The 72,089-nt window shown below is 43.3% G+C and overlaps 3 protein-coding genes and 1 long non-coding RNA gene across 7 annotated transcripts in view; 3 read left to right on the top strand and 1 right to left on the bottom strand.

The window, feature by feature from the left end:
- angptl1b (angiopoietin-like 1b) overlaps window positions 1-4,644 on the top strand; it is a 6,791-nt gene extending 2,147 nt beyond the window's left edge. The window contains exons 2-5 of the mRNA XM_056743830.1: window positions 911-1,753; window positions 2,194-2,387; window positions 2,474-2,744; window positions 4,328-4,644. Coding sequence (XP_056599808.1) covers window positions 940-1,753; window positions 2,194-2,387; window positions 2,474-2,744; window positions 4,328-4,515 — 1,467 coding nt within the window. The 5' untranslated portion in view covers window positions 911-939 and the 3' untranslated portion in view covers window positions 4,516-4,644. The remainder of the gene's footprint in view (window positions 1-910; window positions 1,754-2,193; window positions 2,388-2,473; window positions 2,745-4,327) is intronic.
- A 26,074-nt stretch (window positions 4,645-30,718) lies between these two features.
- LOC130418365 (uncharacterized) lies at window positions 30,719-37,524 on the top strand. Of its 2 annotated transcripts, none has more exons than XR_008906319.1 (7): window positions 30,719-30,793; window positions 31,986-32,152; window positions 32,929-33,004; window positions 36,093-36,210; window positions 36,715-36,832; window positions 37,165-37,276; window positions 37,385-37,524. It is a non-coding gene; the product is annotated as an uncharacterized LOC130418365 (long non-coding RNA). The 2 variants fall into 2 exon arrangements; XR_008906318.1 differs by having other exon boundaries at window positions 32,929-33,350.
- cldn1 (claudin 1) lies at window positions 36,366-39,038 on the bottom strand. Its single transcript, XM_056744469.1, has 4 exons — window positions 38,477-39,038; window positions 37,611-37,775; window positions 37,325-37,409; window positions 36,366-36,883 (listed from the first exon to the last, which is right to left on the bottom strand). The coding sequence occupies exons 1-4, from the start codon at window positions 38,697-38,699 to the stop codon at window positions 36,727-36,729; spliced, it is 630 nt and encodes a 209-aa protein (XP_056600447.1). The 5' UTR covers window positions 38,700-39,038; the 3' UTR covers window positions 36,366-36,726.
- Window positions 39,039-41,622: 2,584 nt separating this feature from the next.
- si:ch73-140j24.4 (uncharacterized) lies at window positions 41,623-66,295 on the top strand. Of its 3 annotated transcripts, none has more exons than XM_056743569.1 (9): window positions 41,623-41,837; window positions 42,128-42,185; window positions 55,352-55,513; window positions 56,662-56,847; window positions 58,117-58,317; window positions 58,390-58,476; window positions 60,892-60,994; window positions 61,073-61,117; window positions 63,848-66,295. In XM_056743569.1, the coding sequence occupies exons 1-9, from the start codon at window positions 41,776-41,778 to the stop codon at window positions 66,013-66,015; spliced, it is 3,072 nt and encodes a 1,023-aa protein (XP_056599547.1). In that variant the 5' UTR covers window positions 41,623-41,775; the 3' UTR covers window positions 66,016-66,295. The 3 variants fall into 3 exon arrangements, with proteins under 3 accessions (XP_056599547.1, XP_056599548.1, XP_056599549.1); XM_056743571.1 differs by lacking the exon at window positions 41,623-41,837 and adding an exon at window positions 41,910-41,986; XM_056743570.1 differs by lacking the exon at window positions 58,390-58,476.
- The last annotated feature ends 5,794 nt before the right edge of the window (window positions 66,296-72,089 follow it).

Raw genomic sequence — 72,089 nt, 5'->3', positions numbered from 1 at the left:
ACCACCACCACACACCAAAATACAGCTGGATTAGGACAGGACAGGACAGGACAGGACAGGACAGGACAGGACAGGACAGGACAGGACAGGACAGGACAGGACAGGACAGGACAGGACAGGACAGGACAGGACAGGACAGGACAGGAAATACTAGTAAGCGTAACGGAACTGGGTCAACCAGAGTTGACAATCGCTCAATGGGAGTGAGGAGTGATGGGGATTTAAATAGGGACAAAATTATCAAACACCAGGTGAAAACACTTGTGGAAAATGAATGCTAATGAGTGGCAGCTGAGTGGACACAAACACGCAGACTGTGAGCACGTGGGGTTGTAACAACCAATCCCTAATGCTCAAACACTAATACACTAACACAAAAACATAGACAAGTGCTCGCTTCAGATCCCCACAGAATCTACTGTTTCTTGCAAAAGAATATTCTAAAAGAATGTTTACTTATTTATTTAATCTTCCAAGCTTTGCATTTTATCAGTGATACTGCAGTTTGAGGAACACATTGGAGTCTGTGAATAATATCTTACTAATGTTTTTCATCTGTACAGCAACAAAACAAAACATGTCCTCTCACACATTTTACACATTTGACCCTGGACAACAAAACCAGTCTTAAACCTCTAGATTTTTAAATAATCTGAAAGCTGAATAAATAAGATGTCTATTGATGTATGAGTTGTTAGAATAGGACAATATGTGGCTGAGATACAACAGTTTAAAACTTCGGAATCTGAGAGTGCAAAAAAATCTAAATATTGAGAAAATGGCCTTTGAAGAAGTTAATCAGGGACACTGTGGCAGGCCATCCACTCACAAAAATATATAATCCCCCAGCAAAAATGTACAGAAACATGTGCGCGAAACTTAACACAATTATTTTGCCTCTTTGTTTCAGGGTAGAGGGGTCAGAATTTCTCACCTGTGATGATGATGAGAAGAGCCACTATGAGTCCTCGGACCTGGATCTTTTGTGCACTTGTCTGTGTCCTCACATGTGACCGAAGCACAAATGCGTACAGAGAGACCCGAAGACGGAGGGTTTCAGAGGACGACTGGGAAGCGGCACCTAAAAAATGCTCGTACACTTTCTTGGTCCCAGAGCAGAAGATAACAGGACCCATCTGTGCCAGCCAGGGACCCTCTCTCCCAGACAAAGAGCGTGTTACGCAGATGGACATCACTGACGTCCGGGAGCTCCTGACCAGACAGAGGGGTGAAATAGACACGCTCCGGTTAGTTGTGGACGTGGACGGAAACATGGTCAATGAAATGAAACTTCTGCACAAAGAGTCACGCAACATGAACTCCCGTGTTACCCAACTGTACATGCAGTTATTGCATGAAATCATTCGCAAGCGTGATAATTCATTAGAGATTGCGATCCTGGAGGGCCGAATCCTCAACGCCACGGCCGAATCTTTGCGACTTTCTGCCCACTACAGACAGTTGGAAGCACGCTTCTCTGCGCTGGCTGCTTTGGTCAATAACCAGTCAGTGCTGATCGGTGCTTTGGAGGAGAGATGCATGCAGGTTTATGGAAATCACAGACGAGAGCCACTGCCTCCACCTCTTGTACAGGTAGTCCCGGAGAATATCCCCGTCTATGTGCCCCGTTTTTCCAATGAGATTCAGAGGGCTCACAGTTGGGCCTTGCCAGGAGACAGAAGTTCCATGACAGCACCTACAGAAAGCACCCTTGAGCCACAGCTTCCGTCACAGGGCAACTTCACCTTGGAGGGTAACAATCTGCTGACTGAGCCCGCCCACCTGGCTGCCTGTCAGGCACAACGCATGCCACCTTGCTTATACCTTTCAATTACACAAATGTAAAAAACTAGTTTAGCTTTATATTGCACAACAGTCTGCTTCAGATATTCTGCTAATAAGAAGTTACTTTGCAACTACATGTGAAACTCTAGACTTTTAGGTTAGAGGAGTAGAGGCCTTGTCAGGCACAAGAATACTTCAAAACATAACCATCTGTGAGAAGATGATTAAAAAAACAGGGGTCCAAGCAAATTTCAAACTAACCACTGGGGACAATCTGGTCATGGTCATATTTGGCTTTAGTAATGGGAAAATGTAGTAGAATGTCTAAAGTGAATCGTCAAAATAAGGTTCTAGCCTTCTGTTTCTTCACTTGATGCACCTGTCATTTGTCTGTGCCTCTTTTCTGAGGTCCCTTTCGGGACTGTTTGCAGGCGATGCTGGCAGGACATGCCACGAGTGGCATATATCTTCTGAAGCCTGATGGAAGTGAGACGCCCGTACAGGCCTGGTGTGAGCATGATGTGGACAGAGGAGGCTGGACTGTAATCCAGAGGAGGAAAGATGGATCGGTCAATTTCTTCAGAAACTGGGATAGCTATAAGGTAGCCATGCTTGAAGCGTTGATTTTGGTCAATCAATCTGTGAAGGGTTTCATACGTACCCTATCTCTGCTGTTTTCCACTTCCAGAAGGGCTTTGGTAATGTGGAAGGTGAACACTGGCTGGGTCTGGAAAGCATTTACAACCTGGGCAGACAGGAAGACTACAAGTTACTGCTGGAACTGGAGGACTGGATGAATAAGAAGGTTTACGCGGCATATAGCAGCTTTCACCTGGAGCCAGAGAGCCAATCCTACCGCCTGCGTTTGGGTACCTACCAGGGCAATGCTGGAGACTCCTTAGCCAGTCACAACGGCAAACAGTTCACCACGCTGGACCACGACAGAGACGCTTTTTCAGGTGTCCAATCATACCATTTTGGGTTAGTTTATAGTGGGCACCGAACAACGTTAGGGTCTGGGTTTTTGTGAGGGGTAATGTCAGACCTAAATAAGTGGATAAAAATCCTCCCAGAACACCCTAACCCAGTGGTTCCCAAACCGGAGGTCATTACAAGATGGCGTGACAAGGCTTAAGTATTGTCAGTTGTTATTCCCAACATTATACATTCAACTGCCAGCTGACAATATCACTGTTTATTGACATAAGTCGGAACGGTAACTTATGCTCTAAAGTGACCAGTTCCTTATTTAGGATTTTCAGTAAGATGTCACAATGTTTCAAATAAAGCCCTGACAGTTATTATTATAACTATTATAACCATGGACGTGATGTCTGAGGCTGAGACTAGTATAAACATAACACTGGCCTCAGTTTCAGCTCTTCAGTTCAACACAGAAATCGATCAGAAGCCTTTTTCTAAACGTTTAGTTGGCCTGCTAGTGTGTAAAAGTTTGCATTAGTACACGTCAATCCTTGTTAGAGGATTCTTTTCCTACTATGGCGGTGCCCTGTGTTTCTCCTACTATAGTGAGGGATGAAACACAGAGCGGTTGTGCGTTTCAAAATAACAATAGTGTAAGTTCTGCCCTAGTTCAGACCTAAGTCGGATAGTAAAACAAGCAGATGGACCAAAATACAGTTGTGAGCAGGACTTTAAAGGAAATAGAAGTGTTTTCAGACAGGAGAACACACACGCGCAATATCAGTGATTTATACAGAACAGTTTCACAGCAGATGTTAAAGTCATGGATGGAATCGGTGACTGTGATGAAAGTGTAGGTCAGTGAAATGTTCATCATGGTAACAAAACACTACCTCAGCAGCGGCCCTTCGTCTTGTCTAAAGCAAGCAGATCAACAAGGCCTCGCTCCCTATTTTGCGTGTTACCTGGGGCGGAGGTTATTCAAATTCCTGGAGATTATTATTTATGGATTACGGGAACACGAGAGCTGTAGTCGTTTCAGTCGTTTGCTCTAGTCCTTAAAATGTGATTTCTATCAATGAGAATATCTCCATTTGATCATTGTAACTTTGTAGACTTTTATTTATACCCAGACAGCAATATTATACACTAGGTTTCAAAAAACGGAATTACAAAATAGGAGGCCCTTCAAGAACTTTGCTTGAAAAACCTAAGCACTTCCTCTGCATGTGCAAATGAAATCCTATTATATTGAGATCAGACCAATAGAATTCAATAAATAATCTGAGTTTGCAGGTGAATGACTTCTCATAAGGGTGTCTTTAAGGGGGTGTATGTAGGTGGCGGGGCTCGAAAACTGATGTCTCTACAGATGGGGGCTCAGCAGACAAAGTCTGGGAAACACTGCCTTATCATAACATCCACAAAGTAATGTACACTCAGGGAACAGTAGTGCAAAGCAGCAGGCGAAGCACCCTGATGCCCATCAAATTTTATTTTGTCCTGCAGTATCACCAGCTGCGCTACGCCAACATAAGCGAGGCCCGATTGAGAATCCTACTGATGTCCACATGAACTTTCAGGGCCAGAGCTTGATGTATGTTATTGTCTCTTTCAGGTAACTGCGCTCATTTCCACAAGGGTGGCTGGTGGTACAACGCCTGCGGTCAAAGCAATCTGAATGGCGTGTGGTACTCCGGGGGAGTTTATCGCAGCAAGTTTCAGGATGGCATATTTTGGGCCGATTACGGGGGTGGTTTTTACTCAATGAAGTCTGTGCGTATGATGATCAGGCCAATTGACTGAAGAAAAGCATCAAGAGACTCGCTGATCTGATAAAGATCACCATACAGCCATAATACGTCTGTTTAGGTCTGCGGAGGGTGGGGTAAGATGAGCCATTGTTTACATACAGTATGTGGTCATCAAGATGAAAGAAAATGATGCATGAGCGCAATGAAATTATTTAATCTAATTTCAGGATGTTTCCTATCTATCTAAATTATGGGAACAAATCTGTGACATATGGTTTAAAAAATATGGCTTCTTTTAAAAAAGTGCTCCTGTGGCTCAGTTTGCCCCATGATAGGGGTAAGTGGGTCCGCATCAGGGGGTAAATTGAACCATATGGAGATATACTGAGCATAAATAAAGACTGTGTTTTTATAGATTTACCTTCTAAAAAAGTCTTTCAATCATTATTTTCCCCCACAACTTCTAATAGTTATTTTTAAGCTAACTTAAACAAAAAAATAACCAATTAACTTTACATTTCAATATCTTTAATTTGTAATATCTTTCGATTTGCATTTCTGAAATAACTTGAAAGTTTCAAACAAACAAGGTTGTAACATTCCAAAAACAGACTAAACAGAGAGATATGAATTTCTGCTCTCATTATGTCTGTTTTTGTAGATTCTTGGCATTATACTTTGCTTCTTGATGCCATACATGTCAGGCCATTAGTGACGTAAGGTTCAATGAAATTATACAGGTTTGAAAATTTGACACTGGCTCAATTTAACCCACAGCAGGTGGCTCACTTTGCCCCTTAGCTGCCCCTTTGGGAAAAAAACTAGCTAGTTTACACATTCAGGCTACTATTTAGCCAATTTATAAGCATTGTTTTATATGACGGTAAATCACCAACATGCATCATAAATGTTTTTACTTTCACTTTGACAAGCCAAACACAGTTTTTAAAGTCAATTTATGCCATCCATTTCTCCTGCCATGTGCTTCACATTTTCTCATTGTGGCAGAAATAACAGGTGATTTCACAATGAGCGGTCAAACAGCAACAAAGGTGTTCTGTCGCTGAGATACAGTGGTTGGATCAACCCACTTGCTCATCTTACCCCACTCTCTACTATATGAAGAAACATATCTGTGATGCCTGGAGGAAAGGTCTTGTATATATGCCACTGGGCAAATAAAGCGCCTTAAAGGCACAGCCACATGATCAAATGTTCATTTTGGTTTAGGTAAAAAAAGTATATTTGTAGTCTACAACTAGACCTAACAGCTAAGCATAGGCGACAACCAATGAACCATACATGCTTCTCACAAATATAAATCAATATTTATTTCAAAGTGATTCAATTATAAAATATTTTCTATAGTTGTTCAAATGCTAATGAGTTAGCATCTGTTGCTGTTAGCACTGTGCCATAGTCTTTATTTTTCTTTAACACTGCAATCCAGGAAAATTTCAAGTCTCAATAAAAACCTGATTTTTCCAGTCTAAAGTTGGGATGAGAGTTTGTTTTGGTGGTTTTGCTGCTATGAGGAACAGTATTAGAGAACAACAGAGCCACTGAGAGTCACAGGGACAGACAATGAGAAACATATTGCTGAAATCCAGACGGATGGTTAGAGAAACCACTGGACTGGAAACAGGCCAGATGTCTGTGGGTTTTCTTCACTCTTCTCCATCAGTGTGGCTGACTTCAGGCAAGTATTTAAAAGTTCATTGTTGTATGTCACCTCGAATAAATATAAAACTGAGTCAATATGTGAGCCTGGACAACAAAACCAGTTTTATGGGTCATTTTTTCGAAATTGAGATTTTTACATAATCTGAAAGTTGAATAAATACGATTTCTATTAATGTATGAGTTGTTAGAATATGACAATAATATCTGGTTGAGATACAACAGTTTAATACTCTGGAATCTGAGTGTGCAAAAAAATCTAAATATTGAGAAAATTGCCTTTGAATTTGTTAATCAGGGACACTGTGGCAGGCCATCCATCTACAAAAATAAAGTTTTGATATATTTAAAGTAGGAAATTTAGAAAGTTTCTTCATGGAAAATGATCTTTACTTAATGTCCTAATGATTTTGGGCATAAAAGAAAAATCTATAATTTTGACCAATAGAATTTATTTTGTATTTTACTAAAAATGTTCCAGTGCTACTTCAGACTGTTTTGTGATCCAGTATCACATATGACAAATGTTTTGATTCATTGAGTGTAAGGAACATTTATAATAATACACTCATAACATTACAGGATTAATACTGATAAGAGCATATCGACGATCATATTACATTACAAATGATCCTGCAAGGCCGCAACTAACTGGGACATTTTTGATGTGGGGTTTGAGAATGTGGAAGAACATAAACACTGAGTGACATCACAGTGTTTAAAGTGACAGTTCACCCAAAAATAAGAATTCTGTCTCATTGACTCTCTTTTTTGTCATTTCAAACCTAGATGACTTTCTTTCTTCAGCAGAAAACAAAAGAAGATATTTGGAAGAATGTTGTTAACTGGACCCCATTCTCTTGTATTTGTTTTGTGCTCATACAATAGGACCCAATAGAAAGTGGTCCAGTTCAATTACCAGCATTCTTCAAAATATATTTTCTGTGTTCTGCGGAAGAAAGTCATTAAGGTTTAAAATGACAAGACAGTGAGTAAATGATGACAGAATTCTTGATTTTGGGTGAACTAGACAATATCTGATCAAACAAAGCATGTTACTCCAACATTAACATCAAGAATCAAAATAGACAGGAAACGATTAACTCACAAGTTTACAACAGCGTGTATAGTACAAAAAAAGCTTGTTCACAGTGAGCCAGTCTTATGGATTTATAGTTTGTTCTTGGTCGGAAACAGCATTTGACGATGATGAATGTGAGTAAAGGAAAACACTGCCTGTAGCAGACAGAACATTTCAAGGTTTCAACGGTGCTGACTGTGCGAAAGTTACCGGCATGAATTTAGCGTGTGTTGACAGTGTGTAAGGGATATATCCTGTAGCTCAGTGGTTAGAGCATGGCGTTAGTTGTCCCAAGATCATGGGTCTGATCCCAGGGATTGCACATAGTAACAAATGTAAATTACAATGCAATGCTAGTGGCTTTGGATTAATTTGGCACTTTGTTCTTCATGTGATAGGAGTCACTGTTAAATGAACTGTTGCCTTTGTATCTACATTTGATTCAAAGCCCTGATTCTTCAGACAGTCAAGACAAGTTTATTTTAATGGCTGCACAGTTTGCATTCAATTAAAGAAGCTGTACAGAACAAAATAACAACATTACAAGCATAAAGTCATATGAAATAGAGAAAAGGAAAGAAATGTAATGAAATACATACACATCGTGTTCAATGTCACAGAATAGGAATGACACTTCAACAGTTTTTGCAGCATTATGAAAAACTTCAACAATTACAGAAAAGACACAAAATTGACATGTGCAAAAAACACATTTGATCTTGTGTGAAATGAGAGTTTTTGAAACATTTTGGTGTGAATCCCATGTAAAACCCAAAGGAGAGATGTTAAAACCCACGGGATGACATGTGCAACATGTTCTAAAAGGAATTTGTGACATGGTGAGGCACAAGTGAAAAGAGGAGGTTTAATCTTTGTGAAGGGCAAGCAATTAATGGTATGAGAGATCCTTCAACACCCAGACAGTGAGCCTGAACCACTCAAACAATACACCCAGACCATCCCTCGCAGCACCTGTACCTGCCTGGTATAATAAATTGCTATTGTTGATATTATCTGAATTCTTCAAAGTCTGTTATTACCAGTAGATTGAAAGGAGCCTGTTCTGTTACCGCAAAATCGATGTGTCAGGATAGGATGGACTAGTTTATACTAGACTTTAAATTATAGATGGCGCATTACTAAAGCTCACATGTTACAGATTTCAACCTATCACCTGGTTTAGCAAGTTGCTTGATCGTGACTAAAGTAACTATAGTTCCCTTTCTGTCGGTCTCTCGACGTTGTGTCGAGAACGACAGATGGGGTTCGCCCTAGAGAACCAATCAACTCTGACTACTATAGAAAAGGCCAATGAAATTTGGCGAATGAAATTTGCATGCCGGGCTCCGCCCCCGGATGTCCGGTATAAAAGGAAGCCGGCGTGCAGCATTCATTTAACTTTTGTTCTTCAGAGCCTTCGCTCATGACTACGAACAGAACGAATTCTATGAATTCTTCTTCTTCTACATTGCCGGATCTACGACGTGTAGCAGCGGATCGTCCCTACCTGCAGCGACCTTCCCCTGGGCGTCTCGGCAGTTCCGAGGTGTGTGAGATTTTATCTAAAAGTCCTTTTCAGGACTGACTGAGCATTCTCCAGCGCGGCTGTTCTCAGCAGGGAATGGACACGATCGCTGCATTAGGTGTGTGGGCGTCCAGCACACTGAAGCAGCGTTCGTTGACACATCTGCCCGCACTGCGGGCAGATTGTCATTCAGAAATTGCGGTCACGGGTGGCTGTCTTCCTACGGGAACCAGCCACCATTTCGTCTGCTACCCGGGCTGTGACATCTGTGGCTACGGCCCCGATGACCACCCACGTTAGCAGCGTTGGTGATATGGGGAACTCTGCGAACGTAAACCCGCCAGCTAAGTGCTCACGGGCCGATCGCACCCCGATTCGCTTTTCTGAACGTTCCCCAACCGGCGGTGGCATACCGTCGGATTCTCACACACACACATCGGGAACGGTGTGTGAGTAGATGAGATGTCGCTCGCAGCATCGGAGGGAGACTGACATCCGACTCTGAAAAATCCGAGCTCCACCCCCAGCGGTCGAGTTAGGAGGAAGCAGAAATGATGTCATTCATGCTAACCCGGGTTCCGGAGGTGCATGAGGAGCTGTGTAAAACTTGGAGCGCTCCACTCACGGACCGCTCCAGTGAAAACCAGCTCCACCTCCCTTACTTCCCTCGATGGTGGGGCAGCCAAGGCTGCCTCCTCTCTTCGCCAAGGCGTTGAGAGAGCCCCACGAGGGTAAGGCCGACCTGGGTATAATGCAGGATTTCCGTGCCGCCGCTGACAGCGCTCTACGGGCGACTAAGGCGGCTGCACGGGCCCTGGTCGGACGATGTCCACGGTAGTGGTCCAGGAGAGACACCCCCGGCTATACCTTGTGCAGAAGAGTGACACCAAGGAAGTCTGCTTTCTTGATTCCATCATCTCGCAGGGTGGGTTGTTGGTAAACATCGGCGAGGACTGCGCTCAGCAGTTTTCGACGGTGAAGCAGAGAGTGGCTATTAACCACATTTTTCAAAAGGCCTCCGAGATCCTGCGTGACGTCTGCTTCCCTGCAACCCAGGACCCCTTCGACATCGATTCCGGTTCCTGTGCCCCCACAGGCGGCACCCCGGAAGCAGATGTCGAGGGGGAAACCTCCACCCCGTCAGCAAACTTCTCACGAGAAGGGACACTGACGGGAAGACTCCTAGGAGAACTACATCGGGCCCAAACCTTCACAGCCACGGTTCTGATCGGTCGGTACGGGACGATTCCTGCCTCGTCACCAAAGCCGGACCCTTTTCAGGGCCTGGCGCCCACTTACTCACAGAGTTTTTCCGTTCTCCCCGGGTGTACTTGCAGCCGATCGCACACTCCACTGGAGTCTGCTCGGCGAACCGACCTCACACCCTGGCGAGGTGTGAGGTCGTATACATACGACAGCCGTCACCACTCTCAACCGACAGTGTGTGCCGTTGTCCCGCCAGGCAGGTAAAAAGGCGGAGCCATCCTTCCCTCCGGGGACCCCCCGTGACAGATGGTTAGCTCCGCCAGCCGACAAACCACCCCCGTGGGAATGATGAAGCAGACCGTCCCCTTGGACACCCTGTCACAGTCCCTGGGAGCTCGAGAGCTGCCCACACTGTCTCGCTGACCAATGCGGGCGGTCCGTCTTGGTTACTCGATCCAGTTCGCCAGAGACTCTCCCAAGTTTCAAGGCATCATCTCTCCCTCTGTCTGAGGCAGGGACGCCTCAGTACTTTGGGAAGAGGTCACCACCCTTCTGGCGAAACAGGCATTGAGTTCGTCCCTAAAACCAAGATGTTCAGTGGGTCACGACCCGCACTTCATCATTCCCAAGAAAGACGGCGGGTTGCGCCCCACCGGTCTGCGTACCCTGAACAAGCACCTTCACAAGCTGCCACTCAGAGGTTCACGCAGAGGCGCATCCTCACATCTATCAGGTGTCAGGATTGGTTCGTGGCAATCGACCTGAAGGACGCTTACTCTAATGTCTCGATCCTCTCGACACCGCCCCGTTCCACGGTTCGCGTTCGAGGGGCGGGCATATCAGGACAGAGTCCTCCCTTTCGGTCTGTTCCTGCGGGTAATAAACTATCTCGACGACTGGCTTATCTTGGCACATTCGCGAGATCTGTTGTGTACACAGAGGGTGCTCCGGCATCTAGATCGAATGGGATTTCAGGTCAACCGAGAAAAGAGCAAACTCTCCCCAGTGCAGAGCATCCTCTTTCTCGGTATGGAACCAAACTCTGTCACCATGACGGCGCAGCTGTCCGCAGCATGTGCCTAGTCAGTGTTGGAACTGGAGGCTCCTGGGACACATGGCATCCTCTGCAGGGGTAATACCCCTCGGGTTAATGCACATGAGACCGCTTCAACACTGGATACAGAGTCGAGTTCCGAGGACAGCGTGGCTCACCGACAGCAGGCGCATGGTGATGACACCCTGCTGTCGACGCACCCTAACCCCTGATCTTCCATGACCTTCCTCCGGGCGGGGGTTCCCCTCGGGCAGGTTAAGAGGCACGTCGTGGTGACAACGGACGCCTTGCTGCAGGGGTGGGGTGCAGTGTGCAACGGGCACGCAGAAGAGGGGCGCTGGACGGGCCCCCGTCTGCGCTGGATTGCCTAGAGTTGTGGGCTGTGCTGCTTGCGCTGAGAAGGCTCCGGCCTCTAGTGCAGAGCCAGCACGTGTTGGTCCTCCGGGACAGCACGACAGCCGTGGTGTACATCGCCAGGGTGGCGTACGCTCACGGCAGCAAACACAACTTGCCCGACGCCTCCTCCTGTGGAGTTAGCAGGTGATCCGCTCCCTGCGGGCCACACACATCCCAGGCAAACTGAACCAGACAGCCGACGCGCTCTCTCGTCAGTATACGCCTTGCGGAGAGTGGCGACTCCACCCCCGGTCCAGCCCATTTGGGTGCTGTTCGGACAGGCACAGATAGATCTCTGCCTCCCGCGACACCACCCATTGTCTGCTTTGGTACTCCCTGGCCGAGGTCCCCCTCGACACGGATGCCCTGGCGCACAGCTGACCACGGGACGGGCGGAAGCACACCTTCCCCCCCCCAGGAGCCTCCTTGCACAGACACTGTGCAAGGTCAGGGAAGAGGAGCACCAAGTGTTATTGGTTACACCGCACTGGTTTAACCACACTTGGCTTCAGAGTTGAAGCTCTGGACAGCAATTCCCCCTGAACCATTCCCCTGACAGAGGACCTGCTCTCTCAGGGGAAGGACACGTTCTGGCATCCCAGATCAGGCCTCTGGAACACCCAGGTCTGGTCTCTAGACGGGACGAGAAGATCCTGAGATGGCTACTCCCCCTATACGGCTGAGACCATCACCCAGGCTAGGGCCCCATCTACTAGGCGGTTAGCCCCTCGGAGGTTCCGATCTTCCTAACCTGAGTAAGACGGCCCTCCTGTAGGCGATCGCTTCCGTCAAGAGGGTAGGGGACCTCCAAGCATTCTCTGTGTCCCCGGATTGCCTTAAATTCGGCCCTGGCTAACTCTCACGTTATCTTGAGACCCAGGCCCGGATGCGTGCCCAAAGTTCCCACTTTTCCCTTCAGGGACTAAGTGGTGAACTTGCAGGCGCTCCCCATCGGGGAGGAAGACCCAACCCCATCCGTGTTGTGTCCTGGACCGCACGCAGAGCTATAGCTCTGACCAGCTCCTTGTTTGTGTTGGAGGACAGCAGAAGGGGAAGGCTGTCTCCAAGCAGAGGCTGGCGCACTGGGTCGTGGATGCCGTTACGACGACATTCCGATCTCAGAATCTCCCATGCCCTTTGGCTCGAGGGCTCACTCCACACAGAGTTTAGCCCCCTCCTAGGCACTGGCAGAAGCGCCTCTCTAGCAGACATCTGTAGAGCTGCGGGTTGGGCTACGCCCAAACACCTTCGCAAGGGTTAACAACCTTCGCGTAAACCTGGTGTCAGCCCACGTCCTGCGTGGCGACATGTAGGACTGGCATCCGGGGGGGCGTATGCCTGCGAAAGCACCTTCCCACCCTCCAGGAGGTTGGGTCAGTGTGCTATCTACCCTTTTCTTCTTACCCAAACACATGGCTAAGAAAATTGCCTCCTCACCAACCTTCCTTCTTACCCAGACACTGGTTAAGAACAGGCACTCCATCCATCACTAAGCAAGCACCCCCTGGGGGTTGGCTGGGCAGAGCAGCCTTCCTCCTTAGGCCGGGATACCTTTTGACCTATCACAGATAGTTCTAACCGGACCTGTGCTATCGGACGCAGTAACACCCCCACCGTGGGCTGTTCCGTCTGTTATACCCTCATACTATGGTTCCCACACCTGGTAACCCATGAGCTTCCCCAGGTGGACCTCCACCTCGCGGCTACTATCCAGTCCGCACGTTCCATGCGTTCTCCTCCTAGGACGAGACCATATCATATCTCCACCATATTCCTCCCCACGGGTAGGAGGTGGCCTCTGCAGCGCTTCTCTGATTAAGAGTTGCGCTTTCCCGGTGTAAACCAAGTCGGACGGCCTCTCGCCTGTAGAGAGCTAAGGCCCCGTCTGTGATAGGTTACCGGTCAGGGCTGTACCCATCTTTCTCCAGAAAGCTCTGGAACCCCCCGACCATCACACTGGAAGGTTACAAGTTTCACGAAAGCTTCGAGCTGACACGCCCAGGCTTGTTACCGTCGCTTCGTTGAGATTGTGACGCGATACAGTGTTTGTGGCGTTTTCCATAGATAACCCAATCTGTCGTTCTCGACACAACGTCGAGAGACCGACAGAAAGGGAACGTCTTGGTTACATATGTAACCTCAGTTCCCTGATGGAGGGAAACGAGACGTTGTGTCCCTTATGCCACAAACACGTATCGTATTCTGCTGTAGTCGTGAGAGGCTCTCAGGCTCTTCAGAACAAGAGGTAAATGAAGGCTGCACGCCGGCTTCGTTTTATACCGGATATCCGGGGGCGGAGCCCGGCATGCAAATTTCATTCGCCAAATTTCATTGGCCTTTTCTATAGTAGTCAGAGTTGATTGGTTCTCTAGGGCGAACCCCATCTGTCGTTCTCGACACAACGTCTCGTTCCCTCCATCAGAGAACTGAGGTTACATACGTAACCAAGACGTTATGTTTCTGAGCATCCAGACTTAATAATATTAGTTTGCCCGGCAACCTCTGACTAAAGATCAGAACTGACTGTTTTGTGTCCGTGAGATCCATGAGCCCGGCCGGCGTGAGACTCTGAGCGACTGCAGGTCCCAATCGAAAGAATAACTATTAATTATAAACAATAAAGTATGAAGATTTACAGATATATTAACTATGATCCACAGATACATTTGAAATGACTTATAAGTTATTTAATATTTTATTAAAATTGGAGTCAGATCGGTCTTAACCACAGAGTCATTTAAATTGAACTAAAATTGTAACAGTTCTTAAATAACTTCATGCAGAAATCACTGAGGAGAAGCAGAACATGAGAACCCTTCAACCAAGACATTGGATTCCGTTGTTGGGCAAGTGGGAGGTATTTTACAACTCCATCTGGGGCCAGCAACATTTGTTTTAATGTCATGGGTATACAGAGTCAAATCTGTAAATCATTTTGTTGTGTATTGTCACAGAAAAGGATCTAGATTCATCTGTCAGTTTGTAAAAACATAGCTTGTTTGCAGTATTATTTTAATGCATAATTTCTCTTTCTCAATTCTCCCTACCTCACCCTGAAGACGTCATTGTTAATACTCTCATGGATACTGCTACTAAGCTTCAGCTGATAAGTCTGGTTGCTTATAACAAACTGACAAATGGATGACACATTTTCAGTTTTCTAGACGGTAGACATTGGTAAGTATGGTGGTGCTTATGGGATGTTCTCTGGGACAGGTCAGTATGAGGCTCCGAGGGAAGAATAAGAGTATAAACACTACAAAAAACTAGACTACACCACTGACGGTCATATATCATTATACACCACACAACTCTATACAAACTATACGCAAACCGTGCCATCATATCTGGGAAATGAGTCCGTATTGAGTAAAATCCCAGGCTTCATTTATCCTCTGTGATTGCGCCAAATCAAATGCCGATGTGGGGAGGTCATTTATAAATCACACAAGGTCCCCAGATAATACTAATCCTGTGCGGATAGGGCTTTATACACGTGTAATTCACAATTCTCACATCTGTGTGTAGCATGCTATATATGCCACGTAACACAGCCCTGCAGACGCTCGGTAACTAACACTTCCAGTGTCCAGATACATGAATTAAAAACCTCACATTAGCATAAATTGCACACAGTGAGCCAGTGTGAGCGGAGACTTTCCATAAGCTCCTCTGCCATCTTTCCTCAAGGAAAACCTTCTTTCACCACTGGCATGTGCAGGAGTTTGAGTGGCTTACAGAGGTTGAACATTGAAGGGCAGTCACACACACGCTTAGCCATGTAATGGTTGTATCTCCCTCCTTTATAAGTCTTGCATGAGGGGACCACACTTGCATCGTGCCAGGCTAACCGGCCTAAAAAGGAGAACCAGAAGATCCTTTTGACTCCGTTTAGAGGGCAAGTGCTTAAACTGATAACCTTTTAAATGCACTCTTGACGTCTGGTCATAAATTCTTTTATTCCTTATAATGTAGACAGAGAAATAAGAAACATGTATCAAAAGGTTCGGTTCGACCTTAAATAAAAGTCTGTCATCATTTACTCATCCTCATGTCAATGAACTTCTTGGTTGTGCAGAACAAAAAAGAAGATATGTAGGACTGTCCTGAAACATGGAAAAATAAAAGTCATTCACAGCCTCTTTTACAGATGTAATGTTGCTTATTTTTTTATTATTTATGTGTTGCTTTTTGCCAGTTTCCATGTAAATAATAAAGGATCATCTAATTAAATATTTCATCCAATACTGTTTCCAAAATGACCTCTACCTCTGAGCTAAAACTGAAATACATATACAAATGTATTTTTTAATGATTGTGTACATGGGGATCTATAGGTGTGTGTTTATGTTCTAGCAGTCCTGCAAAGATGTATTGCATACTGCCATCTGCTGTATGACATGTGCATTGACTATGGAGCATAACAACAAACGTCTTGGTTACGTCTGTAACCTCAGTTCCCTGATGGAGGGAACGAGACGTTGTGTCGAGAACGACAGATGGGGTTCGCCCTTGAGAACCAATCAACTCTGACTACTATAGAAAAGTCCAATGAAATCTGGCGAATGAAATTTGCATGCCGGTCTCCGCCCCCGGATGTCCGGCATAAAAGGAAGCCAGCGTGCAGCATTCATTACCTCTTGTTCTGAAGAGTCTGAGAGCCTCTCACGACTGAAGCAGAATACGATATGTGTTTGTGGCATAAGGGACACAACGTCTCGTTCCCTCCATCAGGGAACTGAGGTTACAGACGTAACCAAGACGTTCCCTTTCTGTCGGTCTCTTGACTTTGTGTCGAGAACGACAGATGAGGTTGCCTATGGAAAACGCCACAACGATGTATCACGTCACAATCTCTAGCGAAGCGACGGTAGCAGGCCTGGGCGTGTCAGCTCGATGCGAAAATGTAGCCTTCCAGTGTGGTCGCCGAGGGGTGCCAGAGCTTTCTTGGAGAAAGATGGGTACAGCCCTGACCGGTAACCTTTCACAGACGGAGGCCTTAGCTCTCTACTGGCGAGAGGCCGTCCGGCTCGGGTTTACACCGGGTCAGCGCAACTTCCTTAATTAGGGATGCAGTGCAGAGGCCACCTTCTATCCGTAGGGAGGAATATGGTGGATATAGGTATGGTCTCGTCCTTGGAGGAGAACGCATGGAACGTGCAAACTGAGTAGTTAACCGCGAGGTGGAGGTCCACCTGGGGAAGCTCATGGGTTACCAGGAGTGGGAACCATCTCATGAGGATACATCAGACGGAACAGCCCACGGAGGGGGTCTTACAGACGTCCGGTAGCACTAGGTCCGGTTAGAGCTATCTGTGATAGTTCATATGTTCTCCCGGCCTAAGGGGAAGGCTGCTCTGCCCAGCCAACCTCCAGGGGGTGCTTGCTTAGTGATGGATGGAATGTCTGTTCTTAACCAGTGTTTGGGTAAGAAGGAAGGTTGGTGAGGTACCAGTTTCTTAGCCATGTGTTTGGGTAAGAAAAAAGGTAGATAGCACACTGACCCAACCTCTTGGTTGATGAGATGATGCCCGAAACCTGGGAGAGATCTCTGGCGAACTGGATCGAGTAACCAAGACGGACTGCCCTCATTAGCCACTGAGACAGTGTGGGCAGCTCTCGAGCTCCCAGGGACTATGACGGGGGATCAAGGGGACGGTCTGCTTCATCATTCCCAAGGGGGGGGGTTCGTTGGCTGGCGGAGCTAACCATATGTTGCGGGGGGTCCCCGGAGGGAAGGTTGGCTCTGCCTTTTTGCCTGCCTGGCGGGACAGCTGCACGCACTGTCGGTTTGAGAGTGGTAGCAGCTGTCGTGTGTGTCTGACCCTACGCCTCGCCAGGGCATGAGGTCGGGTTTGCCGGGCACAGTCCAGTGGAGTGTGCGATCGGCTAGAAGGAACACCCAGGGGAAACAGAAAACTCTTTGTGAGTAAGTGGGCGCCTGGCCCTGCATCAAGAAAGCGGACTTTCTCGGTGTCACTCATCTGCGCAAGGTTCAGCCGGGGGTGTTCCTGGACCACTACCGTGGACTTCGTCCGACCCAGTGCCCGTACAGAAATTCTGCATTATACCCGGGACGGCCTTACCCTCGTTGAGCTCTCTCAATGCCTTGGCCTGGAAGACCTGTAGGATGGCCATGGCGTAGAGAGAGGAGGTAGCCTGGCCCGCGGCAGCGCAAGGCTTCGGCACCAGTGATGCCGAAGTTCTTCACGCCTTGGACGGTAGACGTGGCCGATTCCCCCAGGTGGCAGCCGTCTGCGGCACAGATGCACCGCAGCCGCACGTTCCACCCGGGGGATCTCAACGTAACCTTTGGCTGCCCCACCATCGAGGGAAATGAGGGAGCCATAGCTGATTTGACTGGAGCGGGATGTGAGTGGAGCGCTCCAAGTTTTACACAGCTCCTCATGCACCTCCGGGGAAAAAAGACGTCGTAGATCCGGCAATGTAGAAGAAGAATTTGTTGAATTATTTTTGTTCGTATTCTTGAGCGAAGGCTCTGAAGAACAAAAGGTAAATGAATGCTGCACGCCAGCTTCGTTTTATACAAGACATCGGGGGGCGGAGACCGGCATGCAAATTTCATTCGCCAAATTTGATTCGCCTTTTCTATTGTAGTCAGAGTTGATAGGTTCTCAAGGGCGAACCCCATCTGTCATTCTCGACACAACATCAAGAGACCGACAGAAAGGGAACGGTCATTCTATAAAAACCCTAAAAGTAAACTTAGAAAACCTGGTTTTGGAGTAAATGGTATGTTAAAAAGTAAATTTTTGTAAACATAACATATGCTTTAAATTTATAGTCTTGATGAAATGTGCAAACATAATCTTTGTGTAACACTTATTTTTTAACCTCATTTGAAAGTGGCTTTGTATAAAAGCGCCTGCTAAATGATTAAATGTTCATGCACGTTTAAATACATTTTTTAGTGCTTTTTACAATTGGCATTGTATCAAAGAAGAAATACATTGAACAAACATGGAATACACATAGATGTTGCTCTAATGAATAATAATGAAAGAGAAATGTAAAGAAAACAAATACAAGCACATGTACAGAAACATATAAGAAGTATATTTATCTACATACAGTGGTGTGAAAAAGTTTTTGCCCCCTTATGGATTTTTTGCATATTTGTCATGTTTAAATGATTCATATCATCAAACAAATGTTATATTATTTAAATAAAACCAGAGTAAATACAAAATGCAGTTTTTTAATGATGGCTTTAGTTATTTAGGAAAATAACAATCCAAACATTTCTGACCCTGTGTGAAAATGTAATTGTCCCCTAAACCTAATAACTAGTTATGTCATCCTTAGTAGCAACAACTGAAATCAAGTGTTTGCGAAAGTCTTTCACATCGCTGTGGAGGAATTTTGGCCAACTCTTCCCTGCAGAATTGTTTTAATTCAGCCACATTGGAGGGTCTTTGAGGATGTACAGCCTTTTTTGTCAGGTCTTTGTCCTTCCTGGCACAAGTTTTCCAACTTCCTGGACAGAGTTGTGACATAACCATATCTTTTGAGTTTTGATGTGTTATGTGTGGAGACACGTGGCTTTTGTTGTCACTTTGTGCCCCGCCCACCTGTCTCCCACAATCATTCTTCGTCTCTTGTCTCCTCATTTCTTGTACTCCACACCCTTAGTATTTATTCTCCGTCACCTGCCTGTCCCCTCCCTTTTGTTATTATCCCTTGTTATGCCCATTTGTTCTCTGTCCTGTGCAGTTTTGTTAGGGTCTTTACCTGTTAAGACCCGGTCAACCTTGCTGTTCATGTTCACCATTCCTTTTCGTGTTCTGGACTCATCACTTGGATTATCGTTTTTTTTTTGTCCCTCCTGCGGGAGGTTTTTGGTTTGATTCCTTGTTTTGAGTTTGTACCGTATTTATCCATTGTGGGTTTTTGTGTTTGCTTTATTTAATAAAAGTCTTCAGTTAACTGTTTTCCTGCCTACGCATGGGTTCTGTCTCATCCCATTCCGTGACATTTTTGAAGTCATGCCACAGCATTTCAATTGGATTTAAGTCCGGACTTTGACTAGGACTCTACAAAACCTTTATTTTGATTTGTTTTGCCATTCAGAGGTGGAATTGCTGGTGTGTTTTGGATCATTGTCCTGCTGCATGTCCCAAGTGCGTTTAAGCTTGAGGTCACAAACCGATGGCCGGACATTCTCTTTGAGGATTTTCTTGTAGAGCGCAGAATTTAAGAGGTATTGTGAGAATCTGGATTTCGTCCTGTCCTCTACAAATATTGCATCTGTGTTTAATACAAAGTTCATATATCATATATATATTCATTCGTATTCATTCCTATTAATATCAGCTTCTATTCACATAAGATGTGCCTTACTTTCCTGTTGTTTAACCTCGGTGAAAGTTGTATCATGTCTTATGCTGTCTTATGTTGATATAAGCATCTGTTGTTCTCCATATCAAGGTTCCTAATGATGCCTATGGACAATTGTTTTGTATTGTAATATTGAATATGTAATCATATCTGATTGTTCAGGAGGAAAGACTAAACAGAAAGTCTGGTGATTTTCCACTCTGGTGGTTTTATATGACACCTCCTGTTTCAAGCATATAAATATTAGTCCTTAATACAATAAACTTTGGACTCTGATTGAACAAGCACTTGTGTCTGTGTCAAACTTTGTCTCCAGGATCCTGAATACTCTGTGTGTTCCGTCGACTAGACTCTTCAACCATAGAATATTGTTTAGACAAGGGGACGGAAGAAGTTTACATTCTTTCAGGTATAAAACGTTTTCAGACCACTGTATATAAACACATACTGTTATGTTATAAATTACAAAACATATAATTGTAAGCGATACCTTAAGATACATTATCAACAGAAACAATCATTCATAGTTTCATTATGTTTGCACATCAAAGTTTATGTGAATTAATGATATTATCTTTTTAGAATTTTGAGCAGATTGTTATAATTATAGCTTTATTTTGTATATGTATCAAATTTGTATAAAATGTCTATTGACAATCTGTATAAATAAATCTCTGTAAATATAACCAATATTTTGGGACATATCTACTATTCTTCCCTCTGTTTGCATGTCTATTACATCACACTATGCAAATTATATATTGGGTAAAACATTCCTTTTTGACTGGCACATGCACAGATAGTGCTCAACCTGTCCAGAGCACATTTTGTCCTTACATTCTGAAGTGCACTTTTATGGTGGTGTTTTTTAAAGTTAACTGCATTTGAGTTTGACCCAAGTGAACTGAGTGATCCTTGTAACCCAGGTAAAATATATCTAAGAAATATTTTTTGGTATTTAAATGATACACTTAATTTATGAATCAATCGTATTGTATGGTCGCATGGGTAATTCTTGTTCACGCTGTAAAAACTTGGATTTGGAAAGGGCTTGAAACCAGCTTTCACGTATTTATATGATACCAAAACTTGTAGTATGTACAATTTCACCATGTGATGGGTTTCCCAGCTGGCATCACTTTTCAGAATAACACGTAAAAAATATTTTTTTTATCAAAAAAACACAATTTTCTGTCATCCTTTGTCTAACCTAAAGTGACATTATACAATCACGCTCCTATTCATGTAAAAACCATTAAACTATTTTGTTGCTTTGATGCGTCCAGTACAGACACGGCACAACACAACGCCACTGCAGTCCCGTCTGGTGTATCAGGCCCCGGCTCCAAGGGGGACCAGGGTGGACTTTGCCCACCCTATCAGGAGCTTTGCCCACATTGCCCCCATCCAGTGCCGTTGAGAGAGAGGATAATAATAATCATAATACGTATGAATATTTCAAGTCGTCCTGGCCAAAACACTGATGCAGTGCTGTGCGCAAGCGCCACGACACCAATCAATGGCAAACAACGTTTCTATGGTAACGAAGAGTTTAGAAGAGCGAGCATCATTCTTTAATTGAAAGTTACGGCTATCTGTGGCGTATGATGCAGAACTCGTTGCCTTGTTATAATCGCATGTAAAACTTTTAAAAACAAGTATGCAAATATGCATTAATTTGTGAGTATCAAAACTTTAGGAATGTGCACATTTTTATAGATATATATTAAATATAATGAAGTTTAATTAAATGGAGGCCTGATGTAAACCTGTAGCCTGGGTTGTTTAAAAGTAATGGAAATCATATTTTGGAGCCCCAGATGTATGCACGGTTTCCTTTACATCACTGTTTGTTTATGAGTTGTCTGTGGACGTGTACTCTTTTTTTGAAGAAAAATAACAATTGATCACCATATGGACCATTCACGAGTTAGCCCATGCAGATAATAACAACAGAACAAGGGTAGAAAATGGTATACATGCTCTGTGTTTGTTAGGATCCACTCCCGCTCCACGGACAGCACGCCGCTTCCTACCGAACACAGAGCACTCCCCCCCTGACTGGGGCAAGTGCCTCGAGCTCAGAACCGCCCCGAACCCAGAGTACACCCCCCTGTTCCTGCGGGAGAAGTGTGCTGGAGGAGATGAGCCGGAGTGGTGGAGGGATGTTGAAGGCTGTAGAGAGAACAAAGGTAAGACAGCTTGGTCTATTTCTAGAAGAGCTCACTACATGCTGTGATAGCTGATGATCTGCTCCTGCTCCTCCCAAACTTTGTTCATTTAACATCATTAAGTGAGACTATGATCTGTTAATTATTAGTAGTCAAGTCATTGAAGATGTTTTATATATATATATATATATATAATAAAAAAGATGAAAAATGGCTCTTTTGCAAAAATGAATTAAACCAAAACCGGAAGAATGTCTCTTTGGTTAAAAAAGGTTCCCACCCCTTGGTCTTTAGCTCATTCTCTTATATGAATACTTAAAAGAGCCGCATTCTTAAACCTGCTGCTGCTCCGGTCACCAATGTGAACCAAAGAACAAAAGAAAAGAAAAAATGAATGTGTTTTGTAGATTGAATGAATATTCTTCTGTATTTAATTTAAAACTTAGTAAAGCCTGTAAATTATTTGAAAGCTTCATTCAATTTCGGTTTATTTCATACCTGTTAGACTACCTGTTATTAATAGTGAATAAATCTAAATCTTTTGAGACTATTCTTTTGTTAGATCTTTATTTGTCCTTAAGATGTCACCATTAAAGGAGTTTTTCAGTTTCAGTACATGCCCCTCAAAAGTTGTGTGCACGGCCCTGTTAGACACCATCCTCTGAATGATTTTATCTGTGGAAACTACACAACGACTGAGCATAACTGAAACAGAATGGGTATGATGAGCGCTCAAGATTAAATTCCATGACGTTTACGCAAAACCGAAAGGATTGAACGGCAATGGATTCTGAGGGGTAATTATCAAGTGTAAGTCATCTGCATTTCCTACTTTGTGGTTGTCTTGTCACAGTTGTGTATGTAATGTGGTTTATGTGGCTGCTGAGCTGTGGCGGTTCTAGACGACTGTAACTAGGCAAGCACTTACATTTGTTGTCGATTTATTTTTCACTGTCATGTGTCACAGTTTTTCTTATTAGTTTAGAAGTGAACTACTAAGCAAATACGCTTATAAAACAAGTTCAACTCAAATGAATGTTCATTTATTGAACAACACATTGTTTTTAGTCAAAATAACAATAACACCTTTGTGCACATTTAGGCACTTTTCACATCTTGAATGTATGTGATACACACAAAGTATGTTCACAATTGTATTTCTGTTTATGTGTATTGAGTTAAGTTCATTCCCCACCGTATTTCCTAATGCAGTGTATCTACAAATTAATTATTGTATATTGAGCGACATGGGGAGAAAATAAGGGACCCTTATTTTGACATTCTTATTTGGAGAGTCGCGGACAGAAGTACGAACTGCGCATGCGTCCTCAGATAAACAGAGGAGCGTTGAAAGAGCACATGCGACTCTCCCGTTCTTCTAATACTATTCCTGTTTTACAGGTAAAGAAACAGAGATTTAAAGACAAACCTGTACTAATAGTACTGCGGTTGCATTGTTACAGTGAATGGTGAATGTTAAGTGTTAAATGTGGTGCAGTTTGAGAATTTGTTGTCCCTGTAATATGTTAGGTTCACACTAACGTGAAGAAATGTAATTTAAGTATGCTTCAGTGATCAGTATATCTGACTATGGTGTTGCATTACTATTTTTGGGTCGCACAATGTTCGATTGTGCATGTTGATGTGTTGTTTAACAATGTTAAGTATCTCTGAGAGGCTCACTCTGTTGCCGCGTTTGGCGCGCTTTATGGTCACGTGACCACTCGCTGCAGAAAGCATAGAAAGTGACTGGATTTGTGATGATCCAATATAAATACACTTCGCTGATGAGAGTAACAGTGATTTGCGTTTCTCATTGGTTCTGAGAATGAAGAGTAGTTGGAAATACTCAAATTTACATTAAATATGAGTAAAGTCATATAAAATCACTTTGTGGATATTAATAATTCATTGCAGTTTATAAAAGTGTATGTTGAACATTAAGTTGTTAACTGAAAATGGTTATATCAAGAAAGGAGACAAGAAAGTGTCAGAAATGCAAATGTAAAGAAATGTTTTCAAAGCAATTGTTTGTGTTGAAATTGTACTTGTCGTACATTTAATAAACAGATAAACAGAGGATCGTTGAAAGAGCACATGCGACTCTCCCGTTCTTCTAATACTATTCCTGTTTTACAGTAATCTGTCTGCTGGGTCTCTGAAAGCGGGACCTGCAACAGATTCTTGGGGGCTCGTCCGGGATCGGCTTCACGTGACACAGGGAGTCTGATCCAATCATCTCAGAACCGTCTGGACCAGGTGGGCTAGTTGGGCTAGAGGCCGGCGGCTGCTACATCCACAGACGACGAGACACAAGGCGCGTGCCAGGTGATCTGGAGAAGATTATCTCCATCCTGAGGTCAAGGCTGCAACGAAAGGGAGAACGGAGGAAAAGGTCATGGCAGATCGTGTGAGGAAACGCTTGGTGTGGGACATCCAAAAAGATCTGGTCACACTACCGGCTGATGATTTGTTCTCCATTGCCAAGGCCATCGGGCCTGTACAAGGTAAAGATACATCGGAACTGGACCTGGAGGACAGTGACTGTTGTTTCGAGTACATCGATGCCTTCATGTCGAGTAAATCCTTGCTTGAGACTGAGGATCAAGGTATGAGTGGACTGCTGTCATTGCAAGAGACTGTAAGATCAGCAAAACAGATTTGCACTGTAATATGTACAACTGAAATTGACACAAACACTAATAAGACAAATACTTCGCACATACTACCTACTAACGACACATACCTGCCACCATCGCACCAACACCACACAAGCTTAGGGGGCACTGGAGGGGTTGGATCTGAGACTAACCTAGATATGCAAAAAATGCTTACAGAGTATGAAGAACTTGGCAAGAGAATACGTCAACAAATGTCACCTAACGGACACACCGACCTGACCCAAAGTGTAGAGCAGGGGAACGCCATTCCACCACCACCCCTGCACCAGACTGAACGACCTCAAGATACACGGAGGCCAGATTGGTGACCACTCATCGGACATCACATATAACAATGTGTGCAGACAGATGGACGCTGGCCTCAGAGAGAACTTCAGTGATACAGACATTGTCAGAGGTGTGCTAAGAATCATCAAACCCGGCATCTTCAAAGACATGCTGATAAATAAAGATGACATGACGGTAAACAAGTTAAAGGGGTTCCTACAGTCACGTCTGGGAGATAGGAGTAGCACAGAGCTATTTCAAGAATTGATGTGCACCAAGCAAAGTGAACACGAGACCCCTCAGCAGTTTTTATACCGTGTAATGGGGTTGAAACAGAAAATACTCTTTGCAGCAAGGCAAGCTGATTCAGACCGCAAGTATAGTGCAGCCACTGTGCAAGACGTGTTTTTACACACAGTGTACCAGGGCCTGAGTCACAGATGCAAAGATATTCGCTGCGAATTGAAGCCACTGCTTGCTGACAGTGATGTTACCGATGATGCCATACTCAGACACGTGATGAAAGTCACAAGCGATGAAAATGAGAGACTGCGGCGGCTGGGCCCACCGACCAGAACAAAACAGTCCACAGCAAGTAGCGCTCAAGTTCACAGTGAACCTGGCAGCGACGAGGGGGGGAGAACAGAGGCTGCTGCGAAGAAAAGCCAAAATGACCCAATCAAGCAACTGACCTCGAGACTCGACGCCCTAACCAACATGGTTGATGCACTACAGCGCTCCATGACGGCACAGGTGGAGAGAGGGTGCCAATGCTTAGGCAGTCAAATAGTTTCCCGCAGAGTGAGCCGCTCAAGGTGCTGTCCAAAGTGCACAGGAGAAGGGCGACAGGACTGTCCACACTGCTTCATTTGCAGTGAGGAGGGACACCGGGCAGCTGGATGCTTGAGACGACCTCAGTGGCAGGGAAACGGGAACCGGCCACTGTAGAGGGACAACCAGTGACCGCAGAGCAAATGTCCCAAACTGATTCAACCCACTTAGCGCTGGACAGCCATGGAGGAAGAAAAAACATTGATCAAAGACGCTCCAACCAGAGACAAAATGATGAATCAACAGACCTGAATGTGGACCACAGGACGTGCCAGACCAAAACTGACTCGATAATTAAACTGATAGGTAGCAAGGCATTAACCCAGTGCAACTTGAATGGACTCACCGTGAGAGCACTGCTGGACACAGGGGCACAGGTCAGCATAGTTGATCGTGTGTGGAAAGAGAAATACCTACCTGATATTGAGGTGAGACCACTGCAAGACTTACTGGGATGTGGGAACAACCTGGAGGTATGTGCTGTTAATGGAGATCCTATTCCATTCGACGGATGGACAGTCATTACAGTCAACTTAATAGGAAACGAGGATCCCAGCCTTTCCATCAATGTACCGTTCCTGATAAGCAAAATGCCAATTGAGAGACCGCTCCTGGGCTTCAACGTGATTGAGGAACTGATTCAGGGGCGACCCGAAAAGCTCATGCCAATACTCACCACTCTATTAGCTGGAGCCATTGATGTCCCAAACGAGAAGGCCCAAACCCTAATCGAAGTTATACGTACTGCAGAAGAAGATGAATATGGTCGTCTGAAGGTCGGTCAGAGAGGAGTCGTCATTCCATCAGGGCAGATTGCCTGGGTCCAATGCCGGGTCACACCAAAGTTAAAACAGTTGGGCTCTGTAGTCTTGTTTGAACCACAAGAGGATAATACCCATCTAAAATGTCTGGATCTTGGAGAAGGGCTTCTGGAGATACCTAATAGAGGTGACTCCTGTGTATCTGTACCCATAGGGAATTGCACCGGATGTGACGTAGCTCTACCGCAGGGTACGATTCTCGGGACACTGCAGCGGATAGAAAGAATAGTGGATCCTGGACAATCAAGTGAAGCAAGGCAAATGGTGAGGGTCCAGACTGCCGGGACACAAGAGGCAAATATGAACACAGGCTTGTGGCATCCTCCTGTTGACTTGGGGCATCTAAGTGACAGCCAACGTGAAGTCGTACAGAAGATGTTATACGAGGAGTCTAGCGTCTTCAGTAAAAGCGATGATGACATCGGATGCATCCCCAGCCTACAGATGTCAATTTCTCTCCAAGATACGATACCAGTTCAACGAGCATACTCTGCTGTGCCAAAACCGCTGTTCAGTGAAGTAAAAGGCTATATACAAGAACTCCTGGCCAAAGGATGGGTTGTCAAGTCCAAGTCACCATATGCCGCTCCAGTTGTCTGCGTGAGAAAAAAAGATGGTAAACTCCGCCTCTGTGTGGACTACCGCCTCTTAAATAAAAAGACCATCCCAGATCGACACCCACTGCCTAGGATACAGGATTTAATTGACACACTTGGGGGATATTCCTGGTTTAGCATTCTAGACCAGGGTAAGGCCTACCACCAGGGGTTCATCGACGAGGGTTCCAGACACATGACTGCGTTCACTACACCTTGGGGGCTTTATGAGTGGGTCCGGATCCCTTTTGGATTGTCAAATGCGCCTGCTGCTTTCCAACACAGCATGGAAGGGATGCTTGACTCCTTAAGGGATGAGTGTTGCATACCTTACCTGGATGATGTCCTCTGTTACGCCAAGTCATTTGAAGAGCATGTGGAGAGCCTAAGAAGAGTGTTAAGGGCCCTCCGATGTCACGGCGTGAAACTGAAACCTGAGAAATGTGAGATGTTCCGGGGGGAGGTCAGGTATGTGGGGCGCCTAGTATCAGCCGAAGGAGTAAGGGTAGACCCTAGGGACCTGGAGGCTGTTCGAGCTCTCGCACACAAGGCTCCACAGACGGTCGGAGATGTACGAAGGTTACTGGGCTTCCTCAGCTATTACCGGACATTTATACAGGACTTCTCTAGAATGGCAAAACCCCTTTACGAATTGCTGCAGGCAAAGGCAGGGGCCGAGAAAGACACGCACAGCCGAAGGAAAGCTAAAGGACCCCAAGTTCCCTCTAAGACTCCGGTGGAATGGATGAGAGATCATCAGCAGATCCTGGAGAGATTAGTCGGCATGTTAGAGGAACCACCAGTACTAGCATATCCAGACTTTAATCTACCTTTTACTCTCCACACCGACGCATCTGAAGAGGGTCTGGGGGCGATTCTCTACCAACGGCAGGAGGGGAATCCAAGGTTAATTGGGTATGGATCCAGGACACTGACAAAGGCTGAGAGTAACTATCGGTTGCACAGCGGCAAGCTTGAGTTCCTGGCTCTGAAGTGGGCAGTTTGCGAAAAATTCCAGGATTACCTTTTCTATGCCGAACACTTCACGGTGTACACTGACAACAACCCGCTGACCTACGTTATGAGCACGGCAAAGCTGAATGCGGTCAGCCATCGCTGGGTCGGGGAGCTTTCTGACTTCCGTTTTGACATCAAATACCGGCCAGGACGGGTTAACATTGACGCTGACACTCTGTCCCGTCTTCCCCTGGACATTGAAGCTTTTGAGTTAAAATGCACAGAAGAGTTACCTACCAGCATTGTTCAAGTAGCATGGGACGGTAGTCGTGTATCTGGTAAAAAGGATGTGGCCTGGATCGCTGCTTTGTACATGTCCACTGTGGAAGATGAAGCACAGCCATTCCACACTGGGTTGCCGACAATTGGAAGAGAAGAGTTGGTCACAGCCCAAAAGGAGGACCCAGTGATTTCGCAAGTAAGGCAGTGGAAAGTTGATGGGATCAATCCAACAGATGAAATGAGAGGAAGTCTAACTGGAACAAGCAGAAAGTTCATGTACGAGTGGAGCAAACTGCATGTGGAGGAGGGACTTCTCTATCGAAAGACGATGGGAAGAAAGCAATTAGTTCTTCCAAGCAGATACAAGAAGCTGGCCCTTGAGCACCTCCACGACAGGATGGGACACGTGGGGACGGAGAGGGTACTCAACTTGGCGAGGGATCGATTCTACTGACCATACATGAAGGCTGAAATAGAAGTGTATGTGACCAGGAAGTGTCCCTGTATAAAGCAAAAGAAACCAACAGCACATGTCCGAGCACCTATGGGTAGCATCACCACACACTCACCCATGGAACTAGTATGCATTGACTACTTGCAGCTGGAACCAAGCCGCGGAGGGTATGAATATATCCTGGTGGTCATGGACCATTTCACAAGGTTCGCCCAAGCCTACCCAACCAAGAACAAGTCGGGACGGACTGCAGCAGAACGCCTATTCCAAGACTACATTCCACGCTTCGGATACCCAGAAAAACTACATCACGACCAGGGCCGTGAGTTTGAAAATGAACTCTTCCGCACTCTTCAACAGTTTGCTCGAATTGGCCACTCTCGAACGTCACCATACCACCCCCAGGGCAACCCAGTTGAGAGGTTCAATCGGACCCTGCTACAAATGTTAAGAACACTGGCGGACAAGGAAAAGGAGAGGTGGAAAGAGCACTTACCTCAAATTGTGCATGCTTACAATTGTACACGGCATGAATCGACAGGATACTCACCCTTCTTCTTGTTGTACGGGCGACATCCACGCCTTCCAGTTGACCTGATCTTCGGCTTGGTGGAACAAACAGAAGAGATCACACCGAAGGGATATGCAAAGCAGTGGGCACACAGAATGAGTGAAGCATACCAGATCGCGGAGAACCACAGTCGACAGTCGAGTGCGAGAGGGAAAGCGCAGTATGACCGGAAAATGAAGGGGGTTGTGCTGAAGGCAGGAGACCGAGTGCTGGTCAGGAACCTTGGAGAGCGAGGAGGCCCAGGAAAGTTACGGTCCTACTGGGAAAAGGCTGTGTATGTGGTAAAGGAACAAATATCAAACAACCCTGTGTATATCGTATATCCAGAGAACATTGCCGGTGGAAAGACCAGGACACTACATCGAAACCTGTTGCTACTAGTGAACGACCTACCTGTTGAAGCTCCAACGACAACACCTGAGTCCACAAGGCCAAAAAAACAGAAAAAGACTGTGAGAGACACAAATCATGACAATATGGATGACCGAGACGGTGAGCTGACAAACTCTGATGCAGAGAGTAGTACAGAAAGATACTGGTTAAGGGCTCCAGTCCACTGGCCGACATCAGGGAGCCACCGATCACCAGAACAAGTTCCTGTGAGGGAAAACTTTGCGGTCATGCCGGAAAGGGAAAACTCAGGGAAGCTTATTCAGGACAGAGAAGTGCAAAGAACATGTGAGAGTCCAGTCGAGAGAAGAACTGCTACTTACCTTGAGGCATTACATCCAGTTGACGATGACGATGACAGGGCAAATACAGCAAGTGAGCCTGATGTTGTCGACAGAGCTGAGGTTCCAGAAATGGAAGGAGAAACCAGTGTTAGGAGGTCAGCTAGGGAGCGGAGGCCAAGACAGATTTATACATATGATATGTTGGGCTTACCGGCGATCCACCCCTACAACCCCACACTGAACTCCGTCACTGCTTACTCCATCCCACACATGCCTGTTTGGGGTTTACACCATTACACCACACCCAATACTTACCCTCACATGTACTTACCTTCAGTCCACACGCCTTATGGAGTTACAACTGCTGTTTGTTAAGAGTGGTTAAAGTGTTTGGTTATGGAAAGTGAGATGTTGATCATTGGAGTTTTTCTTACTTTGTCAGGGAGAGTGTGATACACACAAAGTATGTTCACAATTGTATTTCTGTTTATGTGTATTGAGTTAAGTTCATTCCCCACCGTATTTCCTAATGCAGTGTATCTACAAATTAATTATTGTATATTGAGCGACATGGGGAGAAAATAAGGGACCCTTATTTTGACATTCTTATTTGGAGAGTCGCGGACAGAAGTACGAACTGCGCATGCGTCCTCAGATAAACAGAGGAGCGTTGAAAGAGCACATGCGACTCTCCCGTTCTTCCCGTTCTTCTTCCTGTTTTACAGGTAAAGAAACAGAGATTTAAAGACAAACCTGTACTTATAGTACTGCGGTTGCATTGTTACAGTGAATGGTGAATGTTAAGTGTTAAATGTGGTGCAGTTTGAGAATTTGTTGTCCCTGTAATATGTTAGGTTCACACTAACGTGAAGAAATGTAATTTAAGTATGCTTCAGTGATCAGTATATCTGACTATGGTGTTGCATTACTATTTTTGGGTCGCACAATGTTCGATTGTGCATGTTGATGTGTTGTTCAACAATGTTAAGTATCTCTGAGAGGCTCACTCTGTTGCCGCGTTTGGCGCGCTTTATGGTCACGTGACCACTCGCCGCAGAAAGCATAGAAAGTGGCTGGAGTTGTGATGATCCAATATAAATACACTTCGCTGATGAGAGTAACAGTGATTTGCGTTTCTCATTGGTTCTGAGAATGAAGAGTAGTTGGAAATACTCAAATTTACATTAAATATGAGTAAAGTCATATAAAATCACTTTGTGGATATTAATAATTCATTGCAGTTTATAAAAGTGTATGTTGAACATTAAGTTGTTAACTGAAAATGGTTATATCAAGAAAGGAGATAAGAAAGTGTCAGAAATGTAAATGTAAAGAAATGTTTTCAAAGCAATTGTTTGTGTTGAAATTGTACTTGTCGTACATTTAATAAACAGATAAACAGAGGAGCGTTGAAAGAGCACATGCGACTCTCCCGTTCTTCTAATACTATTCCTGTTTTACAGTAATCTGTCTGCTGGGTCTCTGAAAGCGGGACCTGCAACATGTACATACATGAATGTTAAGCCACCCACAAATAACATATCCAAAAATCTACTTAAGCAGTCACCTGAACATGAGTCTGTAACATTATCAGCTATTTCTCTTTATACAGAAAGAAAAAAAACACATTTGAGATATGTGGTTTTGGAAGACCTTCATTTGAATGCCATGTCAACTATACACTCATAAAAACCCATGAGATCATATGTGTCAAAATGTTCTTCACATGTGAACAACATTACACCACATCTCATATGCAATACCATAGGATTTTTCGTGGGTATTTACATGAAAGATTTCCAAACACACATATCATTCACCTGTGAATGTAAGGGTTGAAGGCTACCTGTGCTTGCATAGACTCACACACCCTGTCAACAGCCTCATCTCTCTTCTCATCTGCCTCCAAATGTTCAGTGTTCTCAATCTCCAGATTCCTGTCTCGAGGTCTGTTGAGTCTCTCCACAACTAAATCACCTCGCTGATGGGTTCTCTGTTCTTCTGAATCATTCTCTGAGCTTTTGTCACTGTCTGACACTTTTCCAGAAGCATCTTCTTTCGGCAGCCTTGACTGACACATTACTGTAAGTCCTGAAGATGTTTTCTCTTCATTTTATCTACAATTATGAATTTTGAAAACGTGTAAAGAGTTCACTCAAATATACCACAAGGAATTAATATGTACAGTATAGAATAAGTTGCATTGTTTACTTAAACTGCGCAAATTTTTCATTGGGAATGACAGACCACAAAAGTCAATTTTATCAAACGTTCGCCTCAATCCTCAAGTCACATTTTTTGTCATTACATTAACAAATAAGCACGAATGCTTTATTTAACATAACACCGGAAAATATGGTTCAGTTTTTTATATGATTTGTGTTGATATGCATTTTCTTTATATTCTTATCAAATATGTCCATTACCTGTATGATGTAGATGTAATCTCTCTCCAGTCAGTGTCTCGCGCAGCTTTGCCATGCAGATTTAACCCTGGATTGTTCAATTTCAAAATGAAAAACAAATGATCAAAAGATACACGGACCCCTACAATATAGCAGGCTCGAATATGGTTATTTACTTTTTCCATCATTTAACCATCTCCAGAACCCTGTTTCATTTTATACTTCGGTTCGATTTTTCTTTTTCGAAGACCACACTGTCATATCAAACCTGAGATATTTTCCTTTTTAGTTTCTAAAAAGTTGTATATAGTTTTATTGCTATAATCAATTCTCTTGTCATAATTTCCCATTCTAACTCAAAGCTTATTCTTAAAAAAATTAACACGGTTGTCAACAATATTGTTAAACAAAATAAAATGACTCATCAATGTGCCATATCGTCTTTGCACTTTCAGCCTTCTGATACTGCCCTTCGCCTCCCCAGTGAGGCTCTCAATGGATGGTGATCTCTTCATCTTCCTGTAATCAGAGGTTAGTTTTGGCCTCTGCCACGAGCCTCCCCGATCACCTCAGAATATCCTTTTTTATCACACTCATTTCAGGTCTTTATCATGTAAACCCAATCGAGTCAAAATTTTCATTAATTACATTTAATATTTTCTATTTGCACTAATGGCGGACCACACATACTCTGCACAAGAGCCGATAGAGCGTCAATCTGTGTCGTCAAAAAATAGAAAATGCGATGCAGCAAGGCCAAGTCGAGACAAAAAAACAGCAGAAAACCCGAATAAACATCAATTTACAAAAAGTAGGGCATGAAGCAGGAAATGGGTTTGCTAAGCGACGCTGAAGTTGCCAGCTTTCTGCTGGACCGGTAAGTTTGTCTAATTTCCACAATATAAGTGAACTGTTTGTTTGATAGCTTTAAGTAATAGATGAGCTGCTCATCAAGTGAAGTAGCGTTTTTCCTTGTAAATTTTAAGCACTTTGTGATTGCATCATAAGTCCTTGTTGCATGGCCGTGTGCAAATCAAGTTAGAAATCATGTTAACAATCATAGTTTGCATAAATCGATTTATGCAAATTATGATTGTAAACATGATCATAACTTATTATAATACTGCTTAGCTTCCACATCCTCTGTTGTGCGGTCCTCCCGGGATACGTTCCTCTGCCTCTTCCTCTCCCTCTTACTGCCTGTGTTTTATGGGATGAATTCCGACTCAAAATGATTAACAAATGCACGCACAGTCTTTTTGAATGGAAATAGTGAAATGCATCAACTATTTGATGATATTCTAATGATGGGACCAGCACCTATAGTTTCCGTAAGCCTGCCATCTAGTGGCAGTTCTTATTTTTTGCACGGTTGCGCATGGATCTGCAGTTGCGTGTGTGTGGATTGTCCAATGCAAAACCGCGTAAAGAAAGTCTCAAAATCCACATGAACCGAACAGGATAAATGGACGCGCGTTGCAGGATACACAAATGCACAACTTCTCATTGGTATGCGCAAAATCAATATACATGAACATAAAATAAAACATTGCAATCACAAATCTGCCTCTATTTGTACAAATCGCTTCGTGTTTATTCAAATCTAAATTTCACAGAATCAAATCTTAAGGCATTTGTTTGTGAATCGTAAAATACAAATGTAACGTGCATCACGTTCACGGATGACTGTGCGTGCATTTGTTAATCATTTTGAGTCGGAATTCATCCCATAGTGTTTAGTCCTCTGATTGACTCTGTGATGATCAGAAACACGATTATAGATTAGATTACACATCTTTAGCATTAGCAAGCCGTTTCAATAGGTTGTAAATTACGAACCAAATTACCGTGTCAAAAAATGCTATGCAAAATAAGCGAATAAATCACTGACACAATGTTAAAAAAGTAACAATAATATTCACTATAACGATTAGAGTAAATTATGAATTAAGTCAATTTAATTTATTTTTCTTTGTAAATAAACCTTGTCACTTGACTTCAGTCTGTTGTTCGCCTGTGAGACGTAGATTGCAATTATCAACACCACCGATAATGGCCGCTATCACTTACGGAACCCTTTTGTCCAGTGACGGCAACCGTAGCTTCTTTAATGGGAGGGAGAGGGGGTAGCGGAGCTGTAGGTTGCAATTTCCTACATCGCCAATAGTGGCCTCTGAAACTTACACACAGAACCTTTAAAACATGTATGTTGCGTGCAATTCCTTATAGCCTATATTAAATATTTATGAATATACATTTTCATATTTGATTAGGTTATTTGATAAGGTTACAATAACTAGGCCTACATAGCAATTTAACTTACGTTTTTACTCGACAAACTCACCCTCCACTGAGGATTTTTGAGTCTTTGTTTGTTTCTCTTTACATGTCTTATTGAGCCTGCATGCGCTTATCTTCTGTTCCTTTGAACTTACTCTGTGTCCCTGGTGGGTTTGGGGATTTCTGACTTGCTAGTTTTCTTATTATCCCTGAATTTCATCCCCTTTGTCTAGTAGACGCGTTAGGCGCCATGTTATGCACCCAAACATCCTAACAGCAACTTCCACATCCACAAGTCAAGTTAAGTACATCCTAAGCACACACATTTGCATCCAACAGCCTCAAATACATACTGAAGATATGATCTCACCTACAGATCGAGTGCGCTGTCAGGCGTCCAGCCGTCCCCAGGACAGTGTCTTGCTAAATTCATGAGATTCGGTCACTTTGACTAGATCTTGGGTTTTATTCAGGTTCAGTTAATGAGTATATTTGTAATCACTTCACACAGAGACTTGTTAAAAGAGGTTTATCGCATCACCATAGAGAACGGTTTCGCTTTAAAAACAAATCATACATGTTATCATACAAACCTAACGAGAAGTCTTCACCACGAGGTTCGGCCTTTTCCTTTCTTCCTCTCTTCTTTGATTTTTCCTGGAGATCTTGGACAATTAAATCATACTGTACATGTCATACTAGATGAGTTCACGGTGAAAGGACGTCATCTTTATTGATTCTGATGGTTGCATTACACACAACAAAGAATACACCCAAAGTTTGGATTATGTAGTCCAACAAGAAGCAAAACTATGAAATTAATTTACATTTGAGGTTACTTTACATTTAAATACAAAAGTGAACAGTGTGTCTTCCCCACTTGTGTAATTTTGTTCTAGAAAAATAAGGATTGATGCTTTATAATGGTGACAATCAATCTAATCTAATGACAATCTAAATAATAATAATACATCACATGGACATGAGGTGTACCTGTGACTAAAATCACCCAAAAATGTGTCATATTCATTATAAACAAATCAACACACTATAGAATCAAACTGTCTGAAAAAAGACAACCACATGCAAAAAAACACGAATACACTTTATACTATTATGAAATCATGGTGGTTCTTAAATAATGATCATAAACACATTCATGGATATTCTATCATGCACATATACTGTATATACTAAAATGCATGTGATAGAAAATCATATAGCCTGAGGGACAGAATCTGCTGTGAATCCTCACACCCAAGAGTCACGCCATTCTCATGCTTACAAAAAACATTTACCATAACACACTTATGTGTTTGTTTGCCCCTATTTTTTTAAGCTAAAGATCTGGTGATGATGCTGGAAATGTCGAAATGCAGGATGGTGGTAAATTCAACAAGAGAACAGGACATCCTTCAGGGTTCCGTGGATGGAATGTATGGTGCAGGTCTGCACAGGTGAAGCACACAACAAGTCCAAACAATCTCATGAGCAGCACACTCACAAACAACACTGAATGAACACTGAATGTTTCTTCAACTCTCTTCTGTCACTTAAACTAAACAAAAGTACAGTAAACATCAAATAAAACAGATATGAACACTCATAAACATGTTTTCAAATTTTTTTCATTTATTAATTTTTTCCATCCAAACTGAATCTTCACATCTTGAGTGAAAAGCCAACATCACACGGGCATTCACAATGCGTGCTATATCATGACAATGGATTTAAACCCATAGATTTGAATAGATGCATTTTTCATTCATTTTTATTTTATATTGAGAGACAAACATAACCATTGAAAATGACTCTAATAAAGCAGGAATCCAAAACTATGACATATTACCAAATCACGAAGCAATATAAAAGATTTCACAGTCAAGAATGATCACTCGACACATTAAACTATAGGTTGCACACAAGCTGCTAAATTGCTTTTGTATTCCGGTGTTTTACAGTATTCCTAATCTTCACACACGATCCGTTCCCGGCCGTCCCGCTGCGCGCGGAGGTGGGTACGATTTACCAGCCGCTTTACTTCCGCAGTTACAGGAGAGCATGCTGCCGCCAATGATGGTGAGAGCCGAAGCACCCCAGGCCACATAGAGCGCCTTACCAAACTCATACCTGTTAACACCAAACATCAAATCATCAATTACAAGAGTCGTGTGCCGTTTCCAAAGCAATCGCACACTGTTAATGAGAGTGTGTTTTCCTACAACAACGAAACACTCCCTCCAAAAAAACATATGACTGTAATTATTGTAACAATGGTTACAGCAAAAGTTAAATCATTTAGCATAATTCGATGAAGCCGGAAAAAAAGTCACACTTTGTAATAAATGGCAATAATGAATGAATAAATAAGTTTGAGTTTGATTGATTAAATGAGTTTCTTTCTTTTGCAGGATACAATTTTTTGGGGGAAAAACACTGCTGACAAACAACGTTGGACGTGCATTAGATGAACATTTCTCAAAACATCTTCCTCAGAAGGAAGTGTCATTGAACAACATGAGGGTGAATATATTATAACAGAATTGTCTCCCTTTTGCTGCTAAAGCTCACCTTGAATTTGTGGGAGTGAATGGATCGAAGAAATTGCGTCTTATTTTGTCTCCATACCAGCTTGTGGCAGCAAGAGCAAGAACCCTTGTAGAGAGAAAGAAGATCCTTGCATGATGCACACTGATGGGCAATAATATGAACCTTTATTCATTACTTTTAATGTTATTTTAATACATTCACAGGTGCATCAGCCTGCTCATTTATTTTCTCTCTTCAGAGTTCAGAGATTTTTGTTTGTAAGAAGACAAAAGAGTGTTAGAAATGATAAAAATGAACAGCAACATATCTGCAAGGATGAAAAGGACGCCTCCAGCCAGGGCAACTTTGCTCTTTTGCTGCTTGTTGTCTGCCAGGCATGTGGTGCACTTCATACCAACGGCAGCAACCATCAGAGCGACAGCAACCAGAAAGATGGAAGAGATCATGAGACCTCGAGTAGTTGTAACTTCCCCTGGGACAACAGAAAACATTCTTCAGTCTTTCTTTATTGCTTTCACATCATATGTTGGCACTGTTTCTCAGTCCCACATCACATTCTCTTAATTCTCAAACTGTTACGCTAAAAAGTACAAAAGAAAATATCTGCCATACCTTTTGGTCAGTGTCTAATCGTTTGGCCACCACAAACAGTATGTGTGAACTCAAACAGAATGCAGAATAAACATAACAACTAAGACATACATGAAATATTATATTAAGAAATAGGTCTGCTGATTTTGATGAACAACCATAAGTGACAACCATATAAAACGTGTTTTACTGTAAAGTACCAACCAAATAAATGTGGGTTAAATGATTGTTGTACTTTTCTTCTTTTTACATTATTCTATAATTTAACCTGCTTCTTTTATCTCGTTCGCTGCAGACGAGGAGTATAAACCATGTCTCTGAAAGGCACACGAGAGCATTAATAATAATGATAATTCACTAATACTTTGTTGGACTTCAATTAAAGTGTTTCGTTGAAATGTTGTTAAGTGTTGAAGTTCTTTATCCGAGTGTTTGCTCAGTTATTCAGAGTATTTGTCGGACTTGTCTGAACACGCGCACGAAACGCTCAGCGTCAGAAGTGGAGTTTCAAACGAACATTTCTTTCACAGTCAAAATTAAGACGCAGTCGCCAATTTCGCGCAAGAGGAGGAACAGTCATACCTGGTAGATGTAATAGAGAGTCGTAGACTTTGCATTGCATTTGTCCGGTGCTCTGGTACACACAGGCCTGCCAGAGTCCCTCATACATGGCCTGAGATGTGATGATGTTATCACCGGCATATGAAGACATCTTCCACTCGGCCATGGATGTAGAAGCTATTAGACCAATAAATCCTAAAAAAGCCAAAGTGTAGCCGAGAAGTTGAAGCCCTGCGTTCGCCATTCGTTCGGTAATTTCAAAAGAAAATGTGAGGCAGAAGAGGTCTGAGATGTGTCAGAAGTTCTCTGTCAGCTCAGCTCAGACGTGAGAATGGTTGAGCGCATCTTTCGTGCGGCAGCAGGAATCGTATGACACATGTGGCGCCTCCTTGTGTTTAAATCCCTCTTCATTCACAACAGTTGATGTTGGCCTTCCATTTGTGTGAATTGACATGAATGCAGTGAACTACTAACCGATTAACGTTCTGTACGGAAGTGGATCTCCGGTTACATATTTTTCCAATCTAGTGTAGGCCTATAGCCAACTGCTGTAGTTTGACGTTTGTTTTCTACTACCTACATATTTTAGGAATTTGAATGATTTAATGACGTATAAATAGGTGTTTATAAAACGGCGTAAATGTTTAAACTTGTTTTAACATGATTGATATAACTGTTGTTTGGTAGTGAAAGAACAGACTGTGCTCACCGTTTAAGTGATTTGTGCTTTACATTTACATTTAGTCATTCAGCAGACGCTTTTATCCAAAGCGACCTACAAGTTGAGTAAACAATGAAAGCAATTGGGTCAAACATTAGGACAAAAAAGCATAAGAGCAATAAAAACATCTCTCACAAAGCCTTCTACAGTGTACAGATCCAAGCTTTTTTTTGGTAAGCCTGAATACTGTTCGATGCATTCTGATTACCTCCTAAATCAGAAGTCGCTTGACTAAATGCAGGTTGTTGAGTGCTTTTGTGGAGGAAGAATCACGTTTAATGTCTGACACAGAGTCAGACTTTGGAAAAGACTTTGGAAAAATCTAATGTAATTTGGATTTAAATACATTTAAGAGAAGTATTTTTGTATTTTCAAAATACTCAAAATACTTTGAGCCAGTCAACCTTTTTATCAGGGTGTTTTCGTGCATCAACCAACATAATTCAGGCCAGCAGGCCCTTCCCCCAACATTCATGAACGTGAGCTTCAGCTGTAGCTATAACCCAGCATTGGATCTGCGACTTTTCTGGAATAATGTGAGGATTTCATGGTCAATTTTATTTGTGTTTCAAATATTAACGTTACTGCGTGTTAGGTATAGGTGATGTCATGACAACATCAACATGTCGTAGATTCGTAGCGACTATATAAATTGATTTAACTTTTTTTAAATAGTTTATAGAGCTATTGGGGTAAGTAAATATATATGTGCACCTTTTAGTGGCAGGAATAATTGGAACATGAGAGTGGAAAAAGAAACTAGTGTGATTAATTAATTAAAGTGATTAAAGTGTGAGTAATTGTGTTTTGTTATTATAACTGCCGCGAAAGGAAATTCAAATTCTCACTTTCCACGTTGGCGGGCAGTTTTTTTTGTGCACGCTCTCCGAAACGGAGTGTCACGTGTGACGCGGTAAACAATTACATATTTCTATATTTTTTTCTTGTTTTTGTAGGCTTTGTACTCATCTTTAGACATTTTAACTATGCAATGTGCTAAGTATCTTTTTTAAGTATACAGGGCATGTTTATTGGGTTAAATTTTATCTGTAAAAAATGTAGGGGGCCCAGAAATTTTTGTTTCCATAGGGCCCAGAATTTCTGGCGGCACCCCTGGCGGTAAGTGTTGGAATAAGCGCACAGTTGCCGCTTTCTCTTGTTGCTTTGTGCAGTTGAAGCCTTGTTTATACTTTACAATTCACATAGATACGCCGCGAAACTGTTTACTGCGCGCACTCCTCATTAAACCGACGAGGCTTTTATTCTTGACGTGCTCTCTGTTGTATAAATCTGTGAAACGACAGGGGGCGACTCTGATAAATTCTTCTCCAAATCATCAAATAGGAGCGATGAGAGGAAGTCATTTGTTTGCCGAATAATTTGTGAAACACTCCTCTCGTGATTAATGGATTTCTTCACATATAAATTGATTAGGTTTTGGGTCATTTTTAGGTCATTATGTGAAAATGGTACACTTACAAGTACACTTCTTAAGCCCTCAGTAAAACACAGTTAACTTCAAATTGTGACATTATAACAAAACATATCAATATATGATAACATTAAACACACTCAATTGAAAAATACTGTCTTATAAATTTTTAAATGCATTATTTTCTTTTAATTAACGATTGTATTAAACAAAATAATCTCCATCAGTTTAGTGTATTGATTGTGTGCATCTGTGATGACACTGATGAATGATACACCACACAAAATCTTTAGATTTTAGTAGAAAAAAACAACCTTTGGTTGAAAAATGCCAAATTCTAATTTTATTTATTTTTATTTTAGACAAACTTTCTATTTTTGTTACTGAGTTCGAAGTTATGATGGTGATAAAACATAATAAAATAAAACATTTTATAAAGTGTCTTTTTTTGTAGTTATGTATTTCCTACCAGGTAGGGGAAGGGAAGCGGTAAATAAAATGAAAACGAAAGTTTCTTAGCAGTTAAACACATCATGCTTTTTGGCATTTAGAATAGGCCCAGATAGATTTCAGCCTAACAGGGGTACCTGCACTGAATCACCAATTTCACATGTATTTTGTGTATTTTCAAAATACAAAATACTGCATTTGTATTTAAATACACTTTTCCACACAGTATTTTGTATTTGTATTTTAAATACATTTACATGTATTAATGCCCATCCCCGATTGTTACAATAATTAAGGCTACACCACTACAATAGGTCTACATATCTTTACGTAAGGGGAACAAATGCAAAGTTTGGTGGAATAAAGGGCTGAACAATTGTACTAAAAGTATTTGTGTTACGCAAGACACATTCGATATTAAGAGCAAAATTAACGTTTACGGCCATTCATCTGTTAAATAAAAAACAAACAAATAATTCAACGTAATTGACTAGTAATAAGTTGTTTTTAGACGCTGCGTTTTGAAGCCTGCAGGCGAGCGTCAGAGCGTCACGAGCCCAGAGCCCGTGATCACGTGATTCCCGCCGCATCTGACGGAGAGCAGACTGAAGGAGAGCTTCTCATTCCTCACCAGATCTGAAGATTATCTGATAGAGTTTACATCGCAGACAGCAGAAACGCAATCTTTAATGGGACTAGCCTGTGTAACGTCTGAATATGATGCGCTTTATCGTGGACTGTCTGCGGCCGGCGAGAACGCGCGCTGCAGCAGCGCAGAGGTACACGCGACCGCGCGTGATCTTCATCACCCTACAGCGTCATTTTCTGTCAACGCATTTTATTCTCGCATTAACAACAAACCAGTTTCTTCGTTTGTTATGACGAGCCGTCATTTACTGAAATAATGCCATTAAACGGAGGCATGCACGTACGCGAATATGATTTATCCTCCTCATCATCAGTATTTCACCTCACGTATTTTTGCACTTATGTGTGTGTATACAGTAGACAATTCGTGAATGTGCAGACTATCAATGGCAGTGTAATGAAATAATACATGTTGTTTTAGGGACTCCTTGGAGCTCCAGGCTCAGGTGAAGGACTCTTCTGACAACATTGAAATCAAGGTACTTGTTTTCTATTTTGTAGGCAAAAATAGCTTACAAGCCATTTGAGAAGATTTCCCCAATGTAAGACTTTGTAAATTGTATGATGTTATTTCTATTCATTTAAATGTTACAAAAACAGAACCAAAGAACGACTTGAGTAGTGGTGTAGTCAGGGCCATACGCACCCATACGTCGTTTGCTTCATTTTTTCCAAAGCACTGTTTGCGTATAACGACTTCTAAAGATCTACACGAGAGTATAACCTCCTGTTCTCCTGCTTAACGTCTCCGAGCTGCTTTCGTGTTTTCTTTCCCTTTAACTGCATCGTGCTTACAGTTCGTTCATACAATTGGTGCATTTTTTAAGGAAAATACACAATATGTCTTGCGGCCCGCCTCCGAAAACCACGTCAAGCGAATCATCTTCAGTCTTGGCAACCCGCCAGCGAGGAGTTCGTTCTGTCAGTGACTGGAAGAGTCCCGCTGAAGCCGTCATGGAATATTGATTAAACTCTCATTTTTGCCAAAGCTGGTTTAAAGGGTGTCTGTCTCCTCTCATCTGTTCTGGGCCTCCGGCTCGACAGAGATTGACACTGAATTCTCGGGTTCTTTTGCGCTGCTTTATCTCTTTATCATATTGCAGTGCATCGCGAATCTGATATCTTTCTTTTAATACAAGCATTTATTAATGACACGCGATTGAATGAAACGAAGCCCATCCGTAGCACTACTGTTAAAAATCGCACAGGTGAGAATCCTTACATTTTCTCTGTCTCTTCATTACCTTTACATTCGTTTTAAACCTCCTCTTTACGTTTATTGTAGCTTTAAAATAATGTTGTCTGTTTCTTACCACAACGTTAACTTCATATATTAATATCTTTTAAAGAGGGGAAGCTCATTTTCGGCCTAAATCATAAAAATTGTCCATTTATTTATATGTAAATTCTGCCCTATGTTCCTTTTCAAGAAAATGCTCTGTAACCCATGTCAAGAGACATGGCCAGCAGTACATTTTCTTTTGCACAGCACTTCCAGTCAGCCAGCTAACTTTGTCATACCAGGAGAGCTGAAAAAACCTGTTACTTTCCCCTATCTTTTGCACTAAATCAATCTTAGGTGTTGATCTGCCCTGCTGTTTAATTCTAAGTTTCTCCTCGTAAGGAAGACTTTCTAATGGCTTTGCCAAAATCAGGTCGACAATATTAGCACTGTCTGCCACCGTGTGCAGTTTGCTAGCTGGCTAGTTCAGACTATATAAATTAATGAACAAACGATCTAATATATATATATATATATATTTAACTCAACGGGAGGAAATGTGGGAATTATGTTAAACTGAAACAATGAATGTGGTGTGAAATTGTGTGAAATATACGATGAAGGTTGCAGCAGTTTGTCTTTCGACTACACATGAAAAATCCGCGATGGGAATGAGTTGGAAATGGAGACACAGAATGATACACGTCATAATCTGAAGACCACGCCCACACCAACCGTCTCTTTGTATTGCGAGAAGCTGCCGTCTCCTTGTCATTTATGATTTATTACAAAAAAAAATGTCTAAAAGCTGATATATGACAATGTGTATAGCAAACAAGCTAAAAAAAACAAGAAATACGATTTTATAAGCTGTCGACCCCAAAAAACGAGCGTTTTAGGACATAAAAGTGGATTAAAAAGAGATGACAGACCCTCCAATCATCACGCAGACGCTCGGAGTCCGGGCCAGCCCACTCCTCCATTCATCCCAGAGACGCTGAGCGTCCATGGGCGGGACATAATCGCAACATTATCCAATGACCGTCTTGTTTCTAAGCACTGAAAAAAACTGTTTAAACCAGCCCCATTGAAGTCAATGGACGCTGGGCTTCAACAGAGTAATGCACTGTACGCTACAGGAATGAATCAGAAGGAAATCGAGTCAGCCAACCTAAGTATCTTGCCAAGTATCTTGCCAATTCCATCTTGGCAATACCACAATCACCCATTCCAAAACAGCCAGGAACCTCGGAGTCATATTTGATGAACAGCTGTCCTTCAATGATCACATTGCAAAGACAACACGGTCATGCCGATATGCCTTATTCAACATTAGAAAGATCATACCATATCTCACGGAGCATGCGGCACAATTCCTTGTCCAGGCCCTGGTAATCTCAAGGTTGGACTACTGCAATGCTCTCCTTGCTGGTCTTCCTGCAAAGGCTATCAAACCACTTCAGCTGGTTCAGAACGCAGCAGCACGCCTCGCCTTCCAACAGCCCAAAAGGGCTCACGTGACTCCCCTTTTCATCTCTCTTCACTGGCTACCGGTTGCAGCCCGTATCAGATTCAAGTCACTAATGCTTGCCTAAAGGACTATCACTGGATCTGCACCGCTTACTTCAACACTCTCCTGCACTCCTACACCCCATCAAGATCCCTGCGTTCAGCAACCAGCGGCCGCTTGAATTGCCTTCCCATAAGAGCAGTAAATCGCTCTCCCGCTCTTTCTCATTCACAACTCCTTCCTGGTGGAACATACTTCCTAACTTTGTCCGTTCAACCACATCTCTCACAACATTTAAAAAACTACTTAAAACCCATCTCTTCTGTGAATACTTGACAAACAAATGGAAAGAAAAAAAATACACTAACCCTTTCTCTCAACAGGTAGTGGTCTAGCTTTTGTTGAAACCAGTAACTTTGTATTGGCACTTAATGTATTATGGCTCCTGTATGAACTATCGCTTATTGCTCCTAAACTCTTTGTAAGTCGCTTTGGATAAAAGCATCTGCTAAATGTCTAAATGTTAATGTAAATGTAAATGTAGTAGCTGATTCTGAACGAAATTGTTTTCGTTCGAGATGAACGTGTTTAACACATTTTTAGTCAATAAAATGTTAATATAATAGTACATATATTTGACCATTAATTTTTTGACAATTATAGGGGAAGCTGAGCTTCCCTTGCAGTCTTAAAGGACTCTCCTCTGATGAAGACATATCGACAGCAAAATGGCAGCGATGACAAACTTCTGTATAGGCTACTGTAAAATCGTGTATATAGACGTGCTCAAATTTGTTGGTACTCTCCTCAAAAAACAAAGTAACTTTTCTCAGATATAACTTGAAAATGACAGAAGTAATTGACATCCATCATTGTTTATTCCACCTTTAATAGAAATCAGACTTTATATTTCAACATACTATTGTAAATAATAAAATAAATGAAAATGTCATGGACAAAATGATGGCAGCCCTAAACTTATATTTTGTTGCACAACCTTTAGAGGCGATCACTGTTAGCAAAGGTTTACTGTAGCTCTCAATTAGACTTCTGCATCTGATAACACAGGTAGTTAGGCCCACTCTTCCTGAGCAAACTGCTCCAGCTGTCTCAGGTTTGATGGGTGCCTTCTCCAGACTGCAAGTTTCAGCTCTTTAAACAGATGTTCCACAGGATTCAGATCAGGACTCATAGAAGGCCACTTCAGAATAGTCACATGTTTTGTTCTTCTCCATTCTTGGGTGATTTGAGCTGTGTGTTTTGGGTCATTATCCTGTTGGAGGACCCATGACCTGCGACTGAGACACTTGGCAGTACATTTGGCTCCATAATGCCTTGATAGTCTTGAGATTTCATTGAGCCCTGCACAGATTCAAGATGAAGCAAAGCAGCCTCAAAACATAACAACCTGATGTGACTTGCCAAACAGCTCCAGTTTTGACTCATCTGTCCAAAGTACATTCTCCCAGAAGGATTGTGAATTTGAGCAAATTCCAGTCTTGTATTTTTTAATGTTGGTCTTCTTTAATCATTGGTCTTCTTCTAGCTCAAAAGCTAGGGATGGTGCTATCAGAAAGTGACGTGCCTTCACCTTGGAGTTCAGCTTGTATCTCTTTGGCAGTTATTCTTGGTTCTTCTACTAATCTCACTATCCTTCTGTTCAATCTGGAGTGGATTTTCCTCTTGCGGCTGCACACAGGGAGGTTGACAATTTCATGGACCTTAAACTTCTTCATAATATTATCAAGTGTTGTCACAGGAACATGGAGCTGCTTGGAAATGGTCTTGTAGCCTGTACCTTGACCATGCTTGTCTATTATTGTCTTTCTGAGCTCCTCAGACAACTCTCTCCTTTGCTTTTTCTGGTCCATGTTCAGTGAGGTGCACACAATGATACCAAACAGCACAGTGACGACTTTTCTCCATTTAAATAGACTGAATGACTGATGACAAGATTGGATACATGCGTGATACTAATTAAAGAAACTCATTACTTTAAAAAATCACTAGAATCCAGAGACGTGTTATCTTTTCTAAGGTGTTCCAAAAATCTTTGTAGAATAAGCAATAATTCATCTCTTTCCACAGCATCTCTTTTCATTTCATCACACTTCAGGAGGAATGAAGCATTATTTCAATGAGCTGTAAGGTTACCAACAAGCACGTCTGTATGTTTTTTGTAATCTTGTATATGTGACGTGTTAAAAAGATGTGATGCTTTGTGAAAATATTGTATTGTGATCAACATAACTGGCATATAACTGTTTTTTTCCAATTCTATAACTTCACATTCAAAGTATAAGTGAAGAATAAGGCATAAATATCTGAAATATGTTACTAGAAAAACACACACTGTCCCCTGTCTTTTGGCCATTTGAGGTTGGGTTATGGTTGTATAGTTTAGTACACAACTTTTTTGATAGTACTACACCACTGGTCTTGAGTTATAAACACGCATGCTTTAAAAAAGAAGATAAAAAGTGCCTTTCTCATGTTTTTACTCTCACCATAGGCAAAGTCGTTTTTAATACTCTGTAATTTGGCTCCACATTTTAGGAGGAAAATGGTCATTTTGAATATAACCCCCCTCCTCAAAACAGGGGTGGCACCAGAGCTTAGAGCTTATCAGTGTAGAGGGTGGGCTAGTGAAATGATTCATTTAATTAATGCCTTAGCTAGACAACATGCAATTTTGCCGTTTTAATACAGAACAGCTTCTTAAAAATAGTGCATTAGCCTGCACCTAGTAAAAGTTATTGTTAGTTAATTAAGATTCTGTGAACATTTTGGAACAAGCTTACATTATATGGTGTGGTTCTTTTTAAAAACCTTACATTATTACATTAAACAAATGAACATAATGTACAGTCAGAGTTTGGATTTGTTGCCAAGTACTTCACGAGTTTCTGTTAAAAATAAATAGCATATCCACAAGCACAAGGTTCGAGTCCTTTCACTAAGGGTCCTTCGCTAGCCTTATTATTCCTTTTAAACCAAAAGCAAACTTAACAATGCTATACTCTTCAGTTCTTAGTCGTGAAATAAAATTTGCAAATGCTTATATCAGCAAATCACCACGACGTGTTCCCATGAAGTGTAGGTTAATCAAAATCTTGAATATGTTCACAATTGGCCAGAACTTCATTTACTCTGTTGTAGTTTTCCAATTGTGACCCTGGAAGTAGCACAAGAACATTTTTTGTAAAAGACAAAAATACATTGTATGGGTCAAATTGATACATTTTTCTGTTACGGCAAAGCTCATTAGGATATTATGTAAAGAATATGTTCCATGAAGACATTTTTTAAATTTCCTACCTTAAATATATAAAAACTAGATTTTTGTAGATGGTTAGCCTGACACAGTGCCCCTGATTTACAACTTCAAAGGCCATTTTCTCAATATTTCTTTTTTTTTGCACTCTCAGATTCCTGAGTTTTAAACTGTTGTATCTCAAACAGATATTGTCATATTCTAACAACTAACAACAATATATCAATGGAAATCCTATTCAGATTATGTAAAAATCTCAATTTCAGAAAATTTACCCATGGTTTTGTTGTCCAGGGTCACAATTCTGTAACTATAACGTAAACTCCGATAGCACCTGCGGTCACGTACAAAAACAACATTACATCTGATTTTCCACGACAGGCATAACCATCCGCTTTACCTGCTCTTGAGCTGCTCTCTGAGGTAAAATGGAGAGCTTCTCTTCCAGCTCAATGCGATTTGTTTAAGGACTAAGTACTATTCGATTGAGTTCGCTGCTATCCAAACGTAACATCTTATACTTATGTCACTTACGTAACACATGTTATCAGCTTGTTTGTAATTATATTAAAATCAATAAAGTAATAATATTTTAAGAAATAAAATATTGATCAAAAATATCAGTGGGACTATATCAGGTCTGTTTATTTACGTTGCCTGTCGTTCGCCCCAACCTTACCTTACAACTTTATTATCAAACACTCATTAGCCAAATTTTATATATTGCATTATTTAGCAAGTTATCCAAATCACGCTTTTCTTTAACAGTAAGCAGCTCTACTTAGGTAACATTCATCCATGACATTTAACATTTTTGCTTTTCCAGAAAACGAATGATCAAGAAAAATCCCATTGCCAGGAAAGTTTGCAAAATTGTATAGATGTTACAAAGATAGCAACCTTAAAGAAACTTTTCAGAACTTTTACTAAGCGCGATTCTGTTTCTAATGTTGTAAGTGTCACGTCAGTTCTTGTATCACACTGAAGGTTTTTTTTTTTTCACACCCGGTTGCTTTTACCGCTTATTACATTGCTACTTGCCGAATGAGAAAAAAAACTAGACATTGAATGTGAATTAGAAATATTTTATTAGCTCATTTTGACCGAATGCAGACCTTCCATAAGGCAAAAGAAAGAAATTTGTGTTAAAAATAAAATTGAGGAAAGACTATATCAATTTATGAGCTTTAACACACTAAAAGAAATTGGGTGAAGTCTACTTAATTAATTACACAACTAATAGCTTAACAAAAATCTGTCATTTAAACTCATTGTCAGCAGGTAACGTTCATCTACTTAATCATTCTTTCTAGTTTCTATTTCTATTGCAATGTTCTAACCAGTGAGCTACAGGGCACTATGAGTTGTGTCGATTGGATCACACGTGGATAAGGGGCCAAATACGCGTTTACACCTGGGGCCTCATTTATAAAATGCTGCGTAGAGACCATCCTATATGATCATTTCTCAAAGTGTGTACGTGTGATTCTTAGAAAAAAAGTATGCACAGAAAACGTCTCGGGTTACTTGGCTGTAACCCTGTTCCCTGAAAAAGCGGGAACGAGATGCTGAGTTTCAAACGCTATGGGAGAACAGTCTTTGTTTCGACCGGTTGTGAAGCACGTGTGTCAAACACGGCAAAAATTATTTTGGCTTTAAATAACCTCGGCAGGTGACGTGGCTAATTACACCCGCACCTGGCGGTTATAAATACGCGTGAATGCGGACGCGTCATCGGGTTCAAACTTTGTCTGAAAGGACGTCCGGGCACGCCTACAGTGCGGCATTGAGGCGCAGCATCTCGTTCCCGCTTTTTCAGGGAACAGGGTTACAGCCAAGTAACCCGAGACGTTCCCTATCAAAAGCTACACTCGATGCTGCGTTTCAAACGCTATGGGAACGAGAATACCAACGCCGCCGTACTGGAAGTGTCTGGACCACCAAGGTTGTGTGACGTGTGTGCACAATCCGAGAGGAGGGCTCAGGCACGACTCTAGGATGTAGACTCCAGGACACGTGAGCCGGGAGTGGCATGGACATCCAGACTATAAAATCTAACAAATGTGCGCGGAGAGGACCAGCCCGCCGCATCACACACTTGCTGCAAGGGAACTCCTCTTGCTAAGGCCATAGAAGAAGAAACCCCCCTTGTGGAATGAGCTCTGACTCTTAGAGGTGAAGCTTGACCGCGCGCCTCATAGGCCAGAGCAATAGCATCCCTCACCCAATGTGACATTGTTTGCTTGTTAGCAGCCGCCCCTTTTTTGCGGCCCCCATAGCATATAAAAAGTTGCTCTGATTTAGGCCACTGGCTTGTGCGGTGGACGTAAGTCTGAAGAGCACGTACTGGACACAGTAGGTGTAATCTTTCCTGCTCCGACGTCGTGAACGGCGGAGGGCAAAAGGCCTCAAGAATAACCGGATGCACGGTGGAGAACGGAACTTTAGGAAGATAACTCGGGTGAGGATGCAGAATAGCTTTGACCATCCCAGGGGCAAAATGTAAACAGGACGGCGAGGTCAAGAGCGCCTGCAAATCTCCGATTCTCTTAAGAGAGGTGATTGCCATTAGAAAAACCATTTTAAAGGTCAGAAGCTTGACAGGCGCTGATTCCATAGGTTCGAAGGGGGCGCTAACTAGACCCTCGAGCACTGTCGCTAAGTCCCATGGAGGGACGGTCCTTCTAGAAGGAGGCATCAGTCGCCTCGCTCCTCGAATAAAGCGGACAACTAAAGGGTGCTTTCCCACAGTAACCCCTTCAATCAGGTCGTGGCAGGCCGAAATGGCGGCAACATAAACCCTAAGAGTACCAGGTCTTATCCCTGAGAACAATTTCTCTTGCAGAAATTCCAACACTGAAACTATCTGACAGTGAATTGGGTCTGCATGGTGCGCAAGGCACCATCTGTCAAAAACGCTCCCTGTAAGGGCGTAGCACCTTCTAGTGGAGGGAGCCCTAGCGCTTAGAATAGTCTCTACTACATCAGGCGGGAGGCCAGTGCCTCTCAGCTGGTGCCCTTCAGGGGCCAGACATGGAGGTTCCAGAGCTCGGGACGAGGATGAAACACTGTCCCCTGTGCCTGAGATAAAAGATCTCTCTTGACTGGGATCGCCCAAGGAGAGCCGTCTAGGAGGGATACTAGGTCCGAGAACCAGATTCTGGTTGGCCAACGGGGAGCTATCAATAAGAGGCGAGACCCCTGTTGATGGACCTTCGCCAGGACTCCCGGGAGCAGAGCTGTCGGAGGAAATGCGTAAAGACGCAGTCTGGGCCAAGTATGGGCCATACCCAGGGGAGCTGGATGAGTCAGAGAGAAGTAGAGGGGACATTGTGCTGTCTCCAGTGTAGCAAAGAGGTCCACCTCTGCTTCGTAAAATCTTTCCCAGATTTGTTTGACTACTTCGGGATGGATTTTCCATTCCCTGTTGGTCAGAGCTTGTCTGGACAGCAAGTCTGCTCCCACATTCATATGCCCCGGGATGTGAATTGCTCTGAGGGACAGAAATTTGCCCTCCGCCCAGGGCAGAATCTGCTGGGCCAATTTGTTCAAGTGGCGTGACCGCAGTCCGCCCTGGTGATTTATGTACGAGACTACTGAAGTGTTGTCCACCCGCACTAGGACATGGTAGCCTCGCAACTGCCGGAGGAAGTATTTCAGGGCCCGAAATACAGCCATCATTTCGAGGCAATTGATGTGCCAATCGAGATGATGACCTCTCCAGATCCCTTGGGCTGGACGGCCATTTAAGACCGCACCCCAACCCGTGAGGGATGCGTCTGTCGTTAGCATCTTGCGACGACAACATGGACCGAGAGTGGGACCTAAAGTCAGAAACCGAGGTCTGAACCACATAGAAAGGGTGCGAAGCCCCTGGCCCGTCACCCTTATATGCCTCTGGGGGTTGGCCCTTGGATGAAACCCCCTGGCTCTGAGCCACAACTGAAACGGTCTCATATGCAGGAGGCCCAGAGGTATCACTGTGGAAGCTGCCGCCATGAGACCTAGAACTCTCTGAAAGTAATGATTTGTCACTTTCTGGCCTAACCTGATGCTCCTCAGGGTGTTTTGTACGGACTCGACACGTGCCGGAGACAGTTGTGCCTGCATTTCGATCGAGTCCCATATGACCCCGAGATACGTTGTATTTTGCGTAGGGGAAAGAACGCTCTTTTTGATGTTGAGTCTCAACCCTAGAGCTTTGAGATGAGCTAGGACGACATCCCGATGTCGAAGCGCTAGCTCTCGAGACTGAGCTAAAATCAGCCGTCGTCTATGTAATTCAAAATGCGGATGCCCCGGAGTCGCAAAGGAGCCAGAGCTGCATCCATGCATTTTGTGTATGTGCGGGGTGACAAGGCTAGGCCGAATGGAAGAACCCGATACTGGTAAGCTTCGCCCCCGAAAGCGAACATCAGGAATCTTCTGTGTTGTGGCAAGATCTCTATGTGAAAGTATGCGTCTTTGAGATCGATCGTCACAAACCAGTCGTGACACTGAATTTGAGACACAATCATCTTGATTGTCAACATTTTGAACTTGAGTGTCTTCAAGTAGCGGTTCAATCCGCGAAGATCTAGAATTGGACGCAACCCCCCATCCCTCTTTGGGACAAGAAAATACCGGCTGTAATAGCCTGACTCTCTGTCTGATAGGGGAACATGTTCTATGGCCCCTTTGTCCAGCAGAGCTTGTAATTCTTGTGTCAACAGATTCACTCGCAACGGTTGCACGGAAGTGGAGACCACGCCGTTGAAGCACGGAGGGCAATATGCAAATTGAATTCTGTAGCCTTTGGTTACAGTTCTTTCTACCCATGGAGAGATACCTGGCAGTAGTTTCCACGCTGCCAGATTCTCTGAAAGGGGTATCAATGTTGGCACTTCGTCCTGTTGGGGGGATGCCAGACATTCGGTGCCCTGCAGTGTGGCAGGAGACGACCGAATATTTAGCATCTTTGAGAGACCGCTAATCCCCGAAAGGCTGGTAGGTGCGGGGATTGCAAAGCGGCCCTGTGAGGGTACCGAAGAGGAGCCTCTAGTTTCTCTTGGAACTTTGGGCACCCCTCCCCGGGGGGGCACTACCCCACAGTCCCGGCCACACATGTCTCAGGATTTCTTCTTTTTAGAAGAGATAAAGCGCCTCAGGTCCGGCCCTCCGGAGGTGGCCTGAGGGGCACGGTGGGCCGCTCCCCTGCCTCTGCGAGGGGGGGGCGCGACTCGCCACACTCTCCCTGAGGACCTCACGCCTCAGGTAGACAGGACCCACCCGAGACTGTGTGCCTGGCCGGGACTGGGGAACTGATCCAGAGTGGGTGGCCAGACGCTTGAGCACGGCGGGGTAGATATTTGACGAAAGCCTCCTCATGTCGTCTCGCCTCCCGGAACCTGGTGACAACGGTATTAACCGCATCTCCAAACAGTCCGGAAGGCGAGATCGGGGTATCAAGGAGGAAGGCTCTGTCCCTGTCCTTGATGCCCGTGAGGTTCAACCACAGGTGTCTCTCTGCAGTAACCAAAGCAGCCATGGAACGGCCGATGGCACGGGCCGTCTGCTAGGTTGCACAGAGAGACAAATCTGTGGGACAGCGTAGGTCAGAAAACGCTGCTTCCTCAATTACCCCGCCAGTGCTGACATCATCCAGTAGGTCAGCCTGGTACGCCTGCAGAACCGCCATGGTGTGCAGGGCAGCACCAGCCTGACCCGCTGCATGAAAAGCCTTTCCCACCAGCGCAGATGTAACTCTGCAAGGCTTGGTGGGAAGAGAAGGCTTTTTCAGGGATGACGATGTCCCAGGGCTAGCCAGCATCTCTTCCACCCTGGGCATCGCAGTGTATCCCCTTGTCTTTGCACCAACGATGGTCGAATAAATCGACGTCGATGGCACAAAAACACGTGAGGAGTGAGGTTTCTGCCATGAGCGAGATTTCTCGCCGTGGAGATCCTCAAAGAAAGGGAGAGCCCGATTCTGGGGCTCGTCCCTCCAGCCACCCGACAGATATCTGTCGTCAAGCTTTGAACCCTTGGGGGCCTCTTGTTCCTGCGGCCAGTCGAGGTGGAGCCTGTCGACTGCCTTGGTTACCGCCGCGATTAGATCCTCAAACGCCTTAGAATTGCGAGAGGAATGCTCGGAGGCGGTGCTATCTAACCCCGCAGAAACAAGAGAAGCCTCGTCCTCCGCCGGCTCAGAAGAAGTGCTCGCTCCAGAAGCAGACGCGAGGACGTCGCGGTTCGGCGAATGCACGTACGATAGGCTGCAAGTACACCCGGGGAGAACAGAAAACTCTGCGAGTAAGTGGGCGCCAAGCCCTGAAAAGGGCCCGGCTTTGGTGACGAGGCAGGAATCGTCCCGTACCGACCGATCAGAGCCGTGGCTGTGAAGGTTCGGGCCCGATGTTTTTCTCCCTTGGGTTTTCGCGTCAGTGCCCCTTCTCGGAAGAAGGTTGTTGACGGGGTGGAGGTTTCCCCCTCAATCTCTGCTTCCGGGGTGCCGCCTGTGGGGCACAGGAACCGGAGCCGATGTCGAAGGCAGATATGTCAACGAACGCTGCTTCAGCGTGCTGGACGCCCAGACGCCTAACGCAGCGATCGTGTCAATCCCCCTCCTCGATGAGGGTGCCGCACACAAGAGAACAGCGGGAGATGCCGCGCTGGAGATTGCTCAGTCAGTCCTGAAAAGGACTTTTTTAGAAAAAATCTCTAACACCTCCGGAATCGCCGAGACGCCCAGGGAAAGGTCGCTGCAGGTAAGGACGATCCGCTGCAACACGTCGTAGATCCGGCAATGTAGAAGAAGAAGTATTCATTGAATTCGTTCTGTTCGTAGTCATGAGCTAAGGCTCTGAAGAACAAAAGGTAAGTGAATGCTGCACGCCGGCTTCCTTTTATACCGGATATCCGGGGGGAGCCCGGCATGCAAATTTAATTCGCCAAATTTCATTGGCCTTTTCTATAGTAGTCAGAGTTGATTGGTTCTCAAGGGCGAAACCCATCTGTCGTTCTCGACACAACGTCGAGAGACCGACAGAAAGGGAACTGTGCTTCCCATTCTACCTGAAGCTTCTCTCCACCGCTTGTATGAGATAAGCAGCTCATGTGCAAAAGCTGATGTCCGCCGTGTGAGACAAGAAAATGTCAGTATATTTTTATCGTTCCTTATCATGCATTCATTTTTATTTAGTTATTTTCTCGTTTTCGTCAGTGAAAACATGAAATTGGCGAAAAACGTTTGTCATAGTTTTCGTCAACGAAATTAAAACTTCAATAATATTAAACATTGTAATTTCTACATTTTGAATGTGTGGCAAAATGACTACAAAAAGGCCACAAAAAATGTAATAATAAAATAAATTAACCCCGATATTTTAGGAAAATCTGGATGATGATCTGATGATCATATAAGACAATTATAATGGTGATGTTCATTGTTCACTGGAGATGGTGGTCTAGTGGGTTAAACCACTGAACTGGTAAATCAAAAGGTTGCTGGTTTGATCCCAGCATCCACCACCAGTGTGTCCTTGAGCAAGACACTTTACTCCACGTTGCTCCAGGGGTATTGTCCCTGTAATAAGTGCACTGTAAGTCGCTTTGGATAAAAGCGTCTGCCAAATGACTAAATGTAAATGTAAATTGTCAGGAGCTGAAGGATGCAGTGCAGACGGAGGAGGAAACCCTTCAGAGGGTCAAGACTTTGTGCTGTGAGACACAAGAGGATGTGGAGAGGCTGGAGGAGAAGAAGACACAACTGAGTGATCAGCTGAAGATTATGGAGAATCTTGAGAAGCAAGAAAGAAAAGTGGTAAGCAAAAGCAAAAGTAATATTTTTTAATTATCCTGTTAATTTTGAAGGAAGTGCTATGTTAAATGTGACTTTGGTCACGGGTGCAATAGAGCAAAGAGGTGTCTTAAACAATGCTTAAGCTTCAGTTCTATAGAAGGAGGAAGATCTGAAGCTTTAGTCATTATAAGCTCTGTGGCTGTTGTGACAATGTTACAGTTGTGAGCACATCTTGTTCATGTCTTTTCACATGTTTGTGCTTTTAAAACAGTGGTCCGCAAACTCGTTCCTAGAGGGCAACTAGCTCTAGTCTGCCTCAATGCACCTTCCTGAAAGTTTCTACTATGCCAAGGAGTCCTGCAAAATACATTAATCCTAGAAAAGTAGTAGAATGAGCTGCTATTAAAAACAATACTTTTTCTCTTCTAATTTCTATATTTCTGTATTTCCTGATACGATCATGTACAGCAGCATAGCAGTAAGAGCACTAACAGTATTTCCTCGTTTGCGCCGATGCTTTTCTTGGTGATGAAATAAAAGTCATGGTGGCAAACATTTTCCAGGGTAATTTAGTGAACGATGAGAGTGCCCTCTGGCGAAGCACGAGGGTACTGCAACGGACAGATGTTACAGTTGCCAGTTCTTTGAAAAACAAAGCAAACAAAGACAAGCCAAAAAGAAACCTGAAAAAACGAATTGTTTATATTTTATAAGACGATACAATTGTGAACAGGTTTTTTTGGCACTACACCATTGAAGTTGGTGGTAAAACACGTCGTTTCTGACCCAGACACATTTTTCATGCTTTCGACAACCCCTGCATGGAACGATCATTTAGGGGACTCACTTCTGCATTTAAATGTGGTTGTCACTCCTGAAATCTTGCAGTGTGTAGTTGGATCCTTTAAAATATATTGGTATTTGAAAAGTAGCAACTTGTTCATTTTATATTTAGATATTATTCTTTTTATGAAACTTATTTCCATTTGTTCCCTTCAAAAATACTGCCGCACCTTTGTCACATATGCAAACATTTATTCATTTTACAATGGCACATATTGGGAAAGTTTAAAACCCTTATTTTAAAACCCTTCCGTCTTGCAGGGACATGCCTGTTGTTACGGATGTAATTGTCATTGTGTGTTTTGTGTTGTCTTGTGTGTTTGCAGTTGCAGTCATTGCAGGAGGAGCAGCAGGAGTTGGAACAGACGATACAGCAGTATGACGTGAAGCTGCGAGCAGTGAGTGAAAGTGTCCTGCAGCTCCAGATGGAAGTGGACTGTGCCAAAGCACATTCAGAAAACATTCATGAGCGCATCGCTCCACTGCAGGACTCATTTGACGAGATCTTACAGGTCACAATTTAGTCACATATTCTCTCTGATTTCTGTTGATAATTTCATGCATTTTGATCCCACAGGCACGGCAGCTTTTGCATTGTAACGATAGGTTAATCTTGGTATATGGACTCCAACCACAAATAATGTTCAAGCAAAATCCTAAGATTTGTTTTCAGGTGTCAGAATCTTAGGTGATCATGATCTCAGTTTCAGACAGAATAATCGGTATTCTCAATTTATCCAGAATAACTGTCATAAAAGTATGCAAGTTTAATACATGTCTCATGACACAAAACAATACATCTGTAAAACGATGAATATTTTCTTCTGTCTTTTTATTGATATACTGTAAATTATACAGAATATAGCAAATACTGTCTAATTACGTGTAAAATCTCCAATCCATAACTTGAACGCTGAAAAAGATTCATATTTTGGGCTAATCTAGTCACGTTTGGATGTAAACAAAATGATCACTGTTTTCTTTCAAAATGGCTGCACTCTGGCTCAACTAATCTCAATCTATTTTATTGCTTGTTTTGTTTTATTTTCCTTTATTCAGCTCCTCAATTGAGATCATCAAAAATACTCAGTTCAGGTCAAATTGAGCTTTCCTGTAGCTCAGTGGTTAGACAATTGTGCTGGCAACGCAGAGGTCACAGGTTTAATCCCAAGGGATTGTACAAACTTTAAAAAACAAATGTATAGTACAATGCAATGTAAGTAGCTTTGGATAAAAGTGTCTGCCAAATGCATAAATGTAAATGTGATGTCAAATGTCTGTTTTCAAATGCCTTAAAGTAACTTAAGTTTGAATAGTAGCGACTTTAATAACTATCCAAACCCTACGTCTTCAACCTCTGTGCTTGCAAATTTGAGATCTAACCTGCTTCCATAGACCAACATAAGCAAACGTTATGTGGCCCAAACTTAACTTCCAGTAGACCACCACAAAGAATCTATAACTTTTCAGTAGTTTTAAAGAATTGAATTATACAATTAATATAGGACAAAATAAAATATACATTTAAGATCATATTAATATCGATCAAATATCAAATAAATAGAAAATTTCAAATGCTTATTAATCAAACAATACTGCTCACTGCTGTTGAATGGAAAGACTGTAGCAGCTAAGGTAAATATACACACACAGACAAAACACAAAGGTAGTCAAAACAACAATAAACGCTGAGGTGTCCCGAGGAGAGCAAGGAGTGTGGATGTGAATGCAAACAGGTCCAATGTGTGCTAAATTGTTTAGATCTTTTTTGTTTTGCTTAGGTTAAAATGAAGCTTGACGAGTTGGTTGCTGGCTTCATGACAGATGAACGTTCAGTGACAGAGATACCAGAGGAAGCGACGTGTGAAAACGTGGAGAACGACTTTGATCGTGTTCACCAAGAAGAGATCAGGTCCGAGCAGGAAATAGAGGAAGTGAAACTGGAGAGATCTGTAGATACACAATGTTCAGCTGACAACTTGGTACGTCTGGTAGCATTGGTGATGGCATCATGTGATTGAAATTATGTGTTTATAATCCGTTATCGCTTACAGAAAAGCAGCGGCTCGTCGTCTTTTACAGAGATCACATTGACTGAAGTCAAGGAGGAAGATGTGATGTTCAGATCAGCCACTTCACAGGTTAAGGATGCACATAAAGCACCCACTAATAAATGTCAGATCATACCTCAACCCAACGGTTGGTTACCATTCTGTCGGTCTCTCGACTTCGTGTTGAGCCGACAGATGAGGTTTGCCCTTGAGAACCAATCAACTCTGACCACTATAGAAGAGGCCAATGTAATTTGGCGAATGAAATTTGCATGCCGGTCTCGCTCCATTCAAGAGGGTAGGGGACCTTCAAGCATTCTCCGTGTCCCCGGATTGCCTTGAATTCGGCCCTGGCAACTCTCACGTTATCCTGAGACCCAGGCCCGGATACATGCCCGAAGTTCCCACAACACGCTTTCGAGAAAAAGTGGTGAACTTGCAGGCGCTCCCCATTGGGGAGGAAGACCCAACCCCATCCGTGTTGTGTCCAGTACGCACACTGTGCCTCTACTTGGACCACACGCAGAGCTTCAGCTCTGACCAGCTCTTTGTCTGTTTCGGAGGACAGCAGTAGGGGAAAGCTGTCTCATAACAGAGATTGGTGCACTGTCACGGCGGCATACCGATCACAAGCATACCCATTGGCAGTGTTGGCTCACTCCACACAGAGTATAGACACCTCCTGGGCACTGGCAGACATTTGTAGAGCTGCGGGTTGGGCTACGCCCAACCTCTTCGCAAGGTTTTACGACCTACGCGTAAACCCGTTGTCAGCCCACGTCCTGCGTGCCGACATGTAGGACTGGCATCCGGCGGGGTGCATGCCTGTGAAAGCACCTCCCCACCCTCCAGCAGATTGGGTCAGTGAGCTATCTACCTCTCTTCTTACCCAAATATATGGCTAAGAACAGGTATCTCACCAACCTCCCTTCTTACCCAATCACGTGGCTAAGAACAGGCATTCCATCCATGACTAAGCAAGCACCCCCTGGGGGTCGGCTGGGAAGAGCAGCCTTCCCCCTCAGGCTGGAAGAACATATGAACTATCACAGATAGCTCTAACCGGACCTAGTGCTACCGGGTGTCTGTAACACCCCCTGCGAGGGCTGTTCCGTCTGATGTATCCTCATGAGATGGTTCCCATTCCTGGTAACCCATGACCTTCCCCAGGTGGACCTCCACCTCGCAGTTAACTACTCAGTCAGCAGGTTCCATGCGATCTCCTCCAAGGGCGAGACCATAGCTATATCCTCTATATTCCTCCCCCCGGGTAGGAAGTGGCCTCTGCAGCGCATCCCTAATTAGGAAGTCGCGCCCACCCGGTGTAAACCCGATCCGGATGGCATCTCGCCAGTAGAGAGCTAAGGCCTCCGTCCGTGAAAGGTTACCGGTCAGGGCTGTACCCATCTTTCTCCAAGAAAGCACTAGGACCCTCGACCATCACACTGGAAGGTTACAGTCTCGCAAAAGCCTCGTGCTGACACGCCCAGGCCTGCTACCGTCGCTTCGCTAGAGATTGTGACACCTACAGCGTTGTGGCGTTTTCAATAGGAACCCCATCTCTCGGCTCGACACAACGTCGAGGAACCAACAGAAAGGGAAAGTCTTGGATACGTCTGTAACCTCAGTTCCTGATGGAGGGAGCAAGACGTTGTGTCCCCTATGCCACAACACTTATCGTCCTCTGCTGTAGTCGTGAGAGGCTCTCAGGCTCTTCAGAACAAGAGGTAAATGAATGCTGAACGCCGTCTTCCTTTTATACCGGATATCCGGGGGCGGAGACCGGCATGCAAATTTAATTCGCCAAATTTCATTGGCCTTTTCTATAGTAGTCAGAGTTGATTGGTTCTCAAGGGTGAACCCCATCTGTCGGCTCAACACAACGTCTCGTTCCCTCCATCAGGGAACTGAGGTTACAGATGTAACCAAGACGTTTAGTCCCATTTTGACCCAACCATTGTAAATGTTAAAAAAGCGGAGCACACGCTGTCAACGAGTGAATGGACAAATACATAACATATTTAAAACGTGCACATTGTTTGTGAAACTTCACATGACAAATGCATCACATTTTTAAAAATCTAAAAACATTTTCCGTCGTGCCACAGTGACCCGACAGGGACCCGACTGGCTCCACAAGTGCGTGGAAAGCAATCCACAAGTGCCAATTATTTAATACCATTCAAATATTCATTTTTCAATCTCATTTTTTTTTATTCTATTGTTTTTTATGGTTTGCTTTTTGTAGCAAATGTAACTAATTGTTTGTGAAACTTTCTACATTGATTTGTTAATTTCAGTATATTTATTTACTACCCCATCGTTTTGCACATGAACCACATGAAGCACAGAAAGCCTTCATTCACTTCAATGAGTAGCGCAGAATAGTCAATAGCGTTTTGCTTTCTTCACGGCCTGACTAAGCTACAATTGCCAAAGATTTTTTTTGTGTTGGTGTTTGTTGGTGCTCGTCATGGATGTTGACTTTTTACTCTTTTTGAACAGTTGGAATCTTTTGATATGGAGGAGGAAGATTTTGAGATGGTTCAGCACAGCCAGACGACAAACAGACAGTTTGATTTCTTTCGTCCAAATCCCTTCACTGATGGTGAGCCTGCAGCTATGACCGCAAGATTGTGTTTGGATCGCATGAGGACTTAACATGTTTGATTTTCATTCTTCTCAGGGGATGTTTTTGGAGATGACCATTTTCAAAAGTCTGATGTGACAGGTTGGTAACTTTGAAATGCTGCAGTGTTTTTATTAATGTTTAGTTTTTAATGACATTTAGATTTTGACTATGAAACTCATTTCAGACATTTAAGGATTCACTTTAGATCAAAACCTTAAGATATGAGAAACATTTGTTCTAAAACCTTTGACCGGTAGTGTATATATATACAGCCACAAAAAATAAAGACAGCACTCCAGCATTTCTGTGTGTATTGTGTCAATTCCAGTCCAGTATGTCTCAGGGGTGATATAAAGTCCCCAACAACAATGTGTGGAACAGGTCCAAAACTGTCATGATCCTTTCTTTCTTGTCAGGAGTTTTCTAGTTCTGTGGACAGGGTCATGACAGTACCTTATTGAGTATTTTGAGCTTGTTGTGTTTCGTGTGGAAGCACGTGGGCTTTGTCATCTCTACACCATGTGCTATTCTGTCACGTGTCTTGTCACAGCCCCTGTGATGGACCTACCATGTGCATCAGCAAATCACAACCAAATAGTCAATAGCCACAAACAGGGCAAAGTGGTTTTCAGTTTGTGACAGTCTTTATTGGATCTTGCTAAAACAAGAAATGTAGTGATTAAGCCTCATCAGAGGAACAAAAAAAAAGATAAGTAGTTTTCCATTCAGAATTAATTCCAGGAAAAAGAAAGCATTCCAAGTTATAATCGTGCTAGAGTCTCTCAATTGACAGAGGACCAAAAAACAGCACCAGCTGTCCTGGACACTTTACCTACCTAAAGACTAGACATATACTAAATACACTGGTGGCCAGCACCACTTAAACAAAAGAAAAGAAACAAAACCATACAATCTCTCAAAACACTAACAACACAAACCCTGGAAGGAACATGTCATATTTAACTAAATTTAGAGCCATGGATAAACTTTTAGTTAATGCAAAAATAATTATATTACAAAAATCACAATAATCAGGACATTACATTTTCCTATGTCCCCTCTTAAACATTGAGAATGATACATTCTCACTTCCTTTAGAATTCCTATAAAACAGTTAAACTTTGTCACAAGGGTGGTCTGCTACTACAATACAGATACCAAATGTTTAAAAGTTTTTAATTAAAATCTTAGAGTTATTATAAGTTCAATCTTTGATTATGTTTTTAACATTACTATTTTTAGCTGGTTTTAATGTTTTTAACTTAAAGCCAAACAACTAAGCCTGTGGACTGACTCAGTACAATGACTAAGAAAGATATTAAAACAAACCAATACAGTAAAGTCTTCTTTTATTGATCAATGCATGATGAAAATATAAGCATCTTGTTTGGCATAAAAATCATGTGTGGCATAAATCCTGGCCATCACAGCCCCCTTATTTCCCTTAGTGTTTCATTCCCTTCACCCCTCCAGTGTTAGGCTGCGTCCAAATACCCCCACTTGCGGTCTTTGCACTTGACAACTCGACTACTTTCATGACGTATTTCCTGTTTTTGGCCCAAGTGTTCTAGTTGCCGTGAAGATCCCAAGTGGGCATGTAGTATAGTTATAGAGTCAAATCTGATTTATTTTATAGCGCTTTATTTGTATCAACGCAGGTGTACCCAAAAAAGCCAAAACAAAAGAAAAACACATGTTAGCCAAACATAGAATAAATAAAGAAATAACCTTAAAAGTAGTTGCACTTGAACTTGCACTGAAAAGCTTTCCCCAACATCTTGCGGGACATGAACACTTAGCCCTGAATACCGCAACATCGGGGTATTTAAGATAGTGTGGGTTTGGTGTGTGTTAAGGGCACTGCACTTCCTCGTTTTTAAGACATTGGACAGACTTGCGCTCTTCCTTCCTGTCACGTTTAAGTGGCCAAGACTGCAAGTGGGGGTATATGGATGCAGCCATTGTTTCCCGTAGTCTTGCACTTAGCTTTCATTCTCCTCACCAGCCCAGTGTCATTATTCCCCTGTTAGTTTTCCCCATTTAACAGAGTCTTGTGTACGTTTACACTGTTCCTGTCTTGCCCATCTGTGGAGGGAACTAATTATTCTTGTTGTTTGATTTCATTGGTTTTGGCCTCTCGTGGGAAGTGTTTTGCTTTGAGTGTTTTATTATTTGCTGTTTTCCCCCATCCACGGTTTTTGTCTTATTAAAGTCTTTGTTGTTACCTGCTATCTGCATCTGGGTTCTTCCTGTCAGATTCATGACACAAAAATACAATAGAATTGTGTTGTTTAAACATGAATAAGAAAATGGCAACTTTTTTGTAAGTCAGACCAGTTTTGTTTACTAGTTTACAGAATGAAATAAGTGAAAGTGAATAAAAGGGATAATTTAAGTTTAAGACATACCAAGAAATAGTAAATAAACCTAAACATAATTTTGGATAACTTTGGTCTCTTCATTTATCATGCAGCTGTTTACATTTATCAACACACCAGTCATATCGTGCATGTTTTTAGGAAAAAAATATGTAATAACCTGGATTTATGATTCTGTCAGTCTTTCAAATTGTTTTCAGATGACTTCGTAACTCCTGAGGTTTGATTTTATTGGACTGTAATGGCCACAATACATTTAGAAATGCTGATTAAATTAAGATCTGGAATGGTCTCTTAATCATTTTAATCATCAGATTGTAAAAATGGAATTGAGGAAACATGTAACAAATAATAAACTGAAAAAGTGAGCACTGAAACAAAAGGAAAAGCATTTAGTGAAATCTGGTGCGAGTCAGTCAGAACAAATTTGAAGTTTTTTTACTTTTCACAGAACATTTACCAAGGGACCCATTTAAAGGCACAGATCCTTTTGCCTCCGACACGCTCTTTGTTGACATGCCAGAGGTAAAGTGCTGTCAGGATAGCTTCATCACTGCAGAACAGAGTCTTCCCGAAACTGTGCACTGCCCTCTCCAGTCCGTTGGTAAAGACAGAGACTATGGTACCTTCAACACTCCTATCAACCTACCACTAGATGCTCAGTCCCGATGTTCCCCTGAAAGGCTTGTTCGCCATGTGTCCGTGCCCACTGAAAGTAAAAGTCTGAGGTCTCGCAGTAATACCTGTCCTGAGGTTGAAACAAACACAAGCCCGGGTCAAACTCATGATGCAGTGCAAGCAAATCCGTCAGTTGAAACTGTTAGCACAGCGCATGATAAAGAGCGTGTCTACAGTCACAGTTCTTCAGAGTTTGATTCCTTTGAGGCTGACTACAGTACATTTGCTGCAGTTGAAGAGGAGGAGGACAGGATCCAGTCGGGATCTCTGTGTGGTCTGCAGAAGATCATCGCAGGCTCCTATACTGACTTTCCTCTTAGTCCATGTGACCCTGATCCACATCCAGACACAAGAGACACTGACAAGACTTTTGGATGTCCGTGTATGATCACTGTTGAAAAAAGTGCTGATTGCTGTCATTCTGAACTTGAAAATGGTGAGAAGGATCTTAATAATCCAGATGGCTCATGTGAAGTATCACATGGTATAAAGAGTGAAACCTCTGACCATTGCTCTGCTTTAGATGCATATGACTACAAATATGGAGATATGTTCTTTTTCACAGTCCGATTAGACCCTGGTAGCCCTGAGTTACATAATCCCAATCCAGTTTGTCCAGAGGACAAGGATGAAAAGAAATGTGCGAATCAGATGATTTGGAATGAAAATTCTTTGAGCCCTGAATTCAATGACACAGATCAATTTAAATGTTGTGCCACTGAGCCTGAAAACACCAACCAAGTAGAGACGGAGATTGCGACTGACAGTCTTTGTGCTAATGACAGTGAACCATGTGGGAGTTTACATATTCTTACGCTTGAGGATCCAAATGCTTGCGAAAGCTTGATTCATTCAGAGGCTAATGATCCAAATCCAGCGATACACATTCTTGATTCATCGGTCGAGGATACGGAATGTGGTTCACCTTTAAAATCTACACTTCAAGACCTCTTTGCATCTGCTGACCAGCTTTGTGCTCGTGAGAACCTTGAGTCCAGTCATTCAGCACAGCTTGACTCCCATTGCTGTGAAAGGTTGACCGTCAGCAAATCTGAGCTCCACTATTTTGACCCATTTAGTCCCATATCCACTGAGTCAGCTGACTGTGAATCTGAATTTGAAGAAATGAACGCCATAAACTGTCATGATGCTTCGAGACTTGATTCTGGGTTCCATGAGGTCGATACGCCCACAGCTGTTCATCAAGACCCTGTTGACACACGCAGATATAGTTTTGCTCTTCAAGACCCATGTTTGGAAACAAGCAAAGAGAGCAACTGTGAATTCCACAATGCTGATCCGTTTAGTCCAAAATCTATTGACACAGGAATATTTGACTCTGAAATTGAAAACTACGAGTCAGATTATGTGATGAGTTACTGTCAATCCTTCAGTCCTCAGCAAGATTACATAGATTTGAGCCATTCTGATGAGAAGGCGATGACTTTCTTCAATATTGTATCCTGTGAGGTGCTGAGTGATGATCACAGTGGCTCCGAACCTGATGATTACTCCTTCGGTCCTCTTCCACATAACAGAGGAAGCAGTAATGATGAAAGTAATGAAAGAAATGTAAGGCCTGAATTAAGCAGAGACAAATCTCCATCTTGTGGAGAAACCAAACCTATCTTAATGGCATCAAACGCTTATTCAAAGTCTGTGTGGAAAACCTCTGAAGCCAACCCTGAGATGTGTATTGCAACCGCTGTCGACTTCTCTGTATCCAAACCAGCTGAAGATGTTAAAAATCACACTGTCAATGTTTCCAAAATGTCTGACCTTGCTGATATTGACTATTTTTGTTCTGAGCTCAGTAAAATGGTGTCCTCAGGTTCCTCTGATTCTGTACAGCAAAGTGTAACAGAAATGTTATTTGGCTCTGATCCAAACACTTCAAGCTTTTACCCCTGGGATTTTGAAAAGCAGCAGCAAAGTTCTTAGTTTTTCACATGTGCTGTCTGTTGGCTACATTAACATCAGGATTCTCCATTATTGTATGAAGTCACTCGAAGACGCATGAAGTGTTTCGGTGTAAAACCGTCCCGTGTCAATTGGACTTTAGATCTCAGAATAATTTACGGTGGTGTTCCCTTCATCTTATTTTTACTAAATGTGTACATCTTATTTTTACTTTCCGGTATTATAAATGTGTGTTGTAGCCAAATACTCACTGCTGATATGTAGCAAAATAAATAAATATATAACATTTCAATTCCTCTGACTTGTGGAGTCTTGCCTGTCTTTACAAAAAGGTAGAATAGTACATTTCATTGTGTATATTTAAGTAAAGTTCAAGCATATTTTAAGAATTCTTTATGGATAGAAATATCAATGAACCACAGTATTATAATTCTAAGTGCAAAATTTCAATACTGCTTGGCGCTAGCGACTAAATTGGCATTCTGTTGAGTTTATAAAAGGGTATTTTTTAGTGTAACAGTAAACTAACAGTAAGCTCGACCCCTCCATGGCTGATCCTTCAGGAACGATACCGCGCAGGTCGCTAGCAACGGCACTTCCAGCCCCCATCATCGGAGCTCCTTTCTTACCTCCAGCTGCCGCAATATCACCCCACCTACGCACGCAAATCCTCCCAGGTATCGACATTAATTTGGTTAAAATTTTGCTTTGTTTGGATAGCCAAGACAAACGGCTAGTAGACTGCGGAGACATTTCTGTGCTTTTAAAAGACAATGATCCTAGACTTTCTAACTGCTTAAAAATGCCAGAATTCTATGTTGCTTTTGGAATCTACAGATATGTGATTTATGAAATTTATCCAGAGCGTAGAGCCGAGCTAGACACATATTTAACCATTATTTCAGACATGTATATTCAAAGGTTTAACCAAAGACTAGACTGGTCCGTGGTAGACATGGCTTTAATTAGCAGACATTTTACTGGCCATCGTGCCTTATCCTGCTCATTATGCGGATCGTTCACCCACAGTCCTTCCCTGTGCCCGAGGTCCGCTAAACCATCTTATTTAGGCAGCATTTCAAAAGAGGTGGCCAAGAAAAAGGTAATCTATACTCCCATGTGTTTCAATTTCAATGAAAATTGAAGGCATTATGTCCACGAAGATCCCGTCCACTAAAAAAGAACAAATAAAGCCTTCCACACCTGTCAACGTTCCCGAACTTGGCAAAGCATTAACGAAGCATCCCGACTGCTGTTTCGTCAAATATCCATTAAATGGACTTCTTCATGGTTTTCTCGCTAGCTTGTCGAGTCTCCCCAAATCTTCTCACTTTTGCAATAATCTGCAGTCAGCTCACAAGGAACCACAAGTAGTCGAAAGCTAAGTCTAAAAGGGTTACATGGTCGGACCTTTCGACTGCCCTCCCTTCCATACATTTCTAATTAATCATATAGGCATAGGCACAAGAAAATATTCGGGAAAAAAGCGTCTAATCATAGATCTGTCAGCCCCTCATGACAACGAACATGTTCCAAGCATCAACAGCTAATACCTCTCAAAATGTTTTCTCTGTTTTACAGCACAATCGATGATGCAATTCAGTTGATAAAAACGGCCGGAAAGGGTGCCTGGTTGGGCAAAGCAGATATTGTCGAAGCCTTTAAATTCATGCCACTCCATCCGTTGCAATGACATTTGTTTGGAGTAAAATGGCATGAGGAAACCTTTTCCGTTAGACTAGCTTTCGGATGTCGCAGCAGCCCACGTATTTTCGAGACATTATCGGAAGCACTATGTTGGATTTTGTTAAATAATTGTAAATTGCCGTTTTTGCTTCATTTGTTAGACGATTTCTTGGTCGTGGATTATCCCCCCTCCTTGCCAGAGCGATGTATCAATACCTTAAAAAGAACATTCAGCAATTAGGCGTTCCTTTATCAGAAGAAAAAACTATCGGCCCAGTAAACGTCATTGACATCCTTGGTATCACTTTAGATAGCAATCTCATGCAAGCTTCGTTGCCCCTCGATAAACTTCAGCGCATCAGAGAGACCATGAAGGAAGTTACACGTCACGAGAGTATTACAAAAAGGGAGTTACTTTCACTGCTCCGACATCTTCATTTCGCCATGGGGATCATTCCGCAAGGTCGCTTTTTTATTTCCAGGCTCCTAGGACTTTCAAAAACCGTCCACAAATTGCATGATCCCATCAAGCTGGATTCGGGTTGTAAATCCAAAATGCAATATTGGTCATGGCTTTGCGATAATTGGAACGGCATCGTTTTTTTCCATAACGTCGCGGTCGAGACCTCCGTCACGCTAAATTTTTTTACCGATGCTGCTCCGTCAATCGGTTTCGGAGGGTTTTTCAACAACCAAAGGTTTGCTAGTGCTTGGCCCAAAGATCTGTTGGCTCTTCCAAAAAAAACACTATCCACAGCTTTATTAGAGCTGTATTCTTTGGGGCAGTCAAAGGTCTAGGAAACAAATACTAGTTTATTGCGACAACGAAGCCACAGTATACATTATAAATAAAGGGCGCTCCACAGTACCATTCATCAACAAATTTCTGAGGTGTTTAATGTGGACATGTATTAGTGGTAACTTTACGCTCCGCGCCGCGCACATACCTGGCCTTGACAACAAAGTAGCTGATTGTCTGTCTCGTTTCAAATTTCAGGAGTTCAAAATACTGTGCCCAGATGCTACTCCTTCAGGCATGCCCTGCCCACCTTTCGCCCTGACTGCCCTCGACTAAAAGCCTTGCAGTCATATCTCTCGGCAGCCACAGCACTCATGAGATCAAGTCTAGCCAAATCAACATTAAAAACGTATGACTTCGCCTGGTTTCACCTTACCTCTTTTTGTTCTGTATTTGCAGTTTCAATTTTGCCTGTAAATATACCAATTATATGTGCATATATCACGCATTGTCTTTTATCACGAAACATGCAGGTTTCCTCTATCAAAAGTCAGGTTTCAGGTATTCAATTCAACCTAAGATGCATCGACCCATCCATTTGCAGCCTTTTGGGACACCCATCCATTTGTTTGCTTCTCGACGGCATCAAAAAAGGAGCACCAAAAACTAAAGACAAACGCATACCTCTTACTTTTTCCTTGGTTAAAAGATTGGTAACTTAATTAAGGCACGGTTGTTTCGATCCTTATGTGGATTCACTGTTGGAGGCTGTCTTTCTTTGTGCTTTTTTCGGTTTTCTCAGGGTGGGCGAATTCAACACACGCAGCAACTATTTTGACCCTCTACACGACCTCACAGTTTCCGACATAACTCTTCACGTACAGTATCTTAAAATCTTTCTCAAACATTCCAAGTCTGACAGAGAATGTAAAGGTATACCAGTGATTATTGCTCATACTAATTCAGTTTTCCCAGTAGAAAGTTACCCGGTGTAACCTTAGTTCCCCTTCAGTCGGTCTATAGATGTTGTGTTGAGAGACAGACTGGGGTTTGATCTTGAGAACGTCTTGGTTACGTCTGTAACCTCAGTTCCCTGATTGAGGGAACGAGACGTTGTGTCGAGCCGACAGATAGTGTTCTCCCTTGAGAACCAATCAACTCTGACTACTTTAAAAGAGGCCAATGAAATTTGCATGCCGGTCTCCGCCCCCGGATATCTGCTATAAAAGGACGACAGCGTGCAGCATTCATTTATCTTTTGTTCTGAAGAGCCTGAGAGCTTCTCACGACTACAGCAGAGGACAATAAGTGTTGTGGCATAAGGGACACAACGTCTCGTTCCCTACATCAGGGAAATGAGGTTACAGACGTAACTAAGACGGTCCCTCTCTGTTGGTCTCTCGACATTGTGTCGAGCAGAGAGATGGGGTTCCTATGGAAAACAGCACAACGTTGTATCGTGTCACAATCTTTAGCGAAGCAACGGTAGTAGGCCTCGGCGAGTCAGCACGAGGCTTTCGCGAGACTGTAACCTTCCAGTGTGATGGTCGAGGGTCCTAGTGCTTTCTTGGAGTAAGACGGGTAAAGCCCTGACCAGTAACCTTTCACGGACGGAGGCCTTAGCTCTCTACTGGCGAGAGGACGTCCAGATCGGGCTTACACGGGGTTGCGCACCGGCGCAAGTAAGCCCAACTTCATTAATTAGGGATGCGCTGCAGAGGCCAAAGGGTGTGATGACTGCTGTCTTGGGGACATCCCGCGGGTGGACAGGCACCTGGTGGTCACCGCGCACCAGATCCACCTTCGAAAAGATGGTGGCGCCAGTTAGGTGGGCGGAGAAATCCTGTATGTGCGGCACCGTGAACCGGTCGGGGTGGTGGCATTGTTCCGGCGACGGAAATCACCACAAGGACACCAACCGCCATCAGCCTTGGTCTCCATGTGTAGGGGGGAGGCCCACTGGCTGTTAGAGCGGCACATGACGCCAATGTGCTCCATGGTAGCGAACTCCTCCCTGGCGATCGCGAGCTTGGCAGAGTCGAGGCGCCGGGCTCGTGCATAGACTGGGGGGCTAACCGAGGTGATGTAGTGTTCTCGTTGATCTCTGGCATGGGAATCTCGAAAGAGATTCTCACGGATCAAGGCACGACGTTCATGTCACGGACAATCCGCGAACTATACGGCTTATTGGGGGTGAAAACGATTCGGACCAGCGTCTAGCACCCACAAGCGGACGGACTGGTCGAACATTTTAACCGTACGTTAAAAACCATGATTAGAAAGTTTGTTCACGAGGACGCTAAAAATTGGGATAAATGGCTGGAGCCCCTGTTATTTGCCATGCGCAAGGTTCCCCAAGACTTGGGAGGACGAACCTACCACTAGCAAGAACGAAATTCAGTATTTAATGGACCTGAAAACAGAACTCCACACCTTGGGGCGGCTCTCTATGGAGAATTTGTTACAGGCCAGGACAGACAAAGCCGGCAATATAATAGGGGCGCCAGACAGCGTCAATTTACACCGGGAGAGAAAGTCCTCGTGTTGCTCCCAACATCCAGCTCAAATTACTCGCCAAATGGCAAGGACCCTTTGTGGTTACACGGCAAGTGGGGGATCTCAATTAGGAGGTGGTAAGACCAGACAGATCAATTATACCACCTCACCTTCCTTAAATAATGTAGTGAGGCAGACGCAGTGATGCTGGCGTTAGTGGTGGGATGAGAGGATGATCTCGGGCCAGAAGTGAGAGGAAAAACTCGACCAAGAACTCTGGCCCCTGGTGGGGATCACCTCTTGCCATCCCAGATCACTGACGTTGCCAGGTTGCAGACTCGTTTTGCCGATGTGTTCTCATCTCTGCCTGGCCACACATGCGGCATATGCCGCACCTTAATGCAGTCTTGAGTTCCCTGAGAGGAGCGGGTCTCATGGCTAACCCGAAGAAGTGTACAATTGAGCGAGTGGAGATCAGGTATCTGGGCATCTACTTGGGTCACAGGCAGGTGCGTCCCTAAATTGACAAGACAGCAGCAATTGCAACCTCCCCGAGATCCAATGAGTTCCCGGCCTGAGTCGGGTGGTAGGGGTATGTGGCAAAGGGGGCGTGGTCAAGCGAAGTCTGGAGAGAGAGAGACAGGAAATCGGCGGGAAATAACTAGGTCAAAGGCCGATGGTAAACACCTGTCTGTGATTGCAGTGATTGGCGAGAAGATGATAAAAGCAAGCATGAGGGGAGGATTTTTGAGAGAGAGTTTGGCTGAGGAAGCGACAGCACGAGAGGAATACCGGAAGCGAGAGAACCTTATGAGCCAGGAGGCCATACTTGATTATTGTTTACTTTTGCTTTATGTTTTATATTTGGACAAATAAAATCCTCTGACCAGCCACGCCAACCCTGTCTCCTTCCTTCCAAGACAAAGAACCCCTTTACAATCATCCCCGTTTTCGATCTTCATTGAGTAATGATGGCGCCAGTGTCTACGGCATGCCGTCTGGCTCCTTGTTGTCTGCTTAGTTTGTTATTTGCTATCGCTTTGTTCATATGTATATGTTGTCGTGATGTCTCTGCTTTGCTAGTTTATGATCGCCAAACACTCTATAATATCAGAGACTTTAATGATACACTGTCTGGAGGACACGTGTTGGAAAACCAACAGGCTACAGACCC

Source organism: Triplophysa dalaica, chromosome 3, assembly GCF_015846415.1.
Source record: "Triplophysa dalaica isolate WHDGS20190420 chromosome 3, ASM1584641v1, whole genome shotgun sequence".
NCBI lineage: Eukaryota > Metazoa > Chordata > Actinopteri > Cypriniformes > Nemacheilidae > Triplophysa > Triplophysa dalaica.
The sequence above is the reverse complement of the archived record's forward strand: the minus strand, read 5'-3'. Positions and strand labels throughout refer to the sequence as shown.

Excerpts from the sequence above, each read along its gene's own strand:
- cldn1 (XM_056744469.1), bottom strand. The coding sequence starts at position 38,699 with ATGGCGAACGCAGGGCTTCAACTTCTCGGCTACACTTTGGCTTTTTTA. Across the intron at positions 37,776-38,476 it reads CTCTCTATTACATCTACCAG|GGGAAGTTACAACTACTCGA; the intron begins GTATGACTGTTC and ends CTGTTGTCCCAG. Across the intron at positions 36,884-37,324 it reads TTCACTCCCACAAATTCAAG|GTATGAGTTTGGTAAGGCGC; the intron begins GTGAGCTTTAGC and ends TGGTGTTAACAG.
- si:ch73-140j24.4 (XM_056743569.1), top strand. The coding sequence starts at position 41,776 with ATGATGCGCTTTATCGTGGACTGTCTGCGGCCGGCGAGAACGCGCGCT. Across the intron at positions 55,514-56,661 it reads AGAAGCAAGAAAGAAAAGTG|TTGCAGTCATTGCAGGAGGA; the intron begins GTAAGCAAAAGC and ends GTGTGTTTGCAG. Across the intron at positions 61,118-63,847 it reads TCAAAAGTCTGATGTGACAG|AACATTTACCAAGGGACCCA; the intron begins GTTGGTAACTTT and ends TACTTTTCACAG.